At 47.5% G+C, this 69,972-nt stretch overlaps 4 protein-coding genes across 5 annotated transcripts in view; 3 read left to right on the top strand and 1 right to left on the bottom strand.

Annotated features, from left to right (window-relative positions):
* Nucleotides 1-8,083, top strand: part of LOC129340491 (WW domain-binding protein 2-like) — a 21,350-nt gene extending 13,267 nt beyond the window's left edge. Inside the window, exons 5-8 of the mRNA XM_054995316.1 lie at nucleotides 1,148-1,234; nucleotides 3,261-3,371; nucleotides 4,626-4,713; nucleotides 8,011-8,083. Of these exons, the coding sequence (XP_054851291.1) occupies nucleotides 1,148-1,234; nucleotides 3,261-3,371; nucleotides 4,626-4,693 (266 nt within the window). The 3' untranslated portion in view covers nucleotides 4,694-4,713; nucleotides 8,011-8,083. The remainder of the gene's footprint in view (nucleotides 1-1,147; nucleotides 1,235-3,260; nucleotides 3,372-4,625; nucleotides 4,714-8,010) is intronic.
* A 21,977-nt stretch (nucleotides 8,084-30,060) lies between these two features.
* Nucleotides 30,061-32,966, top strand: IGFALS (insulin like growth factor binding protein acid labile subunit). The gene has a single exon (XM_054994642.1). It carries the CDS (start codon nucleotides 30,074-30,076, stop codon nucleotides 31,859-31,861), a length of 1,788 nt encoding a protein of 595 aa, XP_054850617.1. The 5' UTR covers nucleotides 30,061-30,073; the 3' UTR covers nucleotides 31,862-32,966.
* Nucleotides 32,967-36,635: 3,669 nt separating this feature from the next.
* Nucleotides 36,636-53,389, bottom strand: NUBP2 (NUBP iron-sulfur cluster assembly factor 2, cytosolic). Its single transcript, XM_054993145.1, has 7 exons — nucleotides 53,244-53,389; nucleotides 44,555-44,673; nucleotides 41,994-42,192; nucleotides 40,874-41,028; nucleotides 39,536-39,646; nucleotides 38,139-38,208; nucleotides 36,636-37,344 (listed from the first exon to the last, which is right to left on the bottom strand). The coding sequence occupies exons 1-7, from the start codon at nucleotides 53,257-53,259 to the stop codon at nucleotides 37,199-37,201; spliced, it is 816 nt and encodes a 271-aa protein (XP_054849120.1). The 5' UTR covers nucleotides 53,260-53,389; the 3' UTR covers nucleotides 36,636-37,198.
* Nucleotides 47,703-67,921, top strand: SPSB3 (splA/ryanodine receptor domain and SOCS box containing 3). 2 transcript variants are annotated; one of them, XM_054993144.1, is made up of 7 exons: nucleotides 47,703-47,723; nucleotides 55,663-55,811; nucleotides 57,992-58,169; nucleotides 59,927-60,114; nucleotides 64,842-64,944; nucleotides 65,653-65,778; nucleotides 67,135-67,921. In XM_054993144.1, exons 2-7 carry the CDS (start codon nucleotides 55,683-55,685, stop codon nucleotides 67,476-67,478), a joined length of 1,068 nt encoding a protein of 355 aa, XP_054849119.1. In that variant the 5' UTR covers nucleotides 47,703-47,723; nucleotides 55,663-55,682; the 3' UTR covers nucleotides 67,479-67,921. The 2 variants fall into 2 exon arrangements, with proteins under 2 accessions (XP_054849119.1, XP_054849117.1); XM_054993142.1 differs by lacking the exon at nucleotides 47,703-47,723 and adding an exon at nucleotides 53,553-53,636.
* Nucleotides 67,922-69,972: the final 2,051 nt, after the last annotated feature.

The following is a 69,972-nucleotide window of genomic DNA, read 5'->3' as shown; positions in this document are numbered from 1 at the left end:
GGGGCGGGGCCACCAGCCATGTGACCATTTTCAAGAGGTTCCGGAACTCCATTCCACCGCGTTCCCGCTGAAAAAAAGCCCTGAAAAAGAGTATCCATCATGCCTGGTGCCATCTCCAGCTGAAGTTCATTTGAACCTGAGTCTCTTCAAACTTAGTTTGGCATTCTAATAATCCTTTAGGCACTGTGTGATTAATTCAATATATACATACACATTGTTCTTTACTACTGGGGTCTCTAGTCAGAGGGAAGGCTGCATGGTATAGCCTGATCTTGTCACAGCTCTGAAGCTAAGCAGAGTCAGTAGGGAGACCACCAAGGAAACATCTGCAGAGGAAGGCAGTGGCAAACCCCCTTTGCTTCTCACTTACCCTGACTGCCCCTTGCTGGGGTCACCATAAGTTGATTGCAACTTGACAGCACTTGCAAGCATACGCACTGAGATCTTTAGATGTTGGCAAATACGTAATCAGAGGTCATATAAGGCTTCTGTCATAAAAAAATGTCTTTAGGGGGTTTTGTTTTTATTTGTTTAGGGGTTTTTTTGTCTTCCAGATTTCGTTAAAATCTTGTTATTGGCACATCCCATTGTTTATAAATCCATTCTATCTCTTTGAATGGCCCAGCTGATTTCTGTGGCTCTTTGTGTCTAACAGTGCAATCCTATGCAGAGTTACTCCAGTCTAAGCCCATTGAAGTAAATGGCCTTAGATTGGGGTAACTCTCCACAGGACTGCACTGTAAGAGTGTACTTTTTGTTTTTAAAAAGAAGCAGTAATATTTTCTTCACCGACACCGAAGTGGTAATAGCTAAATGGATTTAAAGTAAAAATATTCCCTAAGAAACATTCACAAAATCCCTCTTTCTTGAAATAATACCAGTTCTTATCTTTCCGTGCTGTGGAGTTGTAAAAACTAAATGCTTTTTGCCACTGATTTCTGCCAAGATCAAGAAAAAAAAATTGTTTGCCGGATTTATCAAGCCGTAAAAGAAATTGTACAAATATTCCTCTGCTTACCTTTTACACTTCTCTCCTCCTTACTGGCATGTTTAGTAGCTAGGTGCGCAACAACGTATGATCTGCACTGATAGCATTAAAAAAAACCTGACACACAAGATTTTCTTTTCCCTTTGTGACTCTTAACAGACATGTTGAGAGAGGGTAGCAACCTCCAAGAATATCCTACAGCCTCCATCTACACCTATGCCCACCCTGCAGCACCTCGGTCTGTTCGTAAGTATGCACAGAGATGGTGTCCCGTAGATTACCTGGTGTCACATGGCCCCTCTTCGCACCAGGAATATCCTAACACAATGAATTGTTGGGAGAGAAGAATATCAGAGGAGCTGGGCTGCTTCATCAGGCCTATGGTCTGTCTTTTTCATGGTCACCAACCACAAGCAGAAGCAAAGTGAGAGGGAAGGGGTCAGTCTTTCCCCTACCGTGTGATTTTGCTGACCGGAGCTGCCACTTTCAGTAGGGTTGCCAAGATGCAGGCTGTGTCCTTGAGGTTTCTGGGGGTCATGATTAGAGATGGGCACGAACCGCATTACGAACTTCAAAAACCCACGAAATTGGTGATCGCGCGGTCGCAATCCAGTAGTTCGTGATTGTCCACGGCCAACGAACCAGCGTTCAGGAGATGCCTGGTTTGGTGCGTTCGGCCGCAGTTCGGGAAGCCAGACACTCAGGTGCCAGCAATCAATTCCCCTGGCAACGGAGCCAGGGGAATGCCTGAACTCTGTCTGCGCTCCTTCTGTTGCCCTGGAAACCCGAATGGAAGCCCAGTTTACCTTGATCGGCAGGTCTTCTTTCCAACCACAGAGATGCAAAGCGGTTACAAGTTGGGAGAAGACACCCACGGGAGGGAGGGGGAAGGGGGTGTTCTGTAGCCATGGGCACTCCAATCTCATCCCTGCAAACCCTGATAGGCAGCTCTGATGACCAAACGCAGACCTCCTGCGTTGCTCAATGGGACCTGTGCTTATAAATAGCCGTGGGCTCCCAGGCTGGGTTTCACTTTCAGCAAGCAGTGGAGTGGGACAGAGCTCTTGCTTGCCACTTGCTAGCCTTTGGGGAGAGAGAGAGTATAATTCAGCTTGGATTTTTGTGGGAGTTTCCTGGGGGGCTTGGATTGGAGAGAGTATAACTCCAAGATCCCTTTTGCAATCTTGTCCAAACTTGGGTGATGGCTGTAGGAGAGGCTGCAAAAGACTCCCTGGGAATATGGGCTCTCTAAGTGCCACGGGGGCCGTTCCGCACCCCATGAACCGCAAACCGGTTCGGCAATGGAAAATGTTTGTTGCGGTTCGCAATCTTGGGATCGTCGTCGGCACCAAACCGCGAACCGCTGGTTCGTTAAATTTTTTTGGTTCATGCCTATGTCTAGTCATGATCATAGTCTCTGTTGACATCTTGGCCTGGGGATCTGGGAGTTCAGGGTTCAGATCTCCATTGTGTAATCAAATTTGCTGAGTGACTCATTTGGGTAAGTCACTGTGTTTCAGTCTACTTCCCCTCCACTTTTAATCCTAACAAAACTGTGAGTTGGGTTAGGCTGAGACAAAGGGTCTAGCCTGAGGTCAGCTTCATGGCAGAGCGGAGATTCGAATACCAGTCACCCCATTCCTGTGCCTCCTGTACAGGAGAATGAAATGGCATAGCCCTGGGGATGGTTGAATGGACTGTACCTTTTCAGACAGCTTTCAGTGTTCCTTCATAATAAAAAATTCGGAAAGCTAGCATAGCACAGCAAGGAAAGAGATTCTACCCCCTCTGCTCTGTGCTAGTTTTCTGTTTGCAGGGAGGTTTTTTCCCACATAGAGCCAAGCTACAAGTGACGAATTACACTTGCCTGGCAAGTGAACAGACTCACGTGTATTCCTCCATGTTCACTTGTTATTCACTTGTGCTCCACTTGATCAAGTGGAGCGCAAGTGAATGGCAAGTGAACAGCGAGGAATACACATGAGTCTGTTCACTTGCCAGGCAAGTGTAATCCATCACTTGTAGTTTGGCTCATAGAGATGCATTCCACAAGGTGGTTCTCCACCTGATGTGGGGGGTAGTCCATTCTGCACCCCAAATATGAACCCGGACTGAGATGTCCTTCCAAAGGCTTCACAGACAAGGTAAAATATTTGAATGGAGAGAGAAGAGAATATCACCTAGGGTGTTCCAAATATTCTTCTCCTTCTTTACTGCATCATCTTGGTTCTTCCTGCCAGTTCTGAGAAGTTTTCTTCTCTTGTGGTCACAGGTTCTCTCAACATGCTCCCACTGTGGCCGCCCCCGTACCCTGGCCCTCCGGACCTCCCTCCTCCCTATTCAGAAGTGGAAGGGTCATCCCTGAGAGGGAGCCGAGGCTCAGGTAAGTGAGTCTGATTAGGCCTCCCTACCTGTATGGTCAGGGAGGTTAGGGAGGCGGGGAAATCGGAGTAAGGTGGAGACCAAAGCACAGGGTAATCTCCACCCATAGTGAAGGCACACAATGAAGGCACGTGTGGTCAGGCCCCATTTCAGACTGCAGGATCATGATGTTGTGGTACAAAGGATTTCGATGGTGCAGGTGATCCCAGCCCAGCAACGTGGGGAACTCGAGGCAGAAAGCATCTCTTGTGCTAACTACTTAACCCCCTTATAGACCTAGTTAGGACAGGGAATTTAGAGGTAAGGGAACTGTGAGGGGTGACTCCCCTAGCCCCCAGTGTCCACTGAACCATTGGGGAGTGAGGAAAGAGGAAGGAACAGGAGAGAGCCAGAAGCAATAGGACAGTTGCAGATTATGATGGTTGTTGTGGATTTTCCGGGCTGTATAGCCGTGGTCTTGGCATTGTAGTTCCTGACGTTTCGCCAGCAGCTGTGGCTGGCATCTTCAGAGGTGTAGCACCAAAAGACAGAAATCTCTCAGTGTCACAGTGTGGAAAAGATGTTGGCAGGTCATTTATATCTACTCAGGAAGGTGGGGTTGGGCTGAGTCATTCTGTAAGAGTTTCCCAGGGTGTGGAATGCTAATGGCGGGAGGCTTCACTGTATCCTGAGGAGGTTCTTTTGCATATGGATTGGTGCTTGATATGCTAATCTTCTCTGCAGGGCTATTGTAGGATGTAGAGTTGCAGATTACTTTGACTGGCTATGTCTCTTCATCTCTCCCCTCGTACACACGCACGCCCACCGCAGTTTGTTGTGGGTCTCCATTTCTTTTTACTTCTCATTGTGTTTTATTGCTTTGTCGCTTTGGTGTGTTTAAGTTTTAGTTTTGCCTGCTATGTTTTCAGGTTGTCATTAGCGGCCCTGAAACGGGGCCTGGCTCTAAACCTGCAGAGTAAAATGTATTAAGTTTTTTCACAAGATCAGACAAAGTGAGTGTGGAGGCTGGACTCCTCCCCCCCTCCCCATCCTTTAAAAATAAATGGAGAGGAGATGGCGAGAAATGTGAACGTATTGATTAAAATATTTATATTCCACCTTTCCCTTTACGGCAGCTTACAATTCACATTGAGGGCAGCAAGGCAATTCACGGAAATAAAACCCTAGAAAAAGGCATGCAGCTGCTACTCATTAAATTAAGCTGTCTTTCAAGGTCCAGGATTCATCCTGTGTCTGCTCTCCTTCCACTTGCCAGAAATCCAAGAGGTTTGCTGCCACTGCCGAAGGCAACGAATCCAGGATCAAGCGAACTGGCAGGACTAAGCAACAACAAGTGCAGAAAGGTACCTTTCCTGAAACTGCAGGTTTCCCCTTTCTCTTTTCTTCATGATTTCCTAGTAGGGGTGCAAACACACACACACACACCTCAGGCTAACATCAAAAGGGGGCCCTACGACCCCCTTTGCCATCTGAGTTTGCACATTGAGATAGACACTGAACACCGAGTCAGATCGTTGGACCATCTAGCTTAGCTGGCAGCAGTTGCTCAGAGTCCCAGGCAGGGAGAGGTCTTGTGGAACTCCTTGCCACAAGATGTGGTAATGGCTTAGATGGATTTGAAAGAAGGTTGAACAAGCATATGATTGTATTGCTACATGTTAGCCATGACAGTTAAACAATACTTCCCGGGCTCAGAGACAGAACATTGCTTGTTGTCAAACGTGGATTAGGAGTCAGTAAGTGGGGGCTGTTGCTCTTGCTTGTGGGCAGGGCTTTTTTCAGCGGGAATGTGGTGGAACGGAGTTCTGGCACCTCTTGAAAATGGTCACATGGCCAGTGGCCCCACCCCCTGATCTTCAAACAGAGGGGAGTTTAGATTGCCCTCCGCTCCACTGGCAGCTGACATGACCCACCTTCCTACCTTTGCGGAAAGGATGGGACAGACAGGACAGGAGAGGTTGTTGGGAGGGGTCGGAGAGGTTCCAGAGAGGAAGAGGTTGAAAGAGGGACGGTGAACTTGTCAGGGAAAGAAGGACAGAGGGTTATCACTTCCTGGCCGCCTTGCGGAGCAGGACCGGGAAACAACTAAACATTTGTGAGCCTCCACTGGTGCAGAGGGCAATCTAAACTCCCCTCTGTCTGGAGATCAGGGGACAGGGCCACCGGCCATGTGACCATTTTCGCCGAGGGCGATTTAAACTTTAAAAAACTCCTTCCCCCGCCCCCATTTCAGCTGACCCAATGTGATGTCATTGTGCGGACCTGAGTTTCACCACCTCTTTTCCCAGAAAAAACCCTGCTTGTGAGTTTCCTTGCATTTGGCTGGCCACTCTTGGGAACAGGATGCTGGACTAGAGAGGCTGCTGGCTACCCTTGCATTTGCTCCCCGAGAATCTTCAGTCGGAGATGCCAGGCACCGGACCTGGGACGTTGCCTTGCAGAGTGTGTGCTCTGTCGCCTAGGCACATCCCCCTTCCCTCCGCCCTGGCTGACACTGGCCATCCTGGCCAAGATCCGAGTGCTTCACCTTTGCCCTTGGACTGGGAACACAGCGGCCACCATTGCATGTGTCACGATCACTTTCATTTTCTGGGTTTCAGAAAGTATATACACAAGCAAGGCAAAGCCTGCCTAATAACAAATGCCAGTAATAGAACTCTTGGGGGTGGTTTATTGTTGTTGTTGGTTTGTTTGTTTTAAGAACAGACTTCTGGTTTGTCCCTGATCTATCTTGTGGCAATGCTAGCTTCCTCTCTTGGCCCACTTAAAAGTGTGTAGTGTAGTTTCTATCCACTTGCGCACTTGTTTAATTGGGGTTTAGCTTTTTCGTGTCTGAAAGCCATCCTTCCCCGAAAAGGGCAAGCAGACACAAGGACGCCTGATCTTGACAGAAAAAGAATTGACCTCTTCTCCCGCCAATGTAAATTTTATATTGAACTGTAGTTATCTAATCTGATTGGAAAACACACACCGTTCCTAGAATCAAATCTCTGGATGAAAAATGTAACTGTGGGCTGCGCTGGGAATAATGACAGAGCTTAGGTGTAATCTAAGGAAGTATGTATTAAATGCCCACTAAAATGGAGAGACCCAAGGTGTGGCATCTTGAAGACCTACAGAATATTGTAGTATATAGGCTTGTGTGGCCCTTGGCCCACTTTACCAGATGGGTCCAATCAGGGCTTTTTTTCAGCTGGAACGCGGTGGAACGGAGTTCCGGAACCTCTTGAAAATGGTCACATGGCTGGTGGCCCCGCCCCCTGATCTCCAGACAGAGGGGAGTTGAGATTGCCCTCCACACCACTGGAGCAGCACAGAGGGCAATCTCAACTCCCCTCTGTCTGGAGATCAGGGGGCGGGGCCACCAGCCATGTGACCATTTTCACCGAGGGCAACCCACTGAGTTCCACCACCTCTTTTCCCGGAAAAAAAGCCCTGGGTCCAATGCATGGGAGTTGATGCTACGGTAAATCTATCAGTCCTCAAGGTGCCACAAGACTCCTTTTGTGCAGAGACAGACTCACACAGCTGCTACTGCTGTGGAACTGAAAACAATGTGTCTTGGACCCAGTGTGTAGAATACCCCAAACCAAATGCATAATTACTCGGAGATATCCTATAATAATAACAACAACAACAACAACATTCGATTTATATACCACCCTTCAGGACAACTTAACATCCACTCAGAGCGGTTTACAAAGTATGTTGTTATTACAACAATCACCCTGTGAGGTGGGTGGAGCTGAGAGAGCTCTGGGAAGCTGTGTCTGCCCCAAGGTCACCCAGCTGGCTTCAAGTGGAGGAGTGAGGAATCAAACCCACTTCTCCAGATTAGAGTCCCGCTGCTCTTAACCACTACACCAAACTGGCTCTCCATGGACTTCTATGACATTTACTTCCAGTAAGTGCATGTTCAGTGCAATCCTAAACAGAGGTACACTTATCTAAGCCCAGTGACCTCAATGGACTTAGAAGACTGTAACTCCAGAGTGCGCTTCTCAAAGTGTAGCCTTTCTTTCTCACTACAGTGCAATTTGAGCTTTTGTATTTTAATATTTCTGGATTAATAATAATAATAACATTCGATTTATATACCGTCCTTCAGGACAACTTAATGGCCACTCAGAGCGGTTTACAAAGTATGCTACTACTATCCCCACAACAAAACACCCTGTGAGGTGGGTGGGGCTGAGAGAGCTCCTAGAAGCTGTGACTAGCCCAAGGTCACCCAGCTGGCTTCAAGTGGAGGAGCAGGGAATCAAACCCGGCTCTCCAGATTAGAGTCCCGCACTCTTAACCACTACACAAAAATGTCCCAGAAATTCTAGAAACTCCCTTAAAAAACTAGGTTGGGAGGATAGACTATCTGCCTTGTGTTCATCTAGCTGAGATTGGGTGCCTTGTCTTTGGTTTGCTTTCCAGAATAAACTGAGCTGAAGAAGCAATGGCTGGGTTTCATGTTCCTAATGTTCAGCACTGTAGGCTAAACCAGTTCAAAACAAAAAGATCTTGACCGGTGATCATGAGTCACTTCCATCAAGTAGCTAAGATGTCAACAGCGCTGTCAATATTCTTTTAGCTGGTTCCAAATGTGCCGCTGTTATATGTTGATAATGCTTTCCCCCTTTATTTTCCAGATGCTGTGAAAATGAGGATCATTTAAGCATGTGGATTCTTAAATATTAAAATTCATTATTTACTTATCAAAAATTTTAGTCTACTTTTACATGGCTTTCCTCTTCTATCTAGGGTCATAGTTGTTCAGGTCAATGGGGCAAAGAAAAGGATTCACCATGACTTTCAATACTGTTGCCCTTTGTAAAGTTTGCAGTGAATCACATTGTTGTGCATTTAATGTTTTGACAGCTGGAAATGGAGGATCATCGCAGCTCTTTTTCTTAAGTGTCACATGATGGTGATAAGGAATTTAACAAAAAAAATGTTGGTTGATAGCTGGGAATCCTTGTCCTTTGGAATGTAATACCTGTAATCAGGGGTCATTTCATAGAAAAAGAGCGGGAAGAACTCATTAGCATAACTCATTAGCATATGCTACACCCCTTGCCATCTCCGGAAGTGTGTCATTAGCATAACTGATTTGCATATGCCACACACCCCTGACATCACCTATCCTGGCTGTTTTGGACCCAATCCTGGCCACTCAGGGCCAAAATTGGGCCCAAAATGACAAAAAAGGGGCCCAAAATGGTCAGGATCGGGCCACTCCTGAGTGGAAGAGTGATCCACCACCCATCAGAGGCCCGATCCCTGCAGTTTTGGCCCCAATCCAGGCCGAAACGGGTCCAAAATGGCCAAGAATCAGGTGAGTGGGACCACCTGACATGTGACCTCTTTGGGGGAACTGCCGGAACTGTGTTCCGGCACGTTCCCCCTCAAAATGAGCCCTGCCTGTAATAATTTGGGATGGTGACCTTCTCAAGTTAGTGCACAGGGAAAAGAAGTTGTTTGGAGTCCATTTGGAATTTTAATCGGAGAGTCTGAAAGAGGGTTTGTGAGTCAGCTGCAAGGGCTCTCACTGATAACTTGTAGTATAGTAGTTATAGTAGTATAGTTAGTTGTAGTTGTAATTAAGGTTTTTAGAGTTTAAAAGTTAAAGTTTGTTCTTCACTACTGCGGCCTCGTTTATCTACTGTTGCATTGGTGAGTCGTGCCTGTACCTTTTCGTAAAACTTCGACTGGCATTATGGTGGACAAGTCTTTGTTCAAAAATGTGAGGAGTGTGGGACCAAGATAGCAAAAATGGATAGCCTTTCTTTATGCCTTATATGGTTGGGTGAAGGCTTTGTAGTCAAACAATGCAAAAATTGCCAAGTGTCTACATCTAAAGCAAGGGGAGATTCAGCTTCCAAACTGAAAGCTATGCTGTGGGAGAAAGCCCTGTCTAGTGCCATAAGCCAGGCCCCAAAGAAATCTGCCCCAGCAGAGCACTCGAACCCGTCGGCAAATGAACCCTCCCTGGAATCATGACCCGCTTGAATCCAATGCCTACTGTTGTATCATCAAATCCAATGGATTCCCCATGAAGCTGACACAAATAGCACTCTTGGTCCCAAGAGATCTTGATGTTGACTCGGTCTGCTTACAACTTGTTCACCGTAGAGAACGCTTCATCTGGATCCTGGAGCAGAAATTCTAGGTCCCTGGTTCTGAGCGCTCAGTTGAACCTTCCACACACACACAAAGACAGGTCAAAGAAAGTGGAAATTTCAAATTTCAAATTTATTATTACAGTCAAATGACCAGCAAGAAAAAGATCACATAAACAAACCATAGTTCCTATCTACATAAAAAGAAAGGGAAAACAGATTTAGTTAAAACTATTATCATACTCTGCAGATAATAAATCCTGAAAAATAAAACTATCTTCAATCTCTCCTTTTGTTAAAAACTTCTGCTTGTTTATGACCAAAAAACAGTATTTTGCTACTGTCAAGGATACAGTTAGTATCTTCCAAAGAAAGTGGAAAAACCTCGATGTAGGGCTAGTCAACCGACTGTTCATCCAGAACTGACCTGTGTACCGGATCCGATGGTGGAGTCACCTGTGCCTTTGGCTGTAAGCAGGCAATCATATTCTGCCTCCTCAGAATCACGGAGATGAGGTGCAGATTGAGGCTTTCCACCCCCGGGAGTCTCATGTATGTTTTTTGGGGTGACCACAACACCAGTACCATTCAGCTCCGTGGTATCCGCACTATCCACCACCGAATTATGCACCTGACTGGGGTGAGTTTTACCTGACATGCTCTTACTCAGCTCCAACCTTGGCTCCTTTGGATCCGAAGAAGAAACGCCAGTCTGCAGAACCGAGATGGGTTCCTCCTCCCTGCCCTAATGCCTCAGGACACAGACCTGAATCAGAATCAGAGGTCGAATTGGTCAGTTATGAGCATCGTCCTAGCTTCATTTTGAATCCTACTCCTGAGGGAATTGTGGGTGACTCAATAATTCAACAAATGTTGATTATAAGCCGTACACTGAGCAAATACTACATATGGCAAAGTCTCTGAACACAGATGTCCCTACTTCACAACAGAAATCAAGAGACAGTATTCTACAGCACATCTTCTCTGATGTCCCTGTTACAGTGGCTTTTCTTATGATTGAGGGATTTGTAGAGTTTATAGAGAGTTAATGCCAGAAGCCTGCATCTGTTCCAGCAGCCACCAAGAACAGGAAAGTGCTTTACAAGGTAAAGCAAGATCAATGCCTCTTCCTGTTTATTCATCCACCTGCCTCATCACTTATTGTAGAGGAACTACCAGGGCTTTTTTTCTGGGAAAAGAGGTGGTGGAACTCGGGGGGTTGCCAGCACAGGGGCACCTCTTGGTGGGAGGTGGTGCCCCTGGTACCACATGCGCATGCGCAAAGTGTGCACACGCTCCCAAGACCAATGACATCACTTTAGGTCAGCTGGAACAAGAGGGAAGTTTTTAAAAGTTTAAATCGCCCTCTGCGAAAATGGTCACATGGCTGGTCCCCCTGATCTCCAGACAGAGGGGAGTTTAGATTGCCCTCTGTGCCGCCCAGCAGTGTGGAGGGCAATCTAAACGTCTCTCTGTCTGGAGATCAGGGGGTGGGGCCACCAGCCATGTGACCATTTTCAAGAGGTGCCGGAACTCCGTTCCACCTGAAAAAAAGCCCTGGGAACTACAGACCAAGCATCAGCAAGGCAGCCTCTTCACCCTGGCTGATTGAGAAGGGGGAAAAAAATGAATGCTGTGGAGAGGAAATCGCATCTCATCTCTGTCCTTAATCTTAAAATGGCTAACTTCTTAGTTTTTATGAATGATTTTTCTTTGGCAGAAAATGTCTTCCTATATGAACGCTTCACCTGAGGACAAGAAGCCCCTGGCTGATGCAGGATGAGGCAATAATCCTTTCTAAACAGCAGATTAGTGCAAGCAGACATGTTTGGATGATTCTACCAGGGACCGGAATACATCTATGGTCTTACACAGACATGCATGGCTGCGCTCCACTGCCCTCCTGTTCAAAACTCGAAATAAAATAAAAGACCTGTCTTTCAAAGGCACTTCATTGTTTTCAAAGAAAAAGGACGACTCTCTCTCTAAAAAGAAAAAAAAATAGACGCACAGGCAAATCTTACGGCATCTTGCCTCGACCTACAGTGTAAGATGTGATTATCCGCCCAAAAAAGATTACAGGGCCTACAGATACCACCCATACCAACCGCAGTATCCATCCTATTGGGCTCCTTATTCAGTTCAGTCCCAGTCAAAAATAAAGTTGTAGGACAACCCAAGCCAGCCCATCGGTCCTCTAAGGAGCCCGCCCAGGGTCAAAAGACCCAGTTCTGACTAGACCTCCCTATACTTCCTGCTTTTGCAAGAACAAATTGTTGCAGTTTGTTGCCACTTGGCAGAATATTTCTACAGATAATTGGGTTCTTTCCATAATTAAACTTGGTTATAGGCTATAGTTTCACACACTGCCTCTTACTTGTTTGCAGGGCTTTGTTTCTGGGGAAAGAAGTGGTGGAACTGAGTGGGTTGCCCTTGGAGAAAATGGTCACATGGCTGGTGGCCCCGCCCCCTGATCTCCAGACGGAGGGGAGAAAATGGTCACATGGCTGGTGGCCCCGCCCCCTGATCTCCAGCGGCACAGAGGGCAATCTAAACTCCCCTCTGTCTGGAGATCAGGGGGCGGGGCCACTGGCCATGTGACCATTTTCAAGAGGTTCCGGAACTCCGTTCCACCGAGTTCCAGCTGAAAAAAAGCCCTGCTTGTTGGCCTTTGCAGGCTCCCAATAATACTCTCCCGCAATTGCAAGAGAAATTCAGTCTTTGTTGGGTAAAGGGGCACTTCAGGAAGTTACAGAGGCTGACCACCACTTTGGCTCCCCCCCTTTTTTCCTGGTACATAACATAAATATGGTCTCCCATGATTCCTGGTTTGCGGTCCTTGATTTTTAAAAAAAATTATTTATGTCATTTATAGTCCGCCTTTCTCACTGAGACTCAAGACAAATTACACAGCGTGAGATTAGTACAGTCAATATCAAGGACATTTCCATAATGCGATAGGGTAAATAAATACAAGTTTACAAAGACTTAGCATTAGCAAGAATCCAATACAGAGTTGAAGAAATGCTGAAACAGAACATAAGACAATGTGAAGCACAAGTAGCTCATAGGAGTACATATTTAAAGCAACAGTAGGTAAGGCAACATAGGGATGAAGTCTATGGTCCCTAACTCATTAGCGAAGCATCTGAGCAGGGGTCATTTCATAGAAAAAGAGCTGGAGGAACTCATTAGCATAACTCATTAGCATATGCCACGCCCCTTGCCATCACCGGAAGTGTGTCATTAGCATGACTGATTTGCATATGCCACACCCCCTGACATCACCTATCCTGGCTGTTTTGACCCAATCCTGGCATTCAGGGCTGAAATTGGGCCCAAAATGACAAAAAGGAGATGAAAATTGCCGAAAAGGGGCCCAAAATGGTCAGGATCGGGTCACTGCTGAGTGGGAGAGTGATCCGCTACCTGTCAGAGCCCCAATCCAGGCCATTTTGGCCCCAATACAGGCAGAAACGGGCCCAAAATGGCCGAGAGTCAGGTGGGTGGGGCCACCTGACATGTGACCTCTTTGGGGAACTGCCGGAACTGTGTTCCTGCGTGTTCCCCCTCAAAATGAGCCCTGCATCTGAGACTCTTTCCCTACAATACCGCCCTCCTATCTGAGTAAAAAGCCTTTTTGAATAATTCAGTTTTGCATCGATTGTGGAAAGCCAGGAGAGTGGGGGCTCTCGTCCTGACCTCCTCAGGCAGGTCATTCCACAGGGTAGGGGCCACCACAGAGAAAGCCCGTGTACGGGCTGCTGTTGATTTCACCCATGTGCAAAGTGGCACCTGCAGGAGACCCTGTTCGGATGAGTGAAACTGCCATGGAGGAACATAGGGAGGGAGGCGGTCCCATAGGTATTTATAGGACACTTACTTTTTTTCAATACACCAGGGTGTCCAGAGGTATCTTTGTTTTGTTTTCCAGTATACTGCCTTACCTTTTGGTTTGGCTACAGCACCATACAGTATTCCATTAGTGGTTGCTCACCTTAAACAGTTGAGCTGCTCTATTTACCCATATCTTGATGACTGGTTAATCACTGCTCAGTCTCCTGAGATTCTTATTATTATTATTTTATTTATTTCAAATTTCTATTCCGCCCTCCCTGCGAGCGGGCCCAGGGCAGATAACAATACATATGCTCTTCACGAGTATATCACCCTTATATTGTCCACATCTGAAGCTTTGGGATTAGTAGTATATACAAAGAAATCTAGTTTGGCCCCTACCCGTACCATACAGTTTGTTGGAGCAATTTTGGATTCTGAAACCAATAAAGCCTTCTTACCTGATGACAGGATTATTCGGCTAACAGCCTTGGTGCAGAGCTTCTTATCTAATAGGTTTCAGACTGCACAATCTATTCAGGTTTTATTAGGACTTGTGGCTTCTACCAGAGCAGTTGTCCCTTTCGCTCATCTTAAGATGAGACCTTTGCAGCTTTGATTTCTTAGGTGGTTTGACCTCAGTTGCCATTTGTCCCAGACGAAATACTCAATTCCAAGAGAGGTGTTAGGGTCCCTGATCTGGTGGTTGGAACCTAATAAGCTTGCACGGGGAGTTTCCTTTGGTATTTTCCATCACAACATAACTCTTAATACGGATTTTTCCTTGGAAGGTCATTGTGATACTTTTTCTGTCAATGGTATTTGGTCTGAGGATGAGAAGTCATGTCATATCAATCTACTTGAATTATGAGCTGTTTATTATGCACTTAATTCTCTTGCAGATATGGTATCCCAAAAGCAAATCCAGGTCTTAACAGACAATACAACAGCTGTATTACATATAAACAGGGCGGCACTGTGTGCAAAAGCTACCTGCCTATGGGAATGAGCCATAGCTCATTGTGTTACACTGCATGCTCTACATATTGCAGGATCCCACAACTCCAGAGCAAATTGGCTTGTGGCAGTTCCCACCATGAGTGGGTCATTGCAGACAAGTATCCCCACCAAACGTTTCAGCAGTGGGGTCCCCCCAAAATCGATCTTTTTGCCACTCAAGACAATACGAAGGCCCTCCCGCTTCTGCTTAAGGAGCAGGGGGGAGGAGAAAGCTTTGTTAGGGGATGCAATTCAGATACAGTCAGGGGTCATTTCGTAGAAAAAGAGCTGGAGGAACTTATTAGCATAACTCATTAGCATACCTCATTAGCATATGCCACACTCCTTGCCATTGCCTGAAGTGTGTCATTGGCATAACTGATTTGCATATGCCACACCCCCTGGTTTCACCTATCCTGGCTGTTTTGGACCCAATCCTGGCCATTCAAGGCCGAAATTGGGCCCAAAGTGGCAAAAGGGGCTGAAAATGGCTGAAAAGGGGCCCAAAATGGTCAGGATCGGGCTGCTGCTGAGTGGGAGAGTGATCCACCACCTGTCAGAGGCCCGATCTGGCCTCTGATCCAGTGGGCAGGGCCACCTGACATGTGACCTCTTTGGGGAACTGCTGGAACTGCGTTCCTGCACATTCCCCCTCAAAATGAGCCCTGGATACAGTGGACAGGAGTGTTGTTTTATGCATTTCTCTGGGTTCCAATGCTCCACGGGGTAATAAGAAAGATTCAGGCAGATCGGACTGAGTGCATCCTCATGTCAGGGCTTGCTGCCGCTGCCGCTGGGCGTGGCACTGGGCGGTCTGCTCCTGACGTCATAGGGGGGCCAGGGATGCTGCAGGACCCTGCTCTGTGAAAGGAGGGGCGGTATACCTCACCCAGACTCCCTCTCAGTCCACTCGCTGGCCTGCTCAACCTGAACTGCTTGCCCCCTGTGTCCTTCTTCATCCCCTCCTTCCAGAACTCTCCTCCAAACCTCCACTCTTGCATTGCACCGCTCTCACTCCACATTATCACTCCTTACTCACATCCACCCCCCAGGGCTCTTCCCAGCCAGCTTTTATAGGGCTTCCTTCTACTGTCCCACCCCTCTTCCAGCCCGGTCTTGGGCTGCACCAAGCAGTTGCAGCTGGGGTAGCTGATCTGGCCCCAATGACCAGCACCAGCTGTGCCTTGTTCCCTGGCTGCCCAGCCTCCCTGCCTTGGCTGATTGCTGAAGGCCTGTCCAGCTGCAGTCCCCTGGCTAGCAGCTCGGCCTCCCTGGCTGAGCTGATGGCTGAAGGTGGGTCCAGCTGCGGCTCCTTGGCTTGTTGCCCAGGGCTTCCTGCAGAGTGCCTCCAATAGCCCCACCTGGAGTGGCTTGGCTTTTGGCAACTCCTGGGCCAGGCTACTATTTTCTAGCTGGGGTGTGGCTTTGGGCTGTTGGGGCTGCTGCTGCTTCTCCTCCTTAGGTAAGGTCTTTGGGTGGGTGACTGCTGGGCCCCCAATCCCTCTGCCCTTGCCCCCTTCTGCCTTGCTTAGTCCCCTTTCCTTCCCCAGGGGAGTGGGACTCGCTGGCTTCTCTCTGTCTCCCCCTGACTCCTGAGGCCCTGGGCCTTTGCCCCTTGCCCCTGGCGCCGGCAGGTTCTGGCTCCATTTGCCCGTGGGAGGGGATGACCTGCTGTCCCCCGGCTGCCCCCTCTGCTTGCCAGTCAGACCGGTTGACCTACTGTCTGCTGGCTGACCGGTTGACCTGCTGTCAGCTGGCTGACCAGTTGACCTGCTGGCTGCTGGCTGCCCCCTCTGTTTGCCCGTCAGCCCGGTTGACCTGCTGTTCCCTCTTGTCAAGTCTGGGGGCTGGGGCTCAGACCCCGGACACCTCATAGACCCATTCTGGCCATATCAGCCCTGATTCCATGCTCTCAAGTGCCCGGCCAGGGGCACTTACCGTTGGCACCAGATTTACTTCACGTCGACCAGATGTTGCACCATGACCTAGGCGCGCTGCGCCTGACAGCATGGTACCTCAAACATTAGGGTTGCTGTTTTCTGAGGAGGTGGCTAATGTTCTGCTTAATTCCTGCAGGGCCTCCACAAGAAGGTCCTATAGCTTCAAATGGAACAAATTTGTGCTTTGGGCTGATACTAAAGGGATTGCCCCCCCTGACCCCCTGTTCTTCATCTAATGTCTTTCATTATTTAATATTTCAAACACACTCCTAGATTGGCTTCTTCATCTACTAAAATCCATTTAGCTGCTGTTTCTGCCTTCCTTTCTGGTATAGATGAGGATATTTTCGCATTATCTATCAAAGTTGTTTTTGAAGAGATTATATAACTTGCATCCTCCAAGAGCCCCTATGATGCTGCAATGGTCTCTGTCTCTAGTTCTAGCGAGACTGATGTTGAAGCCCTTTGAATCATTCACAACATGCCCCTTACCTCTCCTTTCTTCTAAAATAGCTGTTCTACTGGCTGTTACTGCAGCCAGGAGAGTTAGCGAGCTTCGGGCCTTACAAATAGAGCCGCCCTTTCTACAAGTACAGGGCCGGCGCCACCATTGAGGCAGTGAGGTGGACGCCGCGGGTGCTGAGGCGCCGAAGGAGGCACTGGAGGGGGTGCTGGGGGCGGAGGCATGCGCCAAGGAGCTGGCGTGCCTGGCCCGCAGCTCCTGCAGCGGGCCAGCTACCGCCACCACCACCACCACACGCCCTCGGCCAGGCGCAGCAGCCATGGGCCAGGCACGGCAGGCGTCTGGGGCGGCATGCAGAACCTCCCCAGCCAACCGCCAAGCCCGAATGGGAGCGCAGACAGCCTCTGCACGCCGTCCCAGCCACCTGCCGGCCAATGGAGCCGGCTTGCTGCGTGGTGATGTCATCACACAGTGATGTCATCATGCAGTCTGGGGGGCACGCGCACACACATCACGTGCATGTAGGGGCAGCTGCAGGCACCAGAAACCCTGGCGCCGCCCCTGTACAAGTGTACTCGGATAGGATGGCGATGCATCCTAGCTTGCAGTTCCTACCCAAAGTGGTATCAAAACTTAATGTTTCTTAGAACGTAATCCTCCCGCTGTTTTTTCCCAACCCTTCATCTCCACATGAATACCCTCTGCACACTTTGGATGTTAGAAGAACAATTTGATTTTATATGGACAGAACTCAATCTTTTAGAAAGGACTCCACATTCTTTGTTTGTCATTCTGGCCCCAATAAAGGCAAAGCTGTGTTGGCCCAGATAATATCCAGGTGGCCAGTAATTGCCATTAAATTTTGTTATAAATCGGCACTAGTCCCTTGTCCATTTAATCTCCACGCTCAGTCAACAAGAGCACAAGCGACCTCCGCAGCATTTCTTCAGGGAGTGCCGCTGGCTGACATCTGTCAAGTAGCGATATGGGAGTCCACAGATACCTTTTTCATGCATTACGCAGTTGATGCCAACTCTAGAAGAGAAACAGCACTTGGCCGAGCAGTCCTGCAACCGCTCTTCAGGTGCGAGCATTGCCCCGCCTCCTTGGTGAGTGGCTTGCTAGTGTCCTAATGTGGGACTGCACTGAAGACCGTAGGTGAAAACAGGCTTGCACTTACCTGTACCTGTTGTTCATCTAGGTCTTCATGCAGGCACATCTCCCCCCCCCCCTCTTGCCCCACTGTGAGCTCTCTGAAATTAATTAGTTGGAGGGTTTGCGGCAGCACAGGAGAACTGAGGGGGAAAGGTGGGTGACCCCCTCTTAGTCATGTGACCATTTCAGCAAGAAAAACCACTCTGGAGCGGTCTGAGGGGGAGAGGTTGCCTGCTCAGAACTCTAAAATCCTGTTTCGAGAGCAGTTCTCAATGTATGCCTGCACGGAGACCAAGATGAACAACAGTTAAAGGTAAGTGCAACCCATTTAGTTATCTGCTCTCTGATTGCTTTGGGGTTAGAGTACTGAGAGGGTATGTGTGCAGTTGACCCTGGCCTCCGCCATCTTTAATAGCAGCTTATGATATAAAGATCATAAGCCCCTTGAATCTGATGCGCCTTTATTCTCATTAGAGTTCTAGCCAGCTGAGCAAAGCGTTGCCAAGTTCTGCTCAGGAGAGTGAGGCATGAATGGAATGTGAATGCAAATGCCAAGGATTGGGCGTAGGGATGCCAGACCCCCGGCGGGGGGTGGGGGATGCCCGCCCCTGCTCCCCACACCCCACCCCCACTTATCTAACCAGCGGGGGGTGCACCTTCCGTGCGTGCTCCCCCACGGCACTGCATGCTCCTGTGCGCAGCCGCCGGCGGGCTCGGGCTCGTTTTGGCTCGGATCAGGGCAGCTGCAGAGCATGAGACTGCTCCTGTGCTCCACAGCGCCTCAAAACGGACCTGTTTCGGCCAAAATCGGGCTCGTTTTGGGCCCGTTTTGCCACAGATTGGGCCCGTTTTGAGGAGTGCAGGAGCGCTCCTGCGCTCCACAGTGCCTCAAAACAGGCCCAATCCGTGCCAAAACGGCCTGTTTTCAGATGCTGCAGAGAGTGCAGGAGCGCTCCTGCACTCCGCAGCGCCTGAAAACGGGCCTGTTTTGGTGTAGATCAGGCCCCTTTTGAGCCCCTGCAGAGCCTGGGCGCGCTCCCAGGGGCCACCCAAATAACATCACTCCCGAAGTGATGTCATCGTGCTTGTGGGTGTTCGCACACTTTGCCCTAATTGGGCGTGAGTGGCTCCTGCCCCTCCAAGCTGCAAAATGTGCAAACTTGACAATAAGGGTACTTATAAGTTACCACTCAAACATTCCAATCTCCCCTCTTTTCCATGATTGATCTTTGTAGGTTCTACCCTGACATACTCTGCTGCCTTGCACACAGACAAATACATCGATAACATTTTGACTGTTGTCCTTAACCGGAAGTTAATGGCTGTTGCTTCTTGCCACGTTGTTACATTGGCTGAATTGTTATGGTATTGGCATTGTTTAACTTTATGTTGCTGTTTTGTTAGGCTAATTTTGATCTCATTGTTTACTCTTTTAAATTATATTTTATTGTGAGCTGCTTTAAGAATTATTTTTAGTGGAGAATGAGGGGTAAAAGTATTTTTAAGAATTATTTGGAGGCTGTGTATCCGATATTGTTGTATCGGAACACATATCTATATGTCTCTCACATTTTATGCGAGCTTTTCATTAATATCTTTTAATATTATGTTTTTGTTTTTGTTTTGTAAGGTGCCTTGGGCAGATTCATAAAGAGGTGGCAAAAAAATTCTAAACAGATAAATAAACAATGCTGTGATGCTAGGGCAACCTGCGAAAAGTATCTGCAGACCTTGGGGTCCCCAACCTTCTTGAGCCTGCAAGAACCTTAGGAATTTTGACACAGGGTGGTGGGTGCAACTACAAAATGGCTGCTGCAGGAGATGAAGCCAACCACAAAATGGCTCCCACAGGATGCAAAGCCAACCTCAAAATCAGGACGTGAGGTCATACATAGCTTTAATAGTCTTCAATACTTCAGGCAGACACACTGTGTAACAAGATGCCTTTTAAAATAAACATATTGTTTAAAAATATTTTCTTGCAGACACACAACTTACCTTTAGACATTCAGTAGGGATCCTTGTGCCGTGTGGCAGCTGTGATGAAGCAACTTTAAAAAAAACTGCACAGCAGCCAGTCAGAAGGCCTGCTGGGCAAGAGCCTCACCCACCTTCTAAAAACACTTGAAGGGTGCCATGTGGGCACCACATTGGGGATCCTTCCTTTCGTAGTTTCCCATAGGAACACACCCATACATGCCTCCAAGCTCAGGGCAGTATCCATGCTTCTTCATGCCACATTTTGTCCTCACAACAGCCATGGGAGGTAGGTTGAGCTGAGGGAAAATGATTTGCCCCAAGTTATCCAGCAAGCTTTGTGAGAGAAGATGTGGGATTTGAAACGAGGTCTGGACATCAGTCCAACACTCTTAATGACTAGGGTTGCCAGGTCCTTCTCCCCTCCCACCAGGAGGGGAGGGAACTTGGCACTTACCTTGTGTTGAGCACATGTTCCTTCTTCGCATGCGTGCGCCCCGGGGGCCAACACGGTGATGTCTCTTCCAGTAGTGCCGTCACTGTGCCAGCGGCACAAGTGCTCCCGCATTCCACATGGTGCTGATTCAGCCCATTTGAGACCCAAATCGGCCCCAAACAAAGTGTGGGAACACTCCCGTGACCAGCGTGATGATGTCACTTCTGGAAGTAAGCCCATTGCCTACATTGTTTCAGGCAATGGGCTTAACGTAGCTCCGCTAGACACCGTTCTCCCAAGCGAGCATGTGCATGGCACATGTTCCCTGGGTGCCTACCAGTAGCGGGAAACCTTTGGGGGTCTCACTATCTCCTGCCGATTGCTGAACGATCACTAGGCAAGGGGGCAAATCCCCAGGAGTTTGCCCGCCACTGGCGGGCACCTGGGAACCCCATTAACAATGACTACAGCACATCTTGTCAACTTTATTTTTACAAAGGTAGTCCAACTGGCTAGGTCAAAACCCCACCGTTATAGACTCTGCAGTAAAGCTGTCCTCCTTGTACATATACCCATGTGCGAATGAGATATCATTATGGGTTTGCTATTTAAAAAGGACTCAGGGAGATATTGCATAATGGCTAAAATGTAGTTGGGAGGGACAACAATGTTGTGGGCCAATATCCTTCTCCACCCTATGTAAGAACTTCAACAATATGACTGTATTTTTTTTAAAAAAATGCACTGGCATTTCTTTTTCAATCCATAATGAAATTACAAGGGTTTGCGAGGGGGGTGGCTCGAAGGTCGCTGCTGATTCAGGTCTTTTTCCATGCTCCCAGGTTGATTACTCGACTTGTGTCAATATGTACTTAGCGCCTGAGCGATTGTGTGTCTTTCTCATTTCTCCATTTCAATCTATAATTTCCAAGAATAGGACACTAAAATAGAGGGAGGGAGGGAGAAAAAAATCTAAATTAAATAGAAGAAAAATGCAGGGAGAGGGTGAAGGCAAGCAGTGAAAAACTGAGCATGCGGGACAAAAGTATACCGGAGTCCTTCTGTGTATATGTCTTTCTCTATGACTCTTTTCTATCCCAGATCTGTGTATGCATTTTTCTCCAATCGGACCAATGTTTGGAGAAGCTCTTTCAAAGCAAATAAAGAATTCCTTCGTCTATTACCAGACTGACTGTGTCTTGCCCTCTTTTCACAAGCCAGCGCTCCTTTGTCAGGTAGGATACACAATCAACAAATAGCTTTGCCTTGGCCCTGCAAAAGCCTGAAATGAATTTTGTGACTTTGTCAAAATATACTCAAGTGTGGTAAGTAGGGTTGCCAGGTCCAGGTTGGGAAATTCCTGGAGATTTTGGGGGTGGAGCATAGAGAGGGTGGGGTTTGAGGAGGGGAGGGCCTCAGTGGGATACAATGCTTTTAGAGTTCACCCTTCAAAGCAGCCATTTTCTCCAGGGGAACTGATCTCTTTGGCCTGGAGATCAGTTGTAATTCCGGGAGATCTCCTGCTACCACCTGGAGGCTGGCACAGCCTATGTGGTAGTGAGGTCTTAGACTTTGTCTCTGAGAAAGCCATTTTAGAGCACGTTCTCTCTGTGGTATGTTGAAATATTAGAGCAGTCAGAATTTTCAGTTGGTACCCAAAGCTTTAACAAGTCTGGTCGACTGCTAAGGGCAGGGAGAATGTGCCACTGTTAAGGTCCCATCACCCAAAAGGCCTGCTTTTCCTCCAAAGGGGGCAGATACATATCAGGTCCTCTGACCCAGATCTTAAAAGACAGGCATAGGCCGTCTTTTAAATGTCTTCCTGTCGCTTTCTTGCTGTGCAGTGGTCCATTTCTCCACTGGTAGACGGTTGTGATAAAAGCCAGAAAAACGAGGGCCGGTCTAGAAGCGCGACAAAATGACATGGGAGAACATTGAGGTAGCGTACTGGACTGGACCACTTCAGACTGTAAAGGGGAAAGATTACACAGTCCCAGGGCTTTTTTTCTGGGAAAAGGGGTGGTGGAACTCAGTGGGTTGCCCTCGGAGAAAATGGTCACATGGCTGGTGGCCCCGCCCCCTGATCTCCAGACAGAGGGGAGTTGAGATTGCCCTCCGTGCCACTCTGTGGCACGGAGGGCAATCTCAACTCCCCTCTGTCTGGAGATCAGGGGGCGGGGCCACCAGCCATGTGACCATTTTCAAGAGGTTCCGGAACTCCGTTCCACTGCGTTCCTGCTGAAAAAAAGCCCTGCACAGTCCAGTTTCCCCTGATTCATAATTCCCTGGAAGTGGAAAAATAGCATAGCGGGCAATAGGCTATGCTAAAACTTTTCTTCCTCTTATGATATATATTTTTTAATTTGTGTGAGGGTTTTTTTTACATAAGGTAATGTAAAAAAAAAGGGGGGGGCGCCTTGCCTACCTGTTGAATAAAGTGGCTCAGCACCTTCTAGCACTTCATTCTACTGGGCTTTACTTCGCTGTAATTGGCACGAAGTCCTCAGGTTGTTGACTTCTGCTCATTGGCATTCTGCAGCCCAGGCGACAATGACCTTTTCTTAGAAAACATTGCAGGATTTTTTCCCCTCTTCTTCCTCCTTTTTGTGATGTCATTTGGGGAAATGACATCTAGTGGGCTAGTGGGGAAATGACCTAGCATACAGAGAAAGCTTCACAAATAGTTTTGAATAGGTGCCAAACTCTACACTGTGGCATTTCAGCAATACTCAGTTCCTAGTCATTATTTCCCTCTTTTCAAGGAACTCTAGGAATGGATGTTCTGCACGCAGGAGCGGGAAGGAGCCGTCTTTAAGGAAGGATGCTTCGTTCTTAAAAAACTCCTCAAGGTTGTTTGGGTGGAGACATGGCCCATATCGGATTTTAGCGGCCATGTGCCTTTAATGCGCATGTGATGGCAATACTGAATATGGCCTGATTTGTCTTGCCTCTTCAATCCATGCCACTAGCTCTGGAGTGTCTTGGTCTTGGCCCTTTTAACTCACCAGGAAAGTTTCCAGTGGGCATCTACCATGTAAAGCCACTGCTTTTTAGAATTATTATTCATCTCTCTCTTTTCTCCTTCGTAGCCCAAAGCAACTTATCACATTGTTCTCCCCTCCTCTATCCTCACAACAACGACCCTGTGAGCTATATTAGGCTGAGAGATTGTGATGTCCCCAAGGTCACCCGATGAACTCCCATGGCAGAACAAGGATTTGAACCTGGTTGTCCCAGGCCCTTTTCAGACATTCTAACCACTACTCCATACCAGCTCTGGTGTTCCAGACTAGAGATGGGCACAAACAGCAATACAAACCAAAAAAAAAGCCACGAACAGCCCAATCTATTGTTCCCAAACAAGCTGTTCCTGAGGCCCCATTCTAAACGAACAGGTAGTCATTGCAAGCCTCGTTCATTGCTGTTCGTCAAGCCAGACAGTCTGGCACCTGCAATCAATTCCCATGGCAACGTAGGCAGGGATTGTCTGAACTCTGTCTGGACTCCTGCTGTTGCCCTGGAAACCCCAATCTAAGCCCAATTTAGCTTGATAGGCAGGTCTTCCTTTCAAGTGTGAAGCTCCAAATTTGTTACAAGAGAGCAAAGACCATGGGGGAGGGTGGGCCCCCAGCTCTGGCTAGTCTTTGCAGACCGTGGAGACGGAGAGACAGTTGCTGTTGGCATTTTGATAGAGAGACAGGGAGAGTGCATTGGAGCTTGAATTTTGTGTGTGTGTGGTGGGATAGGGATCTATCCCTTCAAGTTCCAGGGCTGCTGCCAGGCTCTGAGCCAAGCTATTATTTACTATTGGTACCTTTCCTGCTGCCTGCTCAGGTAGAGTTTCTGGGAGTGGTGCGGTAGGGATCTGGACCAAACTTGGATGATGGCCGGAGGAGAGCCTGCTGGCCACTACGAACAGCCAACCATGAACATATTCGTGAACAGGGCCGTGTTCATGGTTGTTTGTGAGTCCCTGTTCGTGGATGGCAACGAACAACGAACATCATGTTCGTTTTTTTTCTGTTCGTGCCCATCTCTATTCCAGACCATGCCAAGACAAATCCCTGTGGTGGAGTCACTCACTCTGAATTGGCTAGAGGTATTTATGATGGGCAAAGCCTTGTCTGTGATCAATGTCACCACAGACTGGGTCTGAGCCACGCAACCCCTGCTGGCACCTCTTAATGTCGGTTGCTTTGGGGCCATTTTAATAGCCCTGCTCTCTCCTGCTGGTAGCCTTAGCTATGGAGAAGGTTGGAACGCATGCCATTTGCAATGGTCACTGCATAGGTGCACCATGGCAAGCATATCGATTGCAGCTTGACCCGGCTCTGCTGCCAATGTCCAGTGCCACCTCCCAGTGCTGCCCTTTGGGCCTCCCTCTCCCCTAGCCCCATTCACTCTAGGATCATTGGAGAAGGTTCGTATGTTTAGAGTACCAGAAAGGATGGCAGCGGGGCCTTCTTGATAGCTGCCCCTATGTTGTGAACTGCGCTCCCAAGAATGGTTACATGTTTATTGACTGCATTGACGTTTATTGCGGTTGGAATGCAACTGTGTTGAGATTGTTCTTTTGCCTGGTGCTTTGTGGGTCTATAAGAAAACTAACAAGCATATACTCGTCGTCCACACCTCCTTTTCAGCAGCCTGCCCTTTATACACGTCATGGCTGAAGGGAAGAGATTCTGCAACACTCTAAGGCAGTTTCCATTGTGAATTTGGTCATATTATTCGTACTTCCTGCTGCTTAACCTAAAAATAGTGCCTGGTGATTTAAAAGCATTGCATGTTGTCTTACCCTCACTGTTGTTCTCCTGTCTTCTTTTTGAACGCATGTTAAATGTGTGGAATCTATTAGCCTCACAGCCTCACACCCCACTCGGTGCTCAATATATCCAGCACCTATGGTTGTTTATTGTTGGATATTGTCTCTGAGGCCCTTAAAATTGCCTTGTGTGTGCATTCCTGGAGGATACTCCATCAGTGGTTGTCACAGGTCAGGGGCCTTGCCAATAAAAGCGTCCCCTCCCAGGAGCCCGTTAGCCCCACAAACACATCCCTTTCCCTCCTGCCTCTCCAGCCATTGAGCAAGTAAGGTCCTTACTGGCTGCTAGGCTTGCCATTCCCCTGCCCGGGGCAGGGGATCCCCTGCTCCCACCTCCTCCCCCCATCCCCACTTACCTGGCTAGCGGGGGAGCATTTCCCCTGGGCGCCCCTGGTGGCACAGTGTGCCCCTGCACCCTGCCGTGGCACCACCCCTGTGCTCCACAACGCACCTGTTTTGGGCCAAATCAGGCCCACGGAGGGGCGATTCAGCCCGTTTGCAAGCGTGGGAGCGCACGCTGGGCTGCCCTTTGACCCACATGATGATGTCACTTCCTAGAAGTGATGTCATTACGCATGCTGGGAACATGCGCGCATGAGAATCTACACAGAAGACCTCAGAGGGAAAGTGCCAGGCTCCAAATCCCCCACTGGGGGACTCAAGAACCTGGCAACCCTACTGGTTGCCACGACTCTAGTTTGGGAGTTCAAGTAGGGAGTTTCCGGAGGACCCTCCTTTCCCTTTACCCTTCCTCACAGCACATGTTTACTGGTGAGGGCATTGTCAGGTGACCGGTTGAGCTACAGACTTGAGAACTCAGGCAGAGTAAAACAAACTGTTTTATTTGCAAGATGGGCAATCACCAAACACATGGGGGACAAAAGAATACTTGTGAGCAACAGATTAAACAGGGGATGCTTTTCAGCAAGCAGGGCAAAAAAAAACCCCATAAAGGCTCCGAATGTGGCTACTTGACTGGTCCCTACAATTCCTGGCCCTTCCTGGGTCCAACCCACCCTTCCTGGGCGAGGACTCCTCTCCTGTCAGTAGCTGCTTTTATGCCACACACAGCGCCTGGGATAAGAACCCCTTCCCCATCCAAGAGAGCCTGATATTAGTTTTCCCATAGCACAGTCTCTTCACTGATGGTTGGCATTCCTTTCCCCTCCCAAGGTCCCTTATTCCTATCTAGGGTTGCCAACCATCTAGGTGGTGGCTGGAGGTCTCCAGGAATTTCAGCTGATCAGACAACACAGATCAGTTCCCCTGGAGAAAATGGCTGCTCTGAAAGGTGGACTTCATGACATTATACCTGACTGAGGTCACTCACTCCCCAAACCTGCCCTCCCCAGGATCCACCATCCAAAACTCCAGGAATTTCCCTGTCTGGAGCTGGCGACCCTAGTCCTGTCCAGAAGTTGGGAAGGAACTTGGGAAATGTAAGCCTGCAGGGAAAATGGCAGCCAGGCCTTTTGGAAATTTACTCTAAGGCCTCAGGCTTTCTTGAGGCCTACAAGCCCAGGATCATGACAGTGGCCTTAGTAGCTAAACTGAACTTCCAGGTTCAGAGACAGTGTATCTCTAAAGGGGAGGGGCAGCAGCGGAGGGAAGCTTTGGACTCTGTGCCTCTGTTTGTGGGTCTTCTGGCAGATGTCACTGGACTAGATCTTAAGCTTAGAGGGTCTTATCTGGCAGTGCTCTTCTTCTGTCATTTTCCTACATTGCGTCTGAATCCTTTCCAGCTTGTCAGCATCCTTCTGGAATTCCTTGACAGGGCCACAACTCAGTGGCAGAACCCAAAACTTGTTTGCAGAATCTCCCAGGTTCAATCCCTGGCAGCTCCCGTTTATCTGGTAGCAGATCTGGGCATGCATGACCTCTGCCGGAGACCTTGGAGAGCGACAGCCAGCCAGATTATACACTGCCCAGGCTCAATAGGCCAATGATCTGTCTCAGGGCCAAGCTACAAGTGACAAATGACACTTGAATGGCAAGTAAACAGACTCACGTGTATTCCTCCCTGTTCACTTGCACTCCACTCAATCACGTGATCGAGTGGAGTGCAAGTGGAGCACAAGTGAACAGGGAGGAATACACGTGAGTCTGTTCACTTGCCATTCAAGTGCCATTCGTCACTTGTAGCTTGGCTGTTAGTAGGAGGCAGCTCTTTAGATCCTCACCATAAATAGTTGGTCACTTGGAGCAATCCTTTTGCTCTGAATGCCCCTTTCTAATCCAAAGGTACAACAAAAGCTCCCTTGTGGATGCTATTAAGCAACAATAAACTAATTTACTCTCATTTAAAGTGCTAAGTGCTCAATGTGCAATGTTACAGTCATAAATAGACAACGATACACTAAATGATTACGCATAAATCAAGTCTGACCAATTCATGTACCAAATCAATCCTTACACGTCTATGCAGTCTATACAGTTCATAAAGATTTTACTGCTCAATTTCATTGTAGTCTCTATTCTCCGTGGTTTCAAGGTCGTTAATCCACAAGTATCATGACTCAGTCCAATCAGATAACATTAATCAGCTTGTATGCAGCACTGAAATTTCTAATTTGCTCAACAAACTGCCAGCTCAGGTTTGTTTCGCCTCTATCAGCTTTCTCAGGAGCAAAAAGAACCACTGGATTCTTATTTCTGACCTCAAGCAAGTCGCTTGCAAGTTGCAAATGACCTGTTTCGAAAATCAAACGGACGCCCTTTCCGCAGTGGGGCAGGGGTCCTTTCCAATCCAAGCCGCTCTTGCTCGTCATCAACACTGTTTGCGTTGATAGCTCCACTCTGTTTGGTGTTCCTAACCAGTACTAGAAGGGTTAAAAAGCAGCCAGGCTGGGGCTGGACAAGTGTCAAAGCGATTGCTGTAATGCTACATTATCAGTAGGGGGGAAATGCAGAAGGCAGAAGCTACTGCCAGGGCTGCCGTGCAGAACTTTGGCTGCCAAACATTGGCCGGCAAGCATGAGAAAAGGTAAGGGGACAAACTTTCTAGCTGTTGCTTCCTTTGTGTCTCTTTTTGCCTGTGCAAAGGCATGTCTGCACTGCACCTGGACTAATTGCCGGGAGCTGGGCCAATCACAGTAATTCCAGAGAGGTAAGCATCTTACATTGCAGTCCTATGCAGAGTGGCGCCTTTCTAAACCCCTTGGCTTCAATGGACTTTGAAGAGTGTAAATCTGCTTAGAATTGCATGGTTAAGTCTGTTCCAGTGGAGGGGGGAGTTCTCTGGACATTAAAGATGAACATGGTTTCATTCCAGCATAAGTTTCTGCGGATGTTTTGAAGTGTTGTGAAGTCTCACCAGGCAGATTTTTATATTTAAAATTATGGGGGTGGGGGGGAACCAACCCAGAACAGCAAGGTCAAGGGGCCACGAAACCCAGTAAGTACAGGGCCGTTCCCACACTACTCACCTTCATTCAGAATGCTGCAGAACGTTGCAAAAGAACCCGCGGAAGATAGCATCTTGTTGCGCGAGTTTTGCGTGACATCGCACAAAACTCGTGCGAGAAGACACTATCTTTTGCGGGGGGGGGGGGGTTCGACGTTCCGCAGCATTCCGAATGAAGGTGAGTAGTGTGGAAACGGCCCAAGTTGAAAAATTATTGTGTCAAATTCAAATATAACACACACAAAATGTACAGAGCCCATTCTCACGGAAACCATGACTATAAAAAATCTCTACTAATAAAATTTATCTTTCCAGCAGAGAGAGCGAAAGAGATATTCTAGCCTAGTTTTTACATAAGGTGTACAGATTTTCCACTAAAAAAAATTATTCGTAGTACAGTCCATGTACCTTCTCATTCTGCCGCACACATAGACCAGGCCGAAGACAGCAGACTGCCTTCTTTCCTATTTAGGCATTAAACGCATTTTACAGCTGTGGGAAGTGGGGACGTAAAGATTTCTATGCACACACTTGTGTATTTATAGCAGTGTCCGTGCATGTGAAATTGTGGCTGATCTTCTCCAAGTGTACCTATTAGGTTTGGGATGGCAGCCATTCCGGTAAAAGGGCCATGTTTAAGAAATGGGCAGTTTGCGAGCCGTTGTGGGGAACCTCTCATGCCCCACTTACCAGGAGACTCTCAAGTGAGCCTGGACACATTCTATACTCTGCCACGCAAGGTGGGATTGAAAAAGGAGACCCATCCCACCAACTCCCAGCCCCTGCCAAAGAGTTTTTGATGTTGATAATGGAGGCATTGCAGTTCAAGCAGTGAGTTCCATGTAGTTTCACAGACTATTAAAGAATGTGTTCATATGATTTCATCTAGATAAAAGAAATGCCCTGTAATTTCTACCCACATTGCTAAATTGCTTCTCCCTGGAGAACGTCTTTATTTCAGTTCAAGCCCGCTGTCACTAAATCCTCCATTTTTCAGGGCAGTTGAGAGATGTTAGCTTTCATATAGTCCCTTTTGTCTGTGTTTACACTGGACAACACAAGACAAATCTTCCATCAGTAATGTTTTGTCTGCTTTTCTCTGGGGAATTAGTGGAGGACTGTCTTGAGGACCCTAGAAGAGGTTCTGAGAGAGATTTAAAAAGCAATTTGAAGGAGGTGTACTGTTTAATGGGGTGTATTTGCAGAAAGTATTCTTGGGGTAGAGGTTAGGTGTGGTTACTTGTTCACGAGCCACTGCGTGACACAGTCATAATGTTAAAATCCTGCAACCCAGATCCAAAACATCACCGATGCGTTTTGGAGTACCCATATTATTTAGAAGTCTGACCTATGGCAGCTTTCTATTGCAATCGAGGGCTAGAAACTCTTTTTTTTTGTTAACAGAAGTTGAAATCATATGAACTCTGCGTGACCATGCGGCGCAACCGTGCAAATGTCCAGACTTTATACACCTTTGCACTCTTACCTCACTATCGTTTTTTAGCCAGTTTTATCGCTGTCTGTTTTGTTCCTTTGTCCAACAGAAGCAGCCCTGGTGATGGCTCTCATCTGGGCTCTGGCGGCAGGGTCCCGGACCCTTGAAGCAGGAGCTGCTAAAGAACACACTGCTGCTGAAAGCCAGAAGTGCCCTGGCCCATGCTTTTGCAGCTACGACGATTGCAACGATGAGTTGAGCATCTACTGCAGTTCTCGGAACCTCACAAGCCTCCCTGAAGATGTACCCAGGGCCGTGAGGCTGTTTTGGTTGGATGGCAATAATTTCACCTTGTTGCCGGCCCTGACCTTCCGAAACCTTTCCAACCTGGAATTCCTCAATCTCCAAGGCAGCCAGTTGATGCTCATCGAACAGCACGCCTTCCATGGCTTGGAAGGGCTGTACTCCTTATTCCTGGAGCGCAACCGTTTGAAATCTTTGACACCCAACATTTTCCTCCACTTGCAGAATCTGGCCTCCTTAAATCTCAACAACAACCAGTTCAGCAAGATCGAAGAAGGTGTGTTTGCTGGACTATCCAACCTCTGGTATTTGAACCTCGGCTGGAACTCTCTGGTGGTCCTACCAGACAGAGTGTTCCACGACCTTCCCAACCTGCGGGAGCTGGTCCTGGCAGGCAACAAACTGCACTACTTGCAGCACCAGCTGTTCTACAGCCTCACCGAGCTGAGAGAACTGGATTTGAGTGGGAACACCCTCAAGGGCATCAAAGGCAACATTTTCACGAAGCTGCAGAAGCTGCAGAAGCTGTACCTGCACCACAACCAAATCAACGCCATCGCCCCTCGTGCCTTTGTGGGCATGAAGTCTCTGCGGTGGTTGGACCTGTCCCATAACCGTTTGACCACACTGTTTGAGGACACGTTCTTTGGCCTCTCAACCCTGCATGTTTTGCGCCTCTCGAGCAACTCGATCACTGGTCTGAGGCCGAGGACTTTCAGAGACCTTCAGTTCTTGGAAGAGCTGCAGCTGGGGAATAACAGGATCAGGAGCCTGATGGAAAAGGGTTTTGAAAAACTTAGTCAACTCGAAGTCCTTGCACTTAATGACAACCAGATTCAAGAGATCAGGGCTGGGGCATTCCTGGGCCTCACCAACGTGGCTGTGATGAATCTGTCGGGCAATTGCCTGAAGGGCCTCCCAGATTTTGCTTTCAGAGGTCTCAGCCAGTTGCACAGCCTTCACCTGGAGAACAGCTGCCTCAGCAGGATCAGGCCACAAATGTTTTCAAACCTCTCCAGCCTCCGGAGACTTTTCTTGCGGCACAACACAATCACCATGATTGAGGATCACGGCCTAAGTGATTTGCGTGAACTTCTCGATCTGGATCTGAAGAACAACCGGCTGACCAGGCTTCTCCCCAATCAGTTGGCAGGCCTTGGGAACCTAGAGTATCTTCTCTTGTCCTCCAACCAGCTGTTGGAAATCTCTCCCGAAGCCTTCACCCCGCTTCGGCGCCTCTCCTGGCTCGACCTCTCCAACAATTACTTGGAGATGCTGGACAGGGATGTCCTTGCACCCGTATCAAAACTGGAGTATCTGAATGTCAAGAACAATTCGCTCAGAACCTTCTCAGTGGATTGGCTGGGCCCTTCCCCAAAACTGGCTCAGTTGTGGCTGGCAAGGAACAAATGGGAATGCAATTGCTCACTGAAAGGACTGCGAGACTTTGCTTTGCAAAACCCCAGTGTGGTCCTGCGGTACACACAGTCCATTACAGAAGGGGACACTCCTGTGTACTCCTACAACAATGTCACCTGCCTTACCCCGACAGATGTGACAGGGATGGACCTGCGAGATATCCCTGAAGGCCATTTTGTTGATTGCTAACTACCTGTCTTTCTTTCCAAAACACTTCCTCCTGTTTTCTGCTTATCTGGTGTTAGCCCCGTATTCCAGATCCTCTGGTTTGTCCACTGAGTCATAGAACAAGACTGTCAAGGCTATACACAACTGAGGCTCTTCCCCCACACTCCTTCAATTTCGTTGCGTGCAGGGGAAGAACAAAATGAAACCATCCCTGAGTTTTGATCAGGGCTGTTTTCACACTGTTTACCGGGCACGGAACATTGCGCCAAGCTCCCGGAACGACAGCATCTTCCTGGTGCAATTTCACGCGAGAATGGCAGTGTCGTTCTGGGAGCTTGGCGTGATGTTCCGTGGCAGGTAATCAGTGTGAAAACGGCCCAGGCGTCTTTTAGGCAGGTCATAATGCCCAACTATCTTAATCCTCCCATAGTCCCTCCTGAGTTCCTTCCCTTGCTGTTCCCAAGAACTGGCGATCCACTGCTAAACTTGGCACCGTATGCCTCGCTTGCTTGAGCCAAATTCTCCACTACTCCACGTGCTAAAATATACCAATGATGATTTTTTTTACAAAAAAAAAACGGGACAGGGTAAAGTAAGAGAATGTGGACTGCTGCAAGAACACGATAGAAATCTCCCCACCCCCCAAAGTGCCTGGTAGGGAATGAAGCTGTCACTAATAACTGAAAACTATAAGATCGTATCAACACAATGTAATAGAAGTTTAAAAAAACTGTCATGATAATATAAAAGGAAGAGATGAAATACCAAGTACTAGAAATATCACTGATCACTCAGATGAGCAAAGAGCCCTCTTTTATTTTGAGTATGGAAGGTTGATCCATTTATTAGCTAAGAATGGTCCTTATTTGTAGAGAACTGGTGTGGCACAGCAGTCTGAGAGCTGGACTAGGGAGTTCAAAGACCTATGGTTCAAATCCACACCCTACCTTGAACTGTGTAAATCTGGGTCCACATTTAGCTGGATAATTTCAGGCCAGGCGTCATCAGCCTAGCCTACTTTGCAGGGTTGTTGTAAGTGTAAAAGGGGGTGGGGGAGATGATGTGTGCTATCTTGGGCTTTTCAGAAGAAACGTCGTGTAAATAAAATGGTAAGAGGGGAAAATTACCCTGGTCTGCATCTGTTTGGCATATACAAGGACTTTAAAAGAAACAGTTAAATTGCTTGTTATTTGGCACCATGCCGTAGCTTTCGCATGTGACTCGGCCCAGGAACACATTCCACCTCTTTGTTATGGCTGCTTGTTCCTATGCTTTCAACCAAGAGTGCAGTCTGAGAAGAAGGGTGGGCCTTTTGTCTTCTCCAGGTTTCCACTTTAGGGAGAAATCCCTGGGGTGCAGGGACAGCTCTGCAGAGGAAGTTTGGTAGTGACACAGGCTTGCATGGCTCAGTAAGTGCAGCACACTTCTGGCACCTTTGATGTGAGTCTTGCTCACATACCTGATAACCCACTGGAAGCTTGCAAATGTTTTTAATGCTAAATTACACATAGTCTGGGCTTTTTTTCAGCTGGAACGTGGTGGAACAGAGTTCCGGAACCTCTTGAAAATGGTCACATGGCCGGTGGCCCCGCCCCCTGATCTCCAGACAGAGGGGAGTTGAGATTGCCCTCCGTGGAGTTCCGGAACCTCTTGAAAATGGTCACATGGCCAGTGGCTCCGCCCCCTGATCTCCAGACAGAGGGGAGTTTAGATTGCCCTCTGTGCCACTGGCGCGGAGGGCAATCTCAACTCCCCTCTGTCTGGAGATCAGGAGGCGGGGCCACTGGCCATGTTACCATTTTCTCCAAGGGCAACCCACTGAGTTCCACCACCTCTTTTCCCAGAAAAAAAGGCCTGCACATAGTGATCCAGTGGAGCGCAAGAGGAGCGTAAGTGAACAGGGAGGAATACATGTGAGTCTGTTCGCTTGCCGTTCAAGTGTCATTCGTCACTTCTAGCTTGGCGCTAAGTGATGAATGACACTTGAACGTGATGAATGACACATAGTGATCGAGTAGAGTGTAAGTGAACAGGGAGGAATACATGTGAGTCTGTTTGCTTGCCATTCAAGTGTCATTCGTCACTTCTAGCTTGGCCCTACGTCACAAAATTAAGGCTTTGACATATATGAACATTCTAAACTAGCAATGAAGCCCATTGTATGAAAAAATACAACGGGCTCTAGAAAAGTGTTGTTGGTAATTTCATGAAACATAACAATCAGTCATCGACACTGAAAGATTTCTTTGTATACAATGTTTTTTGTAAAGATTTTGTCAGAATTGGGAAGTCACTTGCCACGCTCTGGTCCATGGACAATTTGAACTTTCAGATCGTCAAAGCGTCGTACTCTTGACAACGCAACATAAAGTTGCCTGTGGGTAAAGACTGATTCAGGAAGGTAGACACCTACTGCCTAAGAAACTCTACTCGGATGTGATGCTTGTGCTAAGCATCTGAGGAAACTGCCTTCAGGATTGCAGCCAGGCTTCTTTAGGAAGGGGAGAAGCAGCTCCACAGGATCCGGCGGGGCCCCCTCCTAGGCAAGTGTGGACCGGCGTCCAGTGCTACCAGGGCTTCCACCTTCTCGTCAGCAACCCTCGGGTGAGGCAAGGGGAAGAGTGCTTAGGCTGTCAATTTGGCAGGCCCCCTCCTGGCAATGCACCTGCGCAAAGATTCATTTGTATTCTGTTACACTTCCCCTCACCGCCCTCTCACTCTGGCCTGAGGGCCGCCATGAAATGCCAGCTTGCTGCTGCAAGGGGACCCGGCAAATTAATGGCCTGAGCGCTCCTCCCGGCAGCAAGAAGGAGCTTTGCAGCAGCCTCAAGGCCAGAGTGCTCCTGCCAAGGATAAAAAGTGAGTCGTTGCCAACACGGCTTGCCTTTTATATAGTGGGATATGCAGACAGCCTCTCATCCCTCGGTTTTCACTGATATGATCTGTAAACAGAAGCAAAATTAAGGTCTTTCTGTGGAGAAGATCCTAGGTTCAGGATCCCAGGCCTTCTCTCCCCCACCTTTCAATCCTGGAAAACCACTTGGCTTGGCATTAGACCCAGTTGAAGGGGCTGTGGATCAATGGGAGTGTATCTGCTTGGCATGCAGAAGGTCCCAGGTTCAATACCGGGCATCTACAGTTTAAAGGAAAAGTGACATGCAATACTATTGACCAAGACCCTGTACAGCAGCTGCCAAATGAGTCGACAATACTGACTTGGTAGCTTCAAGGGTTCATACAATGCAACCATGAGTCTGTATGCAGAAGTGTAGCCTTTTGAAACATGTGGTGCAAGCGGGAAGGGGCCTAAATCCTGTTCTCCTCACCTCACTTCCTACTCGGTTGCTTTCAGCGTTTTTCTCCCAGTCTGATTCAGATATCGCCCCCATCACAGCTAGCAGAGGGTTTAAATTAACCAAAGCCAGCAACTTCAACCAGAGAACACAATCTGTGGGAAGTTCTCTGTGTTATTCATTCCCTACATTTGTATCTTCTCACTGTCCTCTGAGGAGCCCTGGAAAGCTTACACGGGCCCCTCCCCACCTTTTAATCCATGGGAGGCAGTTGAGACAGAGAGCAACTGGCCCGAGATCCCCCCGTCAGGTTCGTGGCAGAAGTAGAGCTCCCCAGACCGAGCTCAACCCTGGCGTTGCAACACCACAATGGCTCCACCAGGAGATACTTCCTGCAAGCCCCAATGCGCTGGCATGGCTCCTCTTTCTTGCAATGAAGCATGTGCAGAAGTGCGCAAGAGACGCCTCCACTCTTCGGCCCTGCGCCCATTCACCCCAGCAGAGCCTGCGGAGGACAAATGTCCTTCTGGCTTGCAGCCAGACCTTCCCTGAGTACCACCAGAATTTTGCAACCGCCTTTAAGCCCAAAAACCGTGACCTCAAGCAGACGTTGACTTTAGGATTCAAATCTCCAGGCAGACAAGCTATCACCTAAATTGCACTGGGCAGGGGCAATAAAAGAAGGGCTTTAAAATGCAGGTGCCCCTCCCAGGCAGTCAGAGCACAGCCATGCTTTTTTATTTTTTTTATAATTCTTTGACCTTGCCGTTCTAGTTCTTTAATGTTTACCTATCCAGCCACAACATGGAGAGGTCTGTCCACAATTATGTAGTTTAGATGGGCCTGTGGGCTTGCGGACCGGCCCCATCAATGCAGATGTGGGAGTTATAGTAGCTTGGCACCAATAGACCAGAGATGCTGAGAGAGCACATGGGAGCTCTTGTCGATTCTCATAGGGCCACTTGGCACAAGTATTAACTCGGTACTGTTTTTGTTTCCTTCTGCACGTTTTGGAACTTGACACATGCTGCTTCTTTAGGGATTGAATCCCCTTCTCTTGGTAAACAGCTGACCAGGAAGGTTTTGTAATCTATAAGACCTGTTCCCCGTCCTTTAAACCATCCCCAAATGGCTAATACCGTTTGGGCCAGGTGAGCTACAAAATAGCAGCAGGTAACTGGGGACTTCTTTCCAAGGCTGATCAACAACCTTCTATTTTCTTGGAAGCCACGGTTCAGGGAGAGGGCACAGGGTGTGCACGCAGAAGGGCCCAGATTCAAACTCTGGCATTTCTGCTTTAGGAATCTCAGATGCCTGAGTCCCTGTGGACATGCTTCCACCCAGAGGGTCTCTTGGCAATGCTTCGTAATCAAGAAAGTGTTGAAAGTCTAATGGACTCTACCAATTTGGACTAAAAATTTGAGAAAAGGGCACAAACTGTTCAGAGCTGAAACTTTGACCGGGCAAGATAAAAACATAGGCACACAAGTCTGAATAACAACAGAAATGGTTTAATGCATTTTTTAGCTGCTCCAAAATTCCTGAGTCATGATTCACGGGAATATATTCAAGTGACAGCAATCAATCGAGGCGCTTGCAGGAATGCTTCCATCATAAGGAGCAAGTGCCCCGCTGAGGACATGTCGTACCAATGAAATAAGGCTTATGTGCAGGACAGTGCAGGGAGATGAAATGAGAGTACCAAACACCCCACTTCTGCTGCCACAACTCAACTTCACGAAAGTGTGAGAGTGTGTGGGGAGATCTCACGTCTGTCCCTGGTGTGGAAATGCGCAGCAGCACCACCGTGCAGACTTCCCGACTGCTGAAATGTGGGGCCGAACACACAGCAGCACGCTTGGCTCACGTGTGGCTGCTCCAAGCCACACTCTGCAGTCGCTTATCAGGGAAGCGAATGGAGCCCGCGGACGCGCTCAAAGGATTAGGCTCTGCCCAGAGTTGTCTTTCTTGGCACTTTGTAAAGATGCTCCCTGCCTTGCCAAGTGCTCTGAACAGCTGCCACTCTGCGTCTCACCAGGAGGCACCAGGAGCATCAATGCTGGTCTCAAGAGCTGCGAGGAGATGCCATGCTCAAGATGTGCTGGGTGATGCCGACTAGCGCGGGGAAAGCTGAACTCTTGGGAAATTCCTGGATGAAGTCTCGACCTCCTTCTAGGCTCTGGGTGAGCTGTGGGTCCAGGGGCACGCATCCTAGAGCGAGGAAGCAGAATCACAAAAGGTGAGAGCTGGTGCACAAGGGCCAAGGAAAGAGCTGAAACAAGGCCTCATTCCGCCAGAGACTACCACCCACCCGTCCTTGCAGCCTCAGTGCTAGCTCCCGTCCTCCCATCCATGTCCTCTCAGCATGCAAACTATGTAAAAATGGTCCTTCCTTATGGCTGTACAGTCCCTTCTCTCACAAAAGAATTCCCAGGCAGCCTGTGGCACTGCAGTGGTGATGGTGGTGGGGGGCCACGAGTTAAGCTTAGAAGTTGGCCCTGCTTCAAAAAATCTGAGAAATGCTGCCGTAAGCAAAGTACGATGCTGCCTTCTCCTAAGTCGGGTCGTTTAGCCCAGTGTCACCTGAATGGCATTGGTTATGCAGGTTTTTCCGGCAGGGGCTCTTCCCAGGCCAGCTGCCAGAGATCTTTTCAATGGGAGTAGATGGGGAGTGAGTCAGGGACCTGCTACATGCAAAGCAGACGCTCTGCAACCGAGCTGAAAAACCCAAGCACTAAAGCTGAAGCCGGCTGCAGCTCCCACCTTGCTCAGCTCTCCCAGACTTCCCTTCCTCCTCCAACAAAAACGTTAGAAGCCTCGTCCTCCTTTCCCTATGAACACTCCCTCCCCTTGCCATTTGTTTACCTGTCACATGTCAGTTTGCCACCTCCTTGGGGCAGGGACCTTTGTTTGAAAGCCCCAGGTGCCCTGTTAGTGGCAGTAACGCATTGTAATTAACCGTGAACACCCCTGCCCTCTCCTAGAGAGCCCTCTGAAGTACTTACCCAGGAAGGGGACCCCAGCATGCTGGGCCAGTTCTTGCCCACCTCCTTTCGAAAAGACATTTGAGCATTCCTAAAACAGGAGAGAAGAAGCTTCGCTACAGGGACTGGAACTGACAGAGACGTCTGATCCTGAGATTTAAGAGATGCTGGTCCTATCAGCGATCAGCACTGCTTCTGCTAACAGCCAATCGTTCTGCCTTGGGATGGAGCCGCCTGTCCTAACTGAAGATGTTTACTACTGATCTGCCATGGGAGAATGTCCTGTCTGTACAGCCCATCAGCTGCACTCCTCTGAAAAGCATGTGGCCCTGGTATGCTTCCCGGGCAGACGGAAGCCAAAGCTGGCTCGGTCTCATGCCTTGAATGTGGAGTCTAGAGTTATCGCCAGAATCTTAGGATGTGAGTCCTGTGACACCTCAGAAGACTTTCAAGGTATAAGCATTCGAGAATCAAAGCTCCCTTCTTCAGATATCTGAAATCCTGCTGTTCTACTGCAGACCAGCACGGCTACCTACCTGGCAGAATCTTGTTTCGGCTCCATTAATTGCCTTGCTGTTTTATATAACTGCAGGCATGACAGCAACCAAAGATTAGAACCATTTCAAGTCTTTGTTTTGTGCTCACTACCACAGTCTTGATTTTGGGAGATTGATAGCAATGGCCTTGTGTGTGGGCGGTGGGATCTCTTTCTTGGGTTAGATGTCACCCATCCTTTAACACCCTGGCCCGAAGAGGGGAGTTCCAAGGTGCCCCACTCCCTGCAATCGACAGATCACTCTGCTGCCCCCTCCTCCTGTACATGCGAGGCAGATATTAGAGATTCTGCTTGTGCTACAGAAGATGGCAACCAACTTCAGCAGATCGGCAGTGCCAGCATCTGTCCTCTCTCCCTGCTGGATCAAAAGCAGGGGTCATTTCGTAGAAAAAGAGCTGGAGGAACTCATTGGCATAACTCATTAGCATAACTCATTAACATATGCCACACCCCTTGACATCACCAGAAGTGTGTCATTAGCATAACTGATTTGCATATGCCACACCCCTTGGCATCACCTATCCTGGCTGTTTTGGACCCAATCCTGGCCATTCAGGGCCGAAATTGGGCCCAAAATGTCAAAAAGGGGCTGAAAATGGCCGGAAAGGGGCCTAAAATGGTCAGGATTGGGTCACTGCTGAGTGGGAGAGTGATCCACCATCCATCAGAGGCCCGATCTGGGCCTTTTCAAGTCAGGTGGGCGAGGCCACCTGACATGTGACCTCTTTGGGGAACTGCCGGAACTGCGTTCCTGCGTGTTCCCCCTCAAAATGAGCCATGATCAAAAGTCATCCCAATGCCCCCCTTCCCTTTTCTGAGAAATAATGAAATTTGCACGCCGAGCCAAGACAGCCATTCTCACTGAACAGTGTGGGCAAACGAAGCCGCTCATGTTCTCCACGATGCCGATGACTCTGAGCCCCGTCTTTTTGCAGAATGTCAGCTCTCGCCTCACGTCCCCCACAGACACCGCCTGCAGAAAGACAGCTCAATGTTACGGCAGTGTGGCTAGAGTCACGGAGCACCCTGAGCAGAAACGGCACTCTACCGGCATCCCAAGCGAGTGCGCCCCAAAGGAAGGAAGATGGTTAACTTGGGCCTCCTTCTCACTGATGCTCATGAGGTTTGTTGGACTGTGGTGTGAACCTCTTCCGAGTGGGCAGAAACAATGGAAGCTTCCTGCATACAAATTCTGCACATAAAAATTGAATATAGCAAAGCTAAGATTAAACCCATCTCCACATCACACTTATGCTTGCCAACCTCCAGGGTGTGTGTGAAGTCCTCCCACATCTGTGCCTAATTTTTAGAACACAGAGATCAACTCCCTGGAAAAAACGGCAGCTTCAGAGAGTGGGTTCTAGCATCTATCACATCTCTGTTGAGCTCCCTGCCTTCTCCGAACTCCAATCTCCCCGGGCTATCTCGAAATCTCCAAGAATTTCCCTATCCAGATTTGGCATCCTTTAATCGTGCTAGTCTTCTGAGCGCAGGGAATTTTTCCATTCTGTAAGGGGAATACTTTGAATCATTCAAGGCCCCCATCTGCAGTTGAAGTTCTACTGCTTGCTTTTACCAGTTAGGCACGCGACCTGCAGAAAAGTTTTAAAATCAAGTCAACCATGTTTCGTCCTGTTTGTGAGCAGCCAGAGATGCCTGTCTCACTGCTGGTGGCGATGGACTATCATACCAGATAAGACTTTGGTTTGGTCCAGGGAAGGGCAACTCTTCTGTTTTGATGCCAACAGAAGTGTAACACTTTCCTTGCTTTCTGGTATCCTCGCTGCTCGCTTCTTGCCAACCAACACCTTTAACGGTCATGCCCCCTTAGCAGCACCACTTCAGATACTATCTCTGCCGGACTTCTCAGCGCCAGTACTGCCTTGGAGTTTAACAAGGTAGATACTGTGACTAACAAGAGCACCCCCTAGTGTCCCCAATTGTGTTGTGTTTGGAAAATATCACTTAGGGCACACAGAGGAATTGTCGCCTCCCTTGTTAGATCAACAAACTTTATTGAGGGGGGGTGGGGAACCTTACCACATGATTTCTATTATTTGGTCAAGAAAGAAACTTTTCCTGAGAAAGCAAGACAACTGCTTCTCTTCATTTAAGCGATGCCATTCTAGATCTAGCCAAAAATGCCAAAGTATCTTATGATGGAAGCGCTGGCCCAGAACCCAAAGCTAATGACTCATACCTGTGGCGTTGTGACGAGAACTGCCCCAAGCGGCTGATACGGTCGAAGGGATTCTACTGTTGCGATGTGCTCATCGGAGGTCCCGGGAGGCGTATCCACAATCAAGAAGTCGAGCTCTCCCCAAGCCACATCCGAAACGAACCGCTTGATCAAAGCTGCTCAAGAACAACATGGAACGGGAAGTGTATTGATTTGAGGGAAGGATGGGGTTGCCTAACAACTGTTGGTGAAGTTATTGCTTGTAAGCAGGCACCTGTTTTTCATGCAGAAGATCCAGGGTTCAGCCCCCGATATCTTCCATCCAAGGATGCTGGGTTGAAAAAATCTTTCTCTGCCTAAGACGCTGTTGCTAGATAGGCCCATAGTCCAAGTCATCATAACACAGTTTCATATAATAACATAACAACATTTGATTTATATACTGTCCTTCAGGACAACTTAACTCAGGGAGATTTACAAAGTGTGTTGTTATTATCCTCACGACAATCACCCTATGAGGAGGGTGGGGCTGAGATTGCTCAGAGAGAGATGTGACTGACCCAACGTTACCCCGCTGGCTTCAAGCAGAGGAGTGGGGAATCAAACCTGACTCTCCAGATTAGAGTCCTGCCGCTTTTAACCAGTACCCCAAGCTGGTAACAAAACAAAAAGGCAAAATCCTCTTTGAGTCCTATTTCATACCAAGCTTGCACTAAGCTGAAGGGAAGAAATAGAGAGCTCTGACCAGAACTGCAGGTAAGGGAGATGTACATGTCAGTTCTCTATTCAGATCAACCTAAATCTGATAATTGGGGATGCTGGTATCCTTTCTAGAGCTGGCTGCAACATTCTTTTTCTAGAATCATGGGAACTTTTCCTTTTACATCTGAATACGTCATGCTTCTAGCCCTTATCGTTTCTGGCACAAATAAAAAAGTGAAAGATGGGTATGGGTATAACAGCTCGGAGTTCCAGTGATTCTAACTTGCAGGTACTCTCTTGAATCTCCAATTCCCCCCGTCCCACACACACACCCTTTTCCTGTACCCTATATTCCCTATTGCTCCGAAACAAGCAATTTTGTGATTTCACTGTCCTGGAGTTTCATTGGGGGGACAGAGAGAACTGAGGAACTCCATACCATTTTTCTTGGGCCCTCTCCATACCACAGCGTCATCCGGCTTCTCCAGAAGGAAGCCAATGGACATGAGGGAGATGGTTTTGTCTTGGTCGACAAAGACTGGCACCCAGCCGCTGTCACACTGGTGAACGTCTCTTTCCTGCACGTTGAGCATGCGAGGGATGCTGGGGCCGCAGAGATCCACGTCCAGGATCCCAACCTACATTTGAAGAGAAAGAGGCAGAGCTTTTTTTCAGCTGGAAAGCAGTGGAACGGAGTTCCGGCACCGCTTGAAAATGGTCACATGACCAGTGGCCCCACCCCGAGCTCCAGACAGATGGGAGTTTAGATTGCCCTCTGCGCCACTGGAGCACCACGGAGGGCAATCTAAACTCCCCCCTGTCTGGAGATCGGGGGGGGGCACCGGTCATGTGACCATTTTTGCTGAGGGCGATTTAAACTTTAAAAAACTACCCCCCTTGTCCCAGCTGACCCAAAGTGACATTATTGTGCAGTCCGGGGAGTGTGCACGCACTTTGCACACGCACATGTGGTACCAGGGACTCCAACTCCTGCCAGGAGTCACCCATTGAGCTCCACCACCTCTTTTCTCAGAAAAAAAAGCCCTGGAAAGAGGTATCCTTTTTTAACAAAAAACCCCACTTTTTTTTAAAAAGGCCAGAACAAACAGGAACCCCACAGAGATTTCTGTACTAACTGTGATGGAAGGTTCAGCAAAATTATGGCAGAGGTACGTTGAACGAAGCTGCACTCTATACTTGCCAGAGAAGGGACGGTACTGCTGCAAATTACTGGCTGCCCCCAGGTCAGTGCACTCTCTCTGTCATGGGTCTAGTTCACTAATGACAGAGGCAATGTTTCATAGTGGTTAGAGCAGTGGTTCCCGAAGTGGGCAATACCGCCCCCTGGGGGGCGCTGGAATGATCCAGGTGGGTGGTAGGAGCCTTGAGTGCAATTGGGGAGCGTTGAATAAAAATAAGGGGGCGGTGGAAGCATAAAGAAAGAAGAGTCCAGAACCTCTCTAAAGCAGCTTTTTTGGCCTTCTCCTGGTCTTCCCTGGGGTCAGGGAGGGAGGGGGCAAATTTGTCCCTGCATCTTTTTGTCCACTTCTTGAAGGTAGATTTCCAGGGGCGCAGAGTAATTTTTTTTCTGAAAAGGGGACGGCAGGCCAAATAAGTTTGGGAACCTCTGGGTTAGAGTATCACACTAGGGACAGAAAGACCTAGCTAGAATCTCTACCAGACACAACGTCCACCGGGCAACCTTTGGCTAGTTGTTTTCTGACAGCCGTACCTACTTTGTAGGGTTGTTGTGAAGATAAAAAGGAGAGGCAAGGATGTGGCCCTGAGCTCCTTGGGGGAAAGGGGTCTCTAAAATGTGCGATCAGTGTTATAGTTGCCATTATTATTATCCATAAAAAAGCGATCAGAGATATTTGTGGTCTCCACTGCTCCTTTTAATGGCGTTCATCATTCAAGCTGTTTTTAACCTTTCTGGAGCACAGCCCACTAAGCTGATGCTAAAGTCCAGTGGGCCAGTGCTCCAGACAAAGAGTTATGCAGTGAGTGAGCCAGATGCAAAGTGCCCACAGGGCCAGATTTATCTGCCTGTCTCTGCTGTACCCACTGATATCACAGGAGTCAAGACATTCCTGAAGAGTGCCGACTCACCTGGGACGAGGGCAGTGATCAACCAGTGATAGGGAACAGCGTGAAGAGGCTTCATAAGGACAGTGCAAGGCAGGTTATGATTAGCCAGGTGTCCTCATATCCAGGCTGACTCATGGCTGTGATGCTGGGCCTCTTCTCCTCCTCCTCCTCTGGCTCTGCTGATCAACCAGTCTAATTGAAGAGCATTGCTATGGGCAGACTTTACAATCCTTCTGCCAACAGGTGGAGTAGGAAGAGGACAGGAGGGGATGCATTTGCTCAGGACAGAGAGCAAGTGAGCCAGGTAAGAGCGGGACCACAAGTGACGCCTGACACAGGTTGGACACTAGTCAGCTTCCCTCAAGTTTTGATGGGAAATGTAGGCGTCCTGGTCTTGCAGCTTGACTCTCTGACTGCTGTCCAATGGACTTTTCAACTGTCACTTGTCCAACATTCCGCCAAGCTGCCTACATTTCCCATCAAAACTTGAGGGAAGCTGGCAAGTGTCCAACCTGTGTCAGGCGTCACTTGTGGTCCCGCTCTAAGAGTCAGATAAAATGCCTCTCCGTGTTACGCCTGTTCTAATGTGGAAGGCCTATCGGGGAACGCCTTGTCCCTACTGAGAAAAAAAGCTTTAGTTTGGATCCAGCCAGCTTTCCCACTCAATTTCAGCGAATATTTCTCTCTTTACTACAGGCCCCCTCCCCCTCCCTGCCTTTTATCCACGCAGGTCCCTCAATCCCCAGTGCAGCGGTCAAAAGGCATTCCTTCCTGCCTTTTTCACCAGCAGAAAAGCTGGTTGGGCCCTACCATTTTTTTAAAAAATGAATTTGTTAATGTCTTTGAAGGCTGAAAGGGCAGAACACAGGATAAAAAGCTCAGAAATAACTGTGGCACCCCGAGGATACATACCTTTTTCCCAGTGTGCCGCAAAGCCAGTGCTAGCTCAGTGGAGATGGTGCTCTTCCCCACTCCCCCTTTCCCCGAGAGCACCAGGATGATGTGCTGTACTCCAGCCAGGTTGCCCCTCTCTGGAAAGAAGAAGAGGGGCAAAATGAGATCACCCAGAGGCCACAATGGGCACCTGCCTGTGGTGAACTGGATTTGAAGCGAACCTGGATTAGTTTCTAAAACCAAAAGAGGGGGTTGAACTTGATTCCAAATAACAATTTCCTCACCAGGAAAAGGCATTCTGTACATGCTTCAGGTGTCCACAGAAGTGGCCAGCCTATGTCTGAACCTGTCCAGATTGAAGTATGGGCTAGAAACATATTACAAGACATGCCTGTTTGGGATAAGAAGCACATACAAGGAGACCACGAATTCTGAAAAGCAGACTTGGGGGTGGGGAACAAACCTGCACTCCCACATAAAGTGGTGGTGGAGAGTGCCCCCAAGTCATAGCTGACTTATGGTGCCCCCCCTCCCCCAGTGGGGTTTTCATGGCAAGAGACTAACAAAGGTGGTTTGACATTGCCTGCTTCTGCAACCCTGAGTCTTTGCTGGAGGTCTCCCATCCAATTACTAACCAAGGCCGACCCTACTTAGCTTCTGAGATCTAATGAGATCAGGCTCACCTGGGCTATCCAAGTCAGGGTCCCACATAAAGTACAGAGCACTTTACAATCCTTATTCTGTTACTCCCTGTGGGACTTTTATTGTTCCTATTTTATTCCGTTGTACAGGTGGACAATGAAGGCACAGAGACGACTACTCCATGAATTAATATGTGAATCTGAAATGTCCAACATGGCAGGCACCCACTTGCTACCTGACTTCAAATTACAAAGCTGCTTAAACTCAAGTATTGGTTGCTTTCCGGAACCTCTTGAAAATGGTCACATGGCTGGTGGCCCCGCCCCCTGATCTCCAGACAGAGGGGAGTTGAGATCCGCGGCGCTCAGGGACCATTTTCACCTAGGGCAACCCACTGAGTTCCGCCCCCTCTTTTCCCAGAAAAAAAGCCCTGACAAAAACGGATTGTTTTAATTGCGCCAGTGTCCCTGATCTGCCCCGGCATTCATCCTGGTGCTTGGTCAAAATTAGCCACTTTCTTGCAGTAATCCAGTGGGGCACATTCAAAGCACACAGAAATCCATCACATGAAATAAACTGGAGTATTCTATAATATTAAAGGTAAAGGTAGTCCCCTGTGTAAGCACCGAGCCATTACTGACCCATGGGGGGATGTCGCCTCACGACATTTTCTTGGCAGACTTTTTACAGGGTGGTTTGCCATTGCCTTCCCCAGTCATCTACACTTTACCCCCAGGAAACTGGGTACTCATTTTACCAACCTCGGAAGGATGGAAGGCTGAGTCAACCTTGAGCCGGCTACTTGAACCCATCTTCTGCCAGGATTGAACTCAGGTTGTGAGCACAGCTTGACCTGCAGAGGCCGTCTTTCCTCCCTCTTCCTACTGGTAGGCAGTAAATTGAGAACACAATAAAGGAAGTATTCCTTCACTCAAAGAGTAATTAACCCGTGGAACTTGTTTACTCGAGATGATGTTCATGTAGTTGGCTTTAATAGGGAAGGAGGCAGATTCTGAGAGGGAGAGGTCTATCAGTGACCATTAGCTGTGATCGCTAAATGGAACCTCCATGTTCAGAGGCAGTAACCTTTCAAATAACACGCTGAGGGGAGACATCAGGGGAAGTCCTCGGCCTCCTGCCTCTGCTTATAGGCGTTCCTGGGGTCATCTGGGCTGCCACTATACAAAAAAGGATGCCGGACCGGTAGGACCACAATTCGTCGCCAATTTCAACGGCCCATTTAATTTATTTTGCTTTGTCTGCTTTCCTCGTTGGCTCAGTGTGACCCTTCCCCTGGCTAAAACACCGAGCCAGACTGACAGCCTGAAGTTAGTTTCTTGCTCTGGTGCAGACAGCGCGGCAAGTGAGCTTTGCCAGTCCAGCTTTCTGATGGGCTACACAAACCGTGGCTTATTTCACAACTTTGTCAGCCTCAGCAGCCGTAACCCTTGAGCTCGCAAACTCATTTCTGAGGGGATCCAGCAGCTGCGACCCTCTGGGTGCATGCAGGTCTACCAGTGCCAGCCTAAGAACATTTTCTTGGAAGTAAGCCTCACTGAATAAAACGGGACTTAGTTCAGAGTAGACCAGCAACCCACAGCCTTGCGGGGCACCTCTAATGGAGTGGGCTCTACCCTTGCCCATCCGCCACGATAAATCTTTTTCTTGTTTAAAAGTGCCAGTTCTCTGTTTTGCTGCTTAGAAAAGCCAATTACAGATCGATTTTCCAAAGCTAGGCAGGGAAGAACTCATCAAATGCTGTCTTGATTCCTGGAGTGTGCTAAAAACAAAATGAAAGCAAAAACGCTTCCTCGATCCCAGCACATTTACTTGGCAGATATCCCACCGGATTTCAATGAAACTTACTTCCAGCAAGTGTGCTTCGGCATCCAGGATGAAAGTTTAACTGTAACCGTGCAAGGGTCAATTAATTATTTGTCTTTGCTGAAATGTTCCCAAAATATCTGAAGGCACTGTGGTTTTCCAATTGCAAGTGGACTCCAGCACTCTCATCCCAATTTCCCAGGTCTTTGGAAATGCTTGAAATTAATTAACATTTGGGCTTGTCCTGTCGCTGCAGCATTCCTGCTAGATCTAGAGGATGTCAGCTGCTGAGGCAATTGAGTTATTAGGATTCCACGGCGCGTCAGTCACCAGCACGTGGAACAAAGCAGCTTCCAGCACGGCTTGGGCTCTTTAGTTGGGAAAAAAAAAGTAAACACGACTATAACGTGTTCAGCGGCTCAGGAAGAAAGGTGAATAAGGATGAACCACCTGAGTCATCTAGGAATTTCCTGTAACTTCACACGGCTGGGATGAGACAAGAGCTCAACCAGAAAATACTCCTGGGCACTGGAAGGAGAAGAATACTGTCTCCTCTGTAGAGAATTCTGAGCATTTCAAGGATACAGCAAGATGGATGTTGGGGAACAGAACTCTTGGGGTTCTGTTCAGGCACAAAATGAGTCAAGTGGGAACCAACAAGGATTGAAGGAAACTGAGTCTCCCATCACCTTGGCAGAAATTATCAGGCAGTCCACGAAAGGTAACACTTCTTCTCTTGTGTACAGGAAAAAATATCATCTAAATCAAAGTCCACTGGAGAGCCCCCAAATATGGTGAGATTGGCACCATGATCTTATACAATCATTTGTTCTTAATTATTTGTGGAAAAAAATAATGTTAGCTGAGAGCTGGTGTTGTGTAGTAGTGTTGGAATACAGATGGAAAGACCTGGGTTCAAATCCCTATTTGGCTGTGAAAACTTACTGGGTTACTTTGAGTAATTCGCTTTTCTCAGTACATAAGGTTGTTGTGAGGAACCCCGTATACGCCCTAGAGTGCCTTGGAGGAAAGATGGAATAAAAATGCACAAAAGAAGTTGGAGTGGAAAAGATAGACTGTGTAAACTACAAAACCAGGGTTTTAGGTATTCTGTTGTTGATAATTATGGCCCGTTGTTCATGATACTGGCTACAGAGATTGTTAGAGCTCACATTTTAATACTTTGGTTCTCTTAAGTTTGCATAATAATAGTACTGTGCACAATTACTGAGTTCAGCAACACTATAAGAAAGGTTTGTATTTTTGTTACTATGCTGTGGCTCAGCGTGCAGCTTACCAAAGGCAACCTAGAGAATTTATAGCCAAGGAAATTTGTGAATGAAGGACATCCTTGTCCATCACAGCTCACCGTCTTATCCATTGTGTTATTTACTGTTGAACAGCAGCTGAAGACTGTTACTTCTATCCTGCTTACTAAAATTATCCCAGTGCGAAAGATTAGTTTCTTGTTTAGCTAGGGTCCGATCTGTACCTCCTACAGGTCCTGTTTAGACGACACTTTGTCTCTCAATCATAGATGCAGGAGAATGAGGTGGCAGACACAGTAGGATGAACCATGCCACTTCAGACTGTGTATGGTGAGTTCCAGATGTGAATGTTATGTTGTTGTTTTTTAATCTATGCAAAGAGAGAAGTAGCTCAGCAGGAAAAAAGCTTCTCTTGTGCTTCTGGTGTTCTAATTTCAGAGAGTTCTGAAGGGTGCATTTCAACATGTGCTCTTCAACTGGCAGAGGACGGGAATGCTGACCATTCTGCTGTCTGACATCTCGGCCTACGCACGTTCCTCTATGGGCGAACCAGGTGTCAGACTGGAGCGGAAGGGCCAACCTCAGGTTCATGCATGCCTTCATTAAACAGTGCCGAGAGGTCCAGTGGTGAAAAACCACACTGAATGGCTCCAGGGGAAAAAGCAGTATTTGAATACAGCTCCCAACTACCCAATTTCAAATATACCAGTAACTCCTTTCCAGTTACAAGTTTCAGCGTACTTAATTGCCACTATCATAATCTAGTTTAAATAAGAACCACACTCTAAATTTTAAAAAGGTACACATCAGGTCGGCAGCCAAAAGAAAATACACTGCTTTATATCTAGGGGCACCGGGACTCTTCTTGGAGGTCCAATGGATTCCCTTTCCCCACACACCTGGGCCAGGCCAGCCAGTAAGAGAAAGGCGACGCTTGGCCCACCCAAGCTTTATGCAGCATCACATTTGGCCGCTGGGCTAGCTTGGCCTAGGTGTGAGGGGGAAGCCTGCAGGTGGCCTGCCAGAGCCTTGTGCAGCCCACTGTCTTTCCCTCTGTCCTGGATGGGCAGAGTTGGGACACAGCCCTTTCCCCCTCCTAGTCCACCACTGTTTATATCCATAACCAGGGCTCATTTGGAGGGGGAACGCACCAGAACGCCGTTCCGGTAGTTCCCCTAATAGTCACGTGGGCCCGCCCACTTGACTTTGAAAAATTTGGGGCCATTTAGGCCTTGATTGGGGCTGAAACAGCCTGGATCGGGTCAGTGCTGGGTGGGGGAACCCTCCCCTGCCCAGCACCGACCTAGTCCCAGACGTTTAGGCCCCAATCCAGGCCAAAATGGCAGGTTTTGGCCATTTTGGACCTGTTTTGGGGCCCAAACCATCTGGATCAGGTCAGTACTGGGAGGGAGAAGCCTCTCCCGCCTGGCACTGACCAATCCTGGCCGTTTAGGCCCTCATCTGGGCGAAAAGAGGCCCAAAATGGCCATTTCTGGCCATTTTCGGCACAGATTGGGGCTGAAACCATCCGGATCAGGTCGGTGCTGGGAGAGGGACACCTTCTCTGCCTGGCATCGACCTGATCCCAGCCGTTTAGGCCCCGATCCGGGCCCAAATGGCCCGTTTTGGACGTTTTTGGCCCATTTTGGCCAGGATTGGGGCCCAAACCGTCTGGATTGGGTCGGTGCCAGGAGGGGGAAGCCTTCTCCACCTGGCACCAACTTGGTCCCACCCATTTAGGCCTCGATCCGGGCTGAAACTGGCCCAAAATGGCCATTTTCGGCCCATTTTGGCCTGGATCAGGTGAAACTGTCCCGATAGGGTCGGTGCTGAGCCCATGTTGGGCCGTTTTGGCCCCCTTTTCCAGTGGGATTGGGGCCGGAATGGCCAGGATCAGGTTGGTGCCAGGCAGGGGAACCCTCCCCTGTGTGGCACTGACTTGGTCCGGGCTGTTTCAGCCCTGTTTCAGCCCTGATCCAGGCCCAAATGGGCCCCAAATGGCCATTTTTGGCCATTTGGGGCCTGTTTCGGCCGGGATCAGGGCCAAAACCGCCAGGATTGGGTTGGTGCCTGGCAGGGAACCCCTCCCCTGCCTGGCACCTACCCAATCTGGGCCGTTTTGGGCCTGATCCAGGGCAAAATATGCCCAAAATCGCTATTTTGAGCCATTTTGGGCCCCTTTTGGCCTGGATTGGGGCCAAAATGGCCCTGATCAGGCCACTGCCAGGTGAGGGCACACTCCCCCCTCTGGCAGCAGCTGAATCCTGGCCATTTCGGCCTGATCAAGGAGTGTGGCACATGCTAACGAGTTATGCTAATGAATTCCAGCAGCTCTTTTTCTACGAAATGACCCCTGCCCATAACCTAATTATTACTAACCAGTTATTTCAATATAAAAGGCTTGAATTGCCAATTGCAAAAAAAAATTCTGTTCAGCATAATAAATTACATTCTAGATATTCAGTTCACCCTGGATACACTCTGAGTGAAACATCCACGGCAGCCATATACAAAAAAATATTCCCCCTTATGTAATCAATTCTTGTGATCTTCCTGCTTTTCTTGAATATCAATGAAGCGAGACCCGTTTAATGGAAATTCAAGACTCTGAAATTTGGAGGCCATTAAGTCACAACCCTTTGGAACATGTGACTTTCCCCCATCCTTTGAATTGCTGAGCCCCCACACCATTTTACAAACCAGTTTTGAAACTCCCCTAGCCCAAACAGTGGCTCAGAGAGCGCTACCATTGGAGATAAACAAGTCAACAGTACTCTTTGGCACACAGAACTCGCTGCACTATTTTTAAGATACTAGCAGTGGTTTGAAGGAAGAGTAAAGAAAACACTGCAAAGCTCACAGCTAATATTCCAAGACATGTATTTGTGAGTTAAAGTGCCATTAAAAAATCAGCTAATGAGTAAACAAGAAGCTTGGTGTTGTAGAGTTGGAGCATATCACCCTCTGAAAACCTAGCACCAATCTGCTGGCTACATTCACATTCTTTCACATTAGTAATAATACCATGGGATAAATTACAAGTTGGGTAATGTGGTAATTTTAGAAATTAAATAAACCACTCATTTGTACTAGTCACCTTAGGCAGTTACGAATGGAGAATGAAGCCATTTAATAGCTAAATGGGTGGTTACAACCGCATTTTGTGCCCAGGTGAAGCACAGAACAAGTTGGGCACTGGGACACAGTCCATGGGAACAGAACAGGGGAGGGTAAAGTTTGGAGCTCTGAAGTCCCCTCATTTTCTGCCCTTGGGGACTCAGGACAGCATACGCTGTTTTCGTTCTCTCCACCTTATCTTCCCAGTTACTCTGTAACTATGAAGTTACGCTGCAACTTAGAGTGCTGGTCGACCTTACAGGGTTGTTGTGAGGATAAAGATGTGGGAGAAGAACAATGTATACTTCCTGAACTGCTAGAAGGAACCATAGGCTAAGTAAGGTGATGAGCGCAGATATGCAGCATTAACAGTGCAATCCTGAACAGAGTTACTCCTGTCTAAGCCCACTGCAGTCAATGGGCTTAGGATTGCATTGTAAGTTAATGTATTGATAAACTTTTTCCCTCCTGGATCAAGGAGGCTTGAGTTGTCAGATGGCAAAAATGGTGGGACAGGAATGGATTTTCTACTGTATATGAGCACAGCTTGGCCGGTGTAGTTTCCTTGCCATTGCTGCAGCAGTAATGCCGACCTTCTCAATGCACAGGAATCGCAAACTGGGAGTGAAGTCACAGGGGCAGGTCAGAGTAGATGATCGCAACCATTAAACTTCAGCCCTCTGAACCGGACAGCTCCGTACAGGAGAGAGACCCACTGGATCTAATGTGCAAAGAGGGTGGCGAGCGCTCCCACCGCCAACTAGCCTGTGGTTCATGTGAGCACACAGAGCACATGCACAGGAATGACAGACACCCAAGCTCTAGGCTGGGAGCATTTAAAAAGGAGCGTATCTGCTTTGCCCATGCAGGCTTCCCTTGCACCAGCGCAGATGTCATGCTCTGAAGTTAATTTAAATCTGATCAGTGGAATTCTGTGCTGCTGTTCTGATGTTTATATTTTTACTTGTATTTTAACTGTGTAAATTTGGATGTTTTACTATTGTTAATTTACAGTAACTGTTTTATATATGTTAACTTTTATGTATTTGTAATCCGCCCTGAGCCTGCTGGAAATGCGGGGAGGGCAGAATAAAAGCCAAAAATAAATAAAATAAAATGTTGTCTGTAACTGCGCGAGGAGGCTTCCCTAAGAATAATAACAACATTCAATTTATATACCGCCCTTCAGGACAACTTAATGCCCACTCAGAGCAGTTTACAAAGTGTGTTGTTATTATCCTCAGGACAATCACCCTGCAAGGTAGGTGGGGTTGAGAGAGGTCCTAGATGTGACTGCCCCAAAGTCACCCAGCTGGCTTCAAGTGGAGGAGTAGAGAATCAAACCCTGCTCTCCAGATTAGAGTCTTAACCACTAAACCAAACTGGCTTTTCTTGGTCGCTTTCAGGTCCAATTCAAGAGACTGGATTTAATCCACAAAGCTCTACGCAACTTTGGACCCACACACTTTAGAGAGCCTCTCTCCCTGTATCATATAACAATATTCGATTTGAATACCGCCCTTCAGGACAACTTAATGCCCATCAGAGCAGTTTACAAAGTGTGTTGTTGTTATCCTCAGGACAATCACCCTGTGAGGGGGGTGGGGCTGAGAGAGCTCCAAGAGAGCTGAGACTGACCCAAGGTCACCCAGCTGGCTTCAAGCAAAGAATCAAACTCGGTTTTCATTCGTGCACACATTCACGGATCACACGTGTCCGCCTCGTAACGTGCCCCGGTAGGGCTGCCAGGGCAAACTCGAAGGGGAGCGCCTGTGCCGCGCCTTTAGCAGCTGCCCGAGGCGGAGCCCGCGCGGATTCACTTTTGGCCCGAGCGCGCGCGCCTGTCGTTCACTCACCCGCCTCCGCCTCCATGATGCTTCAAGGAACCCCTCGGCCGCTTCCGCCTCCCTTCGTCGCTGATTGACAGCGGCCTCCGCCAACGAGGAAGCCAGGCGGGTGGGCGGGCCACCCTGTCGTCCTAATGAGACCGCCTTCCTCGGCTCCCGCCTCCAACCCACTCTCGGGACCCTCGACGCCGTCCAGTTCCAGCAGCGAGGCGGAGCACGTGACCTCCCAGCAGGTTCCGTTTCCCCGCCCTGTTCTTTCCTTAGCCAATGAGAGGGCGCGCCATCGGCTGCCCAATCGGAGAGGCGAGACGCCTCGAACGGCTGTTAGGGAGGAGCGGCTGAGGCGAGTGCGCGGCTGCCCCGGTCTCCCTTCGGAAACGGACGGGCTGGCGAGGAAAAGAGGTCGGCGGGAAGCGGCCTGGGGAGCGGGAGGGTTCCTGGTCCGCGACGGGGCCTGCGAGTGGCGTCCGGAACAAGGCGGCCCGGGCCCTCAACCGACGCCGCGGGCACGGTGGCCTCGGTGGGACATTTCTGGCCGCGGGCAGTGGCTGAGGGTGGCGCGGCGGCGGGCGGCCTCTCGCTTCCGAAGAGCGACGCGGGGGTCTCGCCGCCTGCGCGGCCCAGGGGGCTGCTGGGGGTCGTGGGGCCCAGGCGGGCCTGGCGCCCTCCTCCCCGCGCCCCGCCGCTTCCCTGCCTCTGCGGTCTCCCGGCAGCCCGGATGGCTCCTCCGTCGGCCGCAGCTCTTCTCCGCAGGCGGAGGCCGGCTTGCGTGGGAACTGGCGGGGCGAGCGCGGGGCCGTGCGTGGGCCTGCCCCGCTTTCCCCTTGATGCGTGCCTTGCAGTGCGAAGGGACTGGCCGCCGCGGCCTCGGCTCTTGTTCGCAGGCTTATAAGCCCCGCCGTCATTCTTCCCTCAAGGCTGGCTGGGCCTGCAAGCTGGCGGAGGGGTCTGCTCCTGCCGCTCCTAGTCATTGTGATCCCGCCCTGCGCTTGTCAGGGGACTCTCAGTGGCCGGCCAGAGGAAGGCCTTGACACGGTTGTGCTGCCTCAGGTCGCTCGGAGCAAAGCCGGTGCTTTCCCCTGCCCTTGTGCAAAGGTGTTGGGGGGGTGTGTGGAGATCTCCAGACTTTGTGTTATGCCCTGCAAGGAACGGACGTCCTTGCGGCTTTTTGATTCCCACTTTTCTGGGCAGTGAGTGGCCTGCCGTTGGTCGAGAAGTCAACCTAGCGAAAAGAGTACTTTCCGGTAGGTTGACTTTGTTCAAGGCAGATTAGCACTTCTTGCAGGAAGTGAACTAGGAGTCCTGTGTTGATTTTGTGCTGTTTGGCCAGGCGTGGGCCATTGTGACACATGACACATCACCCCACCCCAAACTCTGTACAGTGTTCCTGTACACCAGGACATGGCAGACTGGCAAGAGGCATCCCTGTTTTTTTCAGGTGTATCTGCTGATGAGGTTAAATCTAACGTCATCTCAGGCCTCCTTTGCAAATTTAGCGGTGGTCAATAACTGTCTTCACCCACAGAGTGGATTGGCCTCTATTTTGATGGCCTCTGGCACAGGCCTCTCCTTGAGACACTTCCCTTCCGTGTGATTTGCAGCTTCGAGTATAAGTATTTTCTAAACAGATGAACATTTCACACATCCTGTACACGGAGCTCAGTGTCACCAATGCTTTTCCCAAACTACCTTGTGTTTAGTTTTTAAGCTCCTGTTCTGTTTTGGTAGCTCAAACATGGTGCTTGTTCTGACCACTCTTAGGCAGCCTGCATGAAAAGTTTAAGAGCTTGTTTGAAATATTGACAAAGAGAGCTGTGGTTCTCGAAAGTTTATGCTACAGTAAAGTTGGTTAGTCTTACAGGTGCTACTGGACTCTTTTCTGTTTAAAATATTGTAAGCCACTTCATGGTTGTGCTCAGGCTAAAAGACAGAAGCGTTGTAATGAAATTTGAATTGCTTGCCTGGATGGCATTATTTGTGATACACTTTAGGTTTTAGGTTCATTGCCTGACTTCTGTTGTTCAGTGGGCCCTGGGGTGTTAGGGAGGACTTCACCACACTCCAGGGTCTCAAGTAAAGAAAACACTCCAAAGCTACATGAAGCCATAGTTTGATGTGGTTGAACGCAGCTTCCCATGTTTCAGATGTGATTCCTCCCTGGCCAGCTTTGACACAGTTCATTCCTGTTTCCTCTGTGTCCTTTTGACTCCATTTCATTAGGTTATTCGGCTGCAGGTGTGGATTGCACAGGGCGAGCTTGTTTGCAGTGCTGTAGTGGCGCTATTGTGTTTGAGGAAGAGCCTTCACTCCTGTTGCACAGTCAGTGGGGGAGGGGGGAAGGGAGCATCTCGAATTGAATGAGCTGATAGATTGGTGTTGAACCAGAGCTCCTTTTGCCATCCTCACTGACACCTTCCTTTTCTTGCAGATTATCTCTCCAAAGACGCCATGGCACGGCGTTTGCGCAATAGCAGAGCCTGGCACTATGTCTTGAGTGGTGTGCGTCGAGATACAGACCCGCGGGTGGTAGCATTGGCCTCTGGAGCGCATGGCTGGGCATATGACTCTGATGGGCAGGTAAGAACATCATTGTGTGGACGTAAAAGCAGCCCCTCGGCACTCCTCAGCAGGTTTCACACATGGGCTGGGTAACACACAGTCAGGCACTATAGCAGTTGTTTGCAACTGGGCTTTCCTGTGCTTCAAGTGCTGTTGCCTTGCGTAGTGGGCTGTGTTGTCACGAGTGTTCACCCCCTGGATGTTGTAGATTGTCTTACTGGATATCAGCTTGTTTCAGGTGTCTTGCAAGTATCTGAGAACTAATTCTAGTACTTGAAATAAAATTTGCCTCACTTCAATATAAATGTGCAGATGTCTTTTGCATGCTGGTGAAAAATAAGTTGAATGTGGGCTTCGAGGTAAACATTTCCCTGATGTGACTCTAGGAAAGCTGTAAAATGACTTTCTTTTTAAAAAAGCTGAGAAGGTAAAAAGCTGTACAGAATTGGCTGCTGGAGGAATGCTCATGCCCTAAATGTGGTCTGACTTACTAATTGAAATGTTTGCATCATATGCTTGCTCATGAAATCTCCTGTTTGCCCTTGGAGGGGCAAAAGACAGGTTGCTTTTTGTATCTTGTCTGTTTCCTTCTGGAGATAATGGGAGGTGGGTTGAGATTTAGTTGAGATCAGCCGTGGAGTCTTAGACGTGTATGGGGTTCTACCATCTATGTTGTTTGATTCCTGCCCAACGAGACCCAGTTTGGTGTAATGGTCAAGAGCGGTGGGACTCTGATTTGGAGAACTGGGTTTGATTCCTCACTCCTCTGCTTGAAGCCAGCTGGGTGACCTTGGACTAGTCACAGTTCTCTGGAGCTCTCTCAGCCCCACCCACCTCACAGGGTGTTTTGTTGTGGGGATAATAACATACTTTGTAAACTGCTGTGAGTGGGTGTTAAGTCATCCTGAAGGGTGGTATATAAATCAGATATTATTATGAAGGAAATGCAAATATGCTTAGCAGACAGCTGGAGCCCAGCTTCTGCTTTCCTTCTTGCAGCAAGGGGAGCTCATTCCCTCCTGGGTCAGTGCATCAAAGTGACATAGTCCTACGTAGAAGTGTAGACTGCTGTCTTCTTCCTTGAGGGCTGGATTAAATACTGTCCAGTTGGAAAGCTGATAAGTTTGGCGGACACAGTGAGTGAAAAGCAACTCCAGGTCTGGCTTCGCTCAGTGGTAATGCATTGCAGGGTGGGGAAATTGCATGTTAGGCAATCTGCAGCATTAGGAAATGGTGATAGTTAGGCAAGATATTGTGTTACTTGTTTAATAGTGATAATTAATATGCTACAATATGTACAAGAACTGTATTATAGAGGTAATTGTTTCCGTGTTGAAGTTTAACATGATGTCCAGATATCCTGGTAGTTCTGTGACAGTTGCTGTATCTCTGTCCCAATAATACACTCCCCGTTTTTCATTACAGAAGTTGTATTCTAATTTCTGCTCTTGCTTTCTAACCCCTGATAAGGCAGAAATTCAGGTAGCATAGGTTGCAGAGGTTGAGGTGGTCACAGTTTTGTCGAGTACGGGGTTTATTTGCAATTTTGCTTTTAGAAAATGAAGGCATTTATCTAGTTATAATTCCATAAATATGGCAAGCATTACAAATTTATACACTGACAAAGTTAGAAGCTCTGCATTCATGTTAAACAACCAGAACAGGTTAATTCTGTTCATTTTCCTAATTGTTCTATTGATACAAAAGAGTTGGGTAAACCATTCCCCTGCCCCTCCACCGGCTTCCAGTATTCTAAGTATTTAATTGTGCTATTTGTTCCGCTGTTGGCTTCTTGTTCTCATTGGGAATTGTCTCCTGATGTTCTACTGTATTCTACCCTTCTGTAACGTAAGATTCTTACATGTAGCCCTGGCCTCTGTAACATAAGAGCTTTTCAAGTGTTAGAACAGTGTCGTCATGTCTCCCCTTGCGCTCCCGTTCTTGCTATGAGGGTGGAGAGGGTTATTCTTCCCCATGTGATCCTGATGCAAATTGGAGCCTTGTGCTACTGCTCTGTAGAAACTTTAGGACAAAGATCTGTTTCCGGCTCCTTCATTGTTGTGTATAGTTATTTCTCGAGGAGCGATGCGTGTGAGTGTGGCAAAGTGAACTCTCACCTGAGAGTGCTGGCTGGTTGCTAGGCACTGTTTGGGATGAGAAATATGCCGGTCTCATTGTTCTGTTCTCCTCCCTGCTAGCACAGCGACTCCGATTCGGAGCCGGAGTTCCCTTCGCTGTCGCCGTCCATCCCCACTGCAATCCCTGTGACTGGAGAGTCCTACTGCAACTGCGAGAACCAGAATGAAGCTCCGTATTGCTCTAACCTCCATGCTGTCCACCGGATAAAAGACTGTCAGTGTGGTGAAGAAGATGAATGTGAGAGGAGGCTTCTGAAGTTCTGGTCATAGTTTTTATCTTGAAATGAGCTGTCCTAATCCGTTGAGGGGGAAGGGCGGTCTGCATGACTCTGGGTGGGCAGATTCAGATCTGTGTGTGCAGTGAACAGGTGAACGAGCTTGTAGTTTGCTGTGTCAGACCATTAATCTGGCAAGAGGTAGACCTTACGATGTTTCTGGTTTGATACTGGCATCGTGCTTGGGTCACATGGGGAAAATCTACGCCTCTGTCGAATGTTCATGTAGAAACAGAAATATGCACAATGTTAACAAACACAGAAGGGTGTGTGATAGTACCATCAATGGATTGTGTCTGTCTGTGAAATAGACAAAGCAAATGGGTCTGAAGTCAAGGAGTCTCTTCTAGGAGGAAGCTGATAGAAAATGAATTTGAAAAGCTTGAAATGTGGAAGTCTGAATAGACAGTAGCCGTCTCTCCCACTTGATGCGGTTTATGTGCATGGCTGATTATAGTTGTTGTTGTATAGTTTCATACACCATACAAAGTTGTGTACTTTATCTTTTGAAAATGTTCCATTTATAAATTCCTTTTTTTTTGCTAATTGTCACAAGACATCAAACATAGCAGTGGGTTTCTCTCATGTTTGACAGTTAGTTGGCTCCCATATGAGAGGCACCACATTTGAACTGTATCTTGGCTTCTGTCTTCAACTGGGCAGTCTTACCATTCGTTCATTAATAACTTAGTGGAAGCTGTGGTGTTCTAGGGCTTCTTTCTTTGTTCCTTCTCCAAAGCTATGCTGACCTTATCATCTTGATTTGTTTCCCCCTTGGATATGTCTCAGTATTTAGCAGAGAGATGGTTCTGGCACAGAACCATCATGTGTAACCTATATAGTGGAGACTAGGAATTACTCCCTTCTGTTTCTAGTAATATTTGTGGTGGGTGTGTAGTGGAGGAAAGGGGTGGGGTCTGAATGTGTGAGGGAGGCTCTGGCTACAGTGTGGGGAAGGGGACTTTTCTGTAGCTGTTCTGCATTGTAATGTTGCCACTTGTAAGAAGTTGATACGGAGTAGAACTCTTTGTAAGGAAGGCAGCTGAAGGTGGCGGTGCAAGCAGATAATTCCTCTTGAAGCCCTGGAGTCAAAGCCATGTTTTGCTGGTGGTGAATTCAGTATGTGCAGTTTGTCTAGCTGATTGTGGTCCCAACTCTGTGATGGCAGATGAAGCAAGGAGGGCAGTCTGTCGCTAGCAGCAAGCTTAGGCTATAGGTCTTTGTCCTAGAAATAATTCTTGTGGCAGAGAACTTTGTGCCTTTTTGAACTCCCAGTTTGTTTACCCTTTTTAGAAAAAGATGAAATTCCAAAAGTTGAGTGTTGGTAGATTGTGGTGCTGGGTTGTTGTTGGTTTGTGGGGGGTGGCGGCAATGTATTGGGGGTGGGGGGTGGTCAGAAAATAACCATTATGGGTGTTTCATTGTTCCCCCAAGGAACTCAAGAGCAGAATATAAGAGGCTGTTCCATTTATGATTGAGTTCTCCGCTGTCCAAATATTTTTGTGTATAAAAACAGTAGAATGTGTGGTTGAAAGGTTAGCGATGAAGTACTTACCTGGCTGCAGGGGGATGTATGTTTTTGTGGGGCACCTTGAATGCAGGTTTGCCCCAGAGGTTCTTTCTTTGAGTGTTGGGGAAGGACCCTGTAGAGGTACAGCTGCAGTTGGATGTTTTACTGCCATCTTTCTGTGTTTTGACATTGTGTATTTTTCCCTTCCAGATTTTGATTGGGTGTGGGATGATCTGAACAAATCGACTGCCACGCTGTTGAGTTGTGACAACCGCAAGGTGAACTTCCACGTGGACTACAGCTGTGGCACTGCTGCCATCCGTGGGAACAAGGAGCTTGCAGAGGGGCAACATTTTTGGGAAATAAAGATGACGTCACCCGTCTATGGCACCGATATGGTAGGTCTGTTGCAGCCAGAGTAGATGGAAAGTAATCTGGTGTGATTGGTGTTGGTGAGCTGATGCTTTCTCCTATTCATAACAAAAATACTTTAACAAATTACTTTGTATTGTTTACACAGAGAATTTCAGCAGTCAATCTTATACAGTAGAAATTTCAACAAATAACACATATATAACTGAACAGACAGAAACTCAACAGTGAAATGTGTTACATGCCATCAAGTTGTTTCTGACTTCTGGCAACACTATGGATTAACTATTTCCAGAATGTTTTATCATTGACAGCTTTGCTCAAGTCTTTGAACATTAAGACCGTGGCTTCCTCTGTTGAATCAGCCCATCTCATCATGGGTCTTTTTATTTTTCTACTGTCTCTGGCTTTTCCTAGCATTATTGTCTTTTCCAGTGAGTCTTGGCTTCTCATTATGTGGCCAAGTACGTTAGCCTCAATGTTGTCATTTGAGCTTTTGGGAAGAAATTAGACTTTATGTGGAACCCATTTATTTGATGGCTTGTTTTGGTGGTCCGTGATATCTGTAAAGCTCTTCTCCGACACAGCATTTTAACTGAATTGATTTTCTTCCTGTCAGCTTTCTTTAGTATACAACTTTCTCATCCATTTATAATGATGGAGAATAACATAGTATGCATTATCATGATCTTGGTCCCCTGCGACACTTCCCTCCAGTTAAAGATCTTTTGTAGTTTTTTCACAGCTACCTTTCCAATTCTCAGTCTCCAAATTTGTCGGTTGCAGTCTTTCTTTTGGTTAATGTTTTAGCCAAGGAATAGAAAATCTTTTTTTTAACAATTTAAAGTTCTTCAGAGTTGTGTGATTCCTTGGTAGTTACAGGTTTTGTCGTCTTGATCCTGTAATCATACTTTGAACTTCCTTTACCCTTCATCAGAAGTTGTTTCAAGCCTTCACTATTTTTTGCCAGTACTGTGGTGTCATTTGTGTATCTCTTTCCACCATTTCCCACTCCCATCTTCATCTAAATTTAATGCAGCTTTCCTTATGATGTGTTTGGCATGTAGATTGAACAGATGGGAAAATAAAATGCATCCTTGTCTGAAACCTTTGGAAACTGGAAGCCATTATGTTTCTCCATGGTCTGTCTTAACAGTACCTTTTTGGCCGGAGTATAGGTTGTGCATTAAAACAAGCAGATGCTGTGGCATACCCATTTCCTTTAAAGCAATTCATATATGTTCATGATCTATACAGTAGAGGGCTTAGCTGTAACCTTTGGAACACGGAATGACTTTCTTCTGAATATCTGTGTGGCATGTTCTAGTGACCATTGTAAATTTGCAATGTGATCTCTAGTGCCTCTTTCTGAGTCCAGCTAGAACCTTTCTCTTGTCATATGTGGTGAGTGTCTGTTATAAAACTTTGAGCATCATATTCCTTGTGTGGGAAATTAATGCAGTGGTCCAGTAGTTGCTGCAATATTTGATGTCTCCTTGTTTAGGAATTGGAATAGAGATTGAATATTTCAAGTCTAGAGGCCACTGTTTTCCATATTTGTTGGCATAACCTTGTTAAGATTTTGATAGATTCAGTTTCTGTAGCTTGAAATAGCTCAATTGAAATCCCATCTACTCTTGAAGATTTGTTTCTCTCAATAGCTTTGAATGCTGATTTCACTTCACTTTCTCTAAAGTTGTTGGTTCTTTATAGAAGCCATATGTTGTCCTTGCATTTCTTCTGCATAGGTCATTATAGTTTCCATATTTTCTTCATAGTGTCCTGATCAGATAATGTATATCTGTGTTGATCTTTCAGCCATCCCTATCTGAGAGATTTGTGGAATTTGGGCGTTTAAAGGGCCCTGCCGCTTGCAAGTGGCAGGAAAAGTTTAAATAGCCATCTTCCTGGGGAAATGGCCATTTAAACTGCCCTTTAATACGAACCAGTACACCAGTTCGTGGAAGTTCATGGAAATGAGCTTCCATGAACCTCTGGTTTGCAAACCACAAACCAGGCTGGTTTGTGGGTTTTTTGGTTCGTATTCAGGTTCGTGCCCATCTCTGGTGTGGAAGCCTGAACTGGTGTTTGTGAAAGAACATTCAGTCAGGGAAAAGCAGACAAACTGTGTGTGCGCCTGAGAAAAGGTCTTACTTACAACTGAAAGAGAAATTAATATCGAAAGCTGGCAAACTGTGAGCCAAAACACACGTTAAGAAATACCTAGGTTCAGCACGTGTTCTCTTACCTCAAGGTTTGCCGGGATCTGTAGGTGTCCTGGAAGCTTAAAGTTTAGCATTTACAGAGCAGCAAGGAGGGAAATACAGGCGCCTGTATTTCCCTTCCCCTTCCTGCTGCTCTGTAAATGCTAAACTTTAAGCTTCCAGGATGCCTACAGATCCAAGCAAACTTTGAGGTAAGAGAACACGTGCTGAACCTAGGTATTTCTTAACGTGTGTTTTGGCTCTGTGTGTGAAGCCTGAGAGAAGACCTATGTGACTGGGTTTAAGTAAAGTAACTTTAAGAACTGAGAACTACACTCTTGAAACCATCAAGCTTTAGAAATAATATTAAACCGATATGCTTCTTATAAAAATAAAAGTTTACTTTGTTTTTTTTATATCCCAGAGTATTTGTCATTCCTATATCCCATTTCTTTCCTCAGGGCCACATAGTACCATGAAAAAACCTGACCCTTGGGCACGTTACTAAAGGGGAAATTTAAATACAATATCTTGGAATATAATATTCCTGATGGCAGCAATCTACCCAGAGGGTGTAAGAGGAAGATTTAAGGCAAAATCTACCCAAGAGAAAGACAGGGTCATAACAACTACTTTTTGCATTTCGGTCACCTCTGATTATCACTGCGTCTTGTTTATGCACGGGATCCATATTTTCCTATTTAAAGTTTTATTTTCATATTTAAAAGTTTTCAATTTCATCCTCTTTAGCATCTGTAATTGTTGTATAAACTTAAACAATGGTTGTGTTAATAGACTTTCTGTGAATTCTGAAGTTATTTGGTCAGACTTTGCATTGTAGAGTATGATTATTTGTGGTATGGCTCATCTCAGTATTAAAACAACACCAGTTTCTTCGGAGCTTGTCATTTCTGCAGTATAATACTCTGTAATTCTCTGACTGAAAAAGTCCTAATCAGTGGACTTTAGTTCACTCTCACTGATGATTATAATATTTCACATTTCAAGTTTACCTAGATTTATATTTCTCATGTTCCATGTTCTTTTTATGTGTTGTATGGCTTTTGACTTTCCCTTTGCATCTATCTACATCAGCAACTGAATGTCCTTAATGGCTTTATTTTGTTGCATATTAAGAACAGCACAGTTTTCTTTGTCCTGTGCTGTGTCTTAGTAGCTGGGCAGCACACAATTGACCACTGTTGTCTGTAACAGAATATGGACAATTCTTGCAAACCATTTACCTGGGCAACAGGCATCCTCCTCGCACAAAGCACAGGGTCAGCTAAGAGGCACACAACTAGACTCACCCTTAAGTGGGAACCAAATCCTAATCTTGACTCACAGCTCTGGCCATGAATAACTGGAAATTGTCAATAAAAAGGGACCCACCCACACAATGCAATATACACAAAAAATGTCAAAATACACACTTCAGCAAATTGCAGAACAGAAATTTAGCAATGAATATTATCTATTTGTCATTTATAGTCCACCTTTCTCAGAGACTCAAGGTGGATTACATAGCACATGTTAGAGAAGTCTGGTATGAAGAGCAAAGCTGAAGCGTCAATTACAACCAACCTTGCATGCTGAGCTGAAGTCTACATGCGGAACAAAATGCACAGAATCTGGCACCCAAAACAAATTACAGCAATTCTTGCACGCAGAGCAGAAGTTTTACACAGGGATCTGGATGCACTTCTGTCTCGTATGCAGTTCCTTAGCTGAAAACATCCACAGTCCATTCAGTGAGTTGTAAATTCAGGATGCTTCTGCTTTGCTCTTCATGCAACACTTCTCTGTAATTTGCTAGGTGTGTAAAATCCCCCTCTCCCTCATTTACACACCTGAACCATGCTGAGATGGTTTGGGTGTGTCAGTGAAGCTGAGAGCCTTATTGCTGAGGGTTTCGCCCGTGTCAAGAATTCCTAGCACAGTCACTCAAGGTGGAATGGTGAAAGCTGAGACTCCCGACTAAGATGCAGCCACCCCCTTCAGGAATCAATGCTCACATCAGCAGAGGACAACTGACAGTGTCAGCACTAATACTGACAGTGGTGATGGATTCCTTGAAGGGGAACTACTGCGCAGCAGCAGTAGTGGAGGGTGGTACTGCTGGACGATTTTCGAAGTGGTTGGGTGGTTCGACTCCCACTCATGCCATGAGCTCGGCAGGTGGTCTTGGTCAGCCACTCCTCTCGGCCCCAGCTCCCCAGCTGTATTGTGGGGATAGTAATAACAGACTTGGTTCACCGCTCTGAATGGGCACTAATCTATCCAGAAGGGTGGTATTTAAGCATTCTGTTGTTATTATAAAGACAACAGAAGTGATCTTTTAACTAAGTAGAGCAATGGTAAACTACTTCTGATCATTTAATACCTCTAAAATGTTATGATGAGACAACCCACATTAAAATATGATCTAGTGCTAGAAGACAGGTCCCCCAGGTCAGGAGGCACTTAATGTTTGAAGGGGGTTGTGGACTAGAGAGCTTGTAAATTGCCATTCAGCCTGATTAATGACTGTTGTGTTCTGTTTTGATCAGATGGTAGGAATTGGGACCTCGGATGTGAACCTAGACAAGTACCGGCACATGTTTTGTAGCTTGCTGGGTAAAGATGAGGACAGCTGGGGCCTTTCCTATACAGGTAAGTGATGATGGAGATCAAATCCCTGTGTTTGCTTTCTGTAGCTGATTGACATCTGTTCCTGGAGTGAACTGCATGTTGAGGGAAAGGTAGGAAAGTGCAGGTGTGTGGTTTGTTGTAATTTAAGGTTACTTTCCAACCAGGAATCTACATACAAATATAACGCTAGCTCAGACTTAATACATATTGCTGTAGTTGCAGGAGATGATATAATAGTTTACTTTTTTTTGTAATGAGTTCACCAATCATCTGTTGGTGTTTCTTTGCAAACATGACATTTTGATGCTTCGGAAACTGCGAATCAGCATCCATATATGGCTGTAGTTTGTTATGCACAGTCTGTCATTAATTGTAGAATGATAGCATGGAGTATAAGGCAATGTACATTGACAATATTATGTTTCTAACCTTAGCCAAGGTTATGATTGATTTTCAATACAGCTGTACGGTAATTTATGTTTGCTCACAGCAATCCACTTCCTAATTTTGCCTATTCTGAGGCTATTCTTGGTTGGTTGTGGGACCATGTGCTTTTTCCACAAATTTAGTATTTGCTTTGCCAGTTGTATCGGTACACTTTACAAGTGGAAAACGAATCTGAGAGTAATCATTGTAAAGGTGGTTCTTTTGCCAAGAAAGCTGCAATGTTGACTATCACTCAAAATCTAGGCAACCACGTTCTGATTGTAAGCAATTATTGTCTTACAGGGCTCCTCCATCACAAGGGTGATAGAGTCAATTTCTCATCACGGTTTGGCCAAGGCTCCATCATTGGGGTGCACTTGGATACTTGGCACGGAACTCTGACTTTCTTCAAAAACCGGAAGTGCATTGGTAAGTGGTTTGGGGTCTGTTTTTCCAAGTTTTTAAACGTGTGGGAGATAAGCAAAACAAAACCAAATACTAACAGTTCACTTCAAGCATTCAGTACTCTTAGTGTGTTTACACTCACAATTAACATTTATGAAAACACACTGCACAATCAAATGTATTGCTTAGGACTGAAGCATATCAAGAAACACTAAAATCCTTGAATTCCTAATAACCAGACCATTTCATAACAAATAAATATTCTATTCACAAATAAAATGTGAATGAATACAAGAGCACCAAGGAGTTCACAACGTGATAAAGTCTCTGGCATGTGCTGCATCTTCTGTTTTTGGCAGAATCTTTTTAGGGTTACTTGGTGCAAGTAAACTCATCTCTACTGGGTTGGTCAGTTAAGGAATAAAAACAGGGAACACAGTTGTCAGAAGTTCTACACCCAGCTGCTGGTCCTCATACCTTTGACCACAGTACACCTCCCATTGTAAACTTTAGGTTGTATGAAACAGAGCAACAAAAGGTTGGGAAAGATAAAGGAGAATAGTTGCATTAGGGGCATAGAAGTTGTATGACAGCATCCTGCAACCCCTCTTCAGTAATCACTGCTATAAAAACAATTCCTCCACAAAGACATTTCCTTGCATTCATTTTTGCATAAACCTCCTATGCATGTACATCTCCCCCATAAAACTGTTGAACTAAGCCAGTTTCAGTCACTGTTTGCATGCCTTGTTTGGGAAGCCACCATATTTTATTCCTACTCTGTCAATGAAATAAATATTGGCCAGCCTCTTTACTCTCTCTTTCCAATTCAAGGCCCTTGCCTATGGATTTAGCCCACTGTAGTTATTCATACCACCTTCCACTGCATTTATTTCAAAAGATTTTTCCAGTTGTATGTAAACAGCATCCATAAGGATTGAGGGCTCAGCAGTCCATCAGTATAACCAAACATACCCACTAATAAATGCCAGTGCTCAGTCTTTGTGTCTTTTATACAAAGCAAGAGAGCATCCCCATAAACTCAGTTTCTTAGTACCATTGTTTATCTGATCCTCTACCTAGGTTGCTTTACTAGCAACCACTTGCAAACCATGACAAATATAACAAAAAGGGACACACACACACACCCCACACACATCCAAACACCTGACATGCCCTTATACCAGGCAAGGGGAAACAGCAGTGAAACGTGACCCCTCCAGATGGAGTTGCACAGTTGGTGTAAACACAGAACAGCCGCCCTTTAGGTGCAGAGAGTGACTGGACAGATCACCACTGAAACATTTGACAGTAATTCACCTGTCGTTCAGTTGCTCCACTCCATTTCTATCTTAAGTGTTATTTTTGGTTTTCACACAGGCGTTGCTGCCACTAAGCTACAGAACAAGAGATTCTACCCCATGGTGTGCTCCACGGCAGCCAAGAGCAGCATGAAAGTGATCCGCTCCTGCACCAGCCACACCTCCCTGCAGTTCCTCTGCTGTTACCGCCTCCGCCAGCTGCTTCCTGACTCTGTAGACACGCTGGAGGTGCTGCCTCTCCCCCCGGGACTTAAGCAGGTTCTGCACAACAAACTCGGCTGGGTGCTGAACATGAACTGTGGCTCCCAGTCATCTTCTTCCCCCTCTTCGGGTAGCGACTCGGATAGCTCGTGTAGCTCAGAGGCTGAGGCATGCCGGCACAAGCGATGCAGGAGGACTTAATTTGCATTTTCTCAAAAGACACGTTGGGGGAAAGAGGATTCTTCCATCAAGGGCGGTCCATGCTGGCATCCCTCTGGATAAGGACAATGCTGTCAGACAGAACCGTTCCTTTGCTCTCCCCAAAGTCCCAGCCCTGGATATTTTCTGCTCAGGAAGACAAAATGACTCCAGCAGCCCTGTCTCCTGATTTGTCTCATTCTGTATCAGGTTTGCCATCTGTGATGGATGCCTCTGCTTAGGGGCTTGAAGATAGCAACACTGAACATTGTATGTGTCTCCAGTCAGAGTTTCGTTACTCATTAACTGTACCTAGAAAGCTATCTCCCGTCAGCTGTGTCACTTTCTAACTTTTGCTTTGCATGCCTGTAACTGCAGCTTCCCTATTGATCCATATGAAGTAGAAAACACCAACATTTGATTAAACTCACTGTAGTTGGGCCACACTCGCAGGTTCCACTCCACTTTGCTTTCTAGCACAAGTCTGTTCCTGAAGGTCTCAAGTAGGGATGGGCACAGAACGGGGGGGGGGGGGCCGCGGGGACGAACCTCATCGTTCGTTCATTTTCATGGAACACGAACCACGAATTAGCCAAACTTGAGCTGGTTCCGAACCAGTTTGAAGGAGCCCAGAATGGGCACCTTCATACTCACAGCCAAGCTAAACAAGACTTTCCCAATGTCTAGTACCCACCAAATTTGCAGGTGACCTAGTCCTCACTGTCCTCTAAAGACCCTCCCAAGATTCAGAGGGACCCATGGATCATGCCTGGGAAAGGCATGATCCATGGGTCCCCCCCTTTCCTGTAATTTTCTCTTTGCAGTGGCAAAAACTGGAGTGTCTGCTGGCAGCTACTTTGAGGGGCTGGCCCTTTTCCTGGCTGGATTGGCCAGAGTGGGAGCTCTCTAGTTTGCAGGGACGGCTGCCAATCAAGCGTGGAGGCCTCAGATTGGGGGCAACCAAAAGACTGCTACCGTTGCTTGGGTGATGGATTGAATGGCGCAAAGTGTCTGGCTTCCCAAACCAGCAACAGAACAGAACGGCAGGAAAAGTCATTTGTTGTTTAAAAATACGGATCCACGGAATGAGTTTCTTTGAAAACGAACCAGCCATTCCGTTTGGAATTTTGTTCTGTGGTTCATTTCGTGCCCATCTCTAGTTTCAAGTTATTGCCAAAACCCTGCTCAAGTCACATGCCAACAAACAGATCTTTGTGTTTCCTGTTTAGTATGTAACACAGGCTAGTAATTTCTAGTCAGTGAATGGGTGTTCCGCTGTTCCTCTCCAGGGCCTATTCCCCATTTGAGATTAAGTAGGTCCCAGTAATTTCTTACTTAAGACCCTGGGGACAGAGAGAAAGATGCTACATATGTAGCCTTCTGTACTCAAATTGTGTGTGTTGCCTCTGTTGTGACCTCCCCCTCAAGCAATTATGTGCAGCTTGGTTCACTCACAGTCAAAATGCCTAGGAAACTCACAGGCTTAAGAGGAAGCATAGCCTGGTACTTTAGGCAAAGAGTAAGACTCAAAGAAGCTGACCATTAAGTCCTGCCCCACTGTTGTATAATTTTACAGACAAGGCCCATAGAGGCCATTTCAGAGCCTTCGATGTCAACTTTAAATACTACAGGAAATTATTGGGGGTCTATAAACAGACACCCCTTCTTTCCTCCCCTTCAGTGTTGTATTCCTTTCCAGACTGGGATCATTGCTAACAATCCTCTTTCTTTTTTTCTGGAGTTGAGAAATGTTGTGTGTAAGTGGAACTGATGCCTTTATCTTCTGGGATTTCCAAGAGCCTTGATGTACCGGGAAAGGGTCAGAGGATTTGGTTGTTCACTTCTACAGCGGTTGCATTCGAATCTAATGAGCCCTTGCCCCTTATATATACCAGCTGCTAGAAAGAGAACACTAGGCAGCAAATATCGTGCATGTGGCACCCCAAGGGTCAAGAGGAATCCCACTCAATCTTCCTCCCCAGGCAGAGGTGTGGGGACCCCAGCTACATACCCTTTCCTTGAAGGTCTGTGTGAGAATAAATGGCAAGGTATGGACTCCAGGAGTGTGCCCCCCCTACCCCTGGTTTTAAGGACGAGGGACCTGGCAGCCCTAAAAGGTGTAAAGAGTCATCACCAAAGTGCCACCTGCAAAAATAAGGCGAGCTGCAGAGAAAGAGGGAGGTGCTGAAACGATGAGCAGTGACAGTGAAGTAGAGACTCAGGCACTGTAGAAATATGAGGAATTAAAGAGAGGGTTAAACAACTCATAAAGCTGTTAGAATTGGTCAAAAGACAGCCCAGTTAAGAATTCAAGAGAGAAGAACAGAAGGGTGGTTGAAGACAGGAGCCTGTGGGTGGGCCAAAATATCAAGGGAAGTGCCTCTCCTCAGGCAGGTGTCTGAAAAATTTGGAAAAATAAGAGGCTTAAAAGGCTGGGGAGGAACTATTGAAGTGCCTCAGTTTAAGCCAAGAGGAGCTGAGCGACAAGCTGGTGCGT

The sequence above is a fragment of the Eublepharis macularius genome, chromosome 12 (genome assembly GCF_028583425.1).
Source record: "Eublepharis macularius isolate TG4126 chromosome 12, MPM_Emac_v1.0, whole genome shotgun sequence".
Taxonomy (NCBI): Eukaryota; Metazoa; Chordata; class Lepidosauria; order Squamata; family Eublepharidae; genus Eublepharis; species Eublepharis macularius.
This window is presented reverse-complemented; position numbering and strand designations above follow the sequence as displayed.

Excerpts from the sequence above, each read along its gene's own strand:
- IGFALS (XM_054994642.1), top strand. The coding sequence starts at position 30,074 with ATGGCTCTCATCTGGGCTCTGGCGGCAGGGTCCCGGACCCTTGAAGCA.
- NUBP2 (XM_054993145.1), bottom strand. Across the intron at positions 41,029-41,993 it reads GAGAGGGCCCAAGAAAAATG|CTTTGATCAAGCGGTTCGTT; the intron begins GTATGGAGTTCC and ends GTTCTTGAGCAG. Across the intron at positions 38,209-39,535 it reads TCGTTTGCCCACACTGTTCA|GAATGCTCAAATGTCTTTTC; the intron begins GTGAGAATGGCT and ends CTCCTGTTTTAG.
- SPSB3 (XM_054993144.1), top strand. The coding sequence starts at position 55,683 with ATGGCACGGCGTTTGCGCAATAGCAGAGCCTGGCACTATGTCTTGAGT. Across the intron at positions 58,170-59,926 it reads GTGTGGTGAAGAAGATGAAT|ATTTTGATTGGGTGTGGGAT; the intron begins GTGAGAGGAGGC and ends TTTCCCTTCCAG. Across the intron at positions 64,945-65,652 it reads CTGGGGCCTTTCCTATACAG|GGCTCCTCCATCACAAGGGT; the intron begins GTAAGTGATGAT and ends ATTGTCTTACAG.